We start from the raw sequence: 71,703 nt of genomic DNA, 5'->3' as shown, positions 1-71,703 counted from the left end.
GATAATGCATTTAAGTTTTGCTCAAATATTCCATATTTAGTGCAGCATTATAACTCTTGTCACTTGGTTATTTGGCTTTATCTGTATAGGTTGAAGAGATGGCTAGATTTGCGTTCGAGCCCTTAAGCTGGTCAGTGGTCACTTATTGATGATATTGGTGTCAACTTGGTTGCTTTTGGTGTTAAAAGCAACCAATAGTTACCGTTTGAGCTTAAGCTAGCAGTTCAATTCCGTTCAAAAAAAAAAAAGTTACCAGTTCAAGCAGGTTTAGAATCGGATGCCTCTGTTATTTATTTAATTCTTTAAGTAATCATTTTGGCTATACATATTGGAATACAGTTACAGTATGTACTTGATCACTCCTTTCTTGTAATCAAAGTTACAGTATGTTCTTAGAAAGCTCCTTTCTTGTTATAAATTTTCCGTTAGCCATGTAAATGGTTTTTATAAGCGTTTATGGTTTTATCTATAAGGGGGCAAGTCCTAACAGCCAAACCCGACAAATAGAATCCTACTTTAGTTTCGTTTTAGGTGATGCATTATGATTGCAATTAAACTGATTGGATATTTGTAATGAATAAAGATTTACCTGAAATACGTATAAGTTATAACCTGCTCTCACCATTCATCTTGGAATAAAATGTAGAATGAAGCTTCCAAGTCATAAACTTTAAATAAAGAATGGAAGCTGGTCCATTTCTAGGCTCCTTGACAAAACTGAAACGAGTTCAATCCCCTTTGTTTTAAGAGTGTTGGAAGAAAAAAAATACAAGTGTTTATGGTTTGGTTCATATAATAATGAGATCATAATCGAACCAAATTTGTTACTACAATGGTGCCTTTATGACTACTATGCCATAAAGGCAAGGTTATTATGTTAATAGTTTTTGGAGAAACTGATGCAAGTGTGCATGAGATTATTTTGTGGTGTCAAATGTATCCGCCGCAACGTGTGGGTACCATGCTAGTATATGTTGATAATATATGGTGGTGTTTGTTGTGATGTTGATAATATTGGAACTGGATCGATGAGTTTTGGAAGAACATGATATGATAGGTTCCGTACAATAAAGAGAAAGGTGAGTATGACAACCATACCGGGAGAATATACCAAACTTTCTAGTAAATTCAATGAAATATGATATCATTGTCAAGTGGGGAATTTGTATGGCAACTATCACCCAACCAAAGTGGTTTAATTTGTACGCATGGAAATTGCTTTGCTTTTCAAACCCACCAATATAATGGTGTTCCTTTTTATAAGTGTTCTTCATTAGGTTATAATTGCTTTTTATGTCTCATTATTTTGTATCTAGCATTTTCAACATTGAAAGTTCAAACTAAGTTACTAACTAAAAATTGCTTATTATATAAATAAAAATTGCCTACTATATAAATATAAATTTATGATATAAAACGGTCTTGCTCTAAATCCTCTTATGGAGTCAAGCTGATTCACAAGAAGATTTGAAGATAACAAACAAATTCAGAAATACTTAAGTCTTTAGTTCTGGAACCGAGTCAGCTTGGAGTAATCCAAACCGAGTCAGCCAGAACATCTTCATTGTAAATATAAGAAGATGATATTGTTCAAGCTGCATCAATTAGAAAATTGCACTTGGTCTGAAGTCGAAGATGAAGATCAAGGATAGAAGGTCAAGCTGATAGGTTAAAGTCAACTTGGTTCTTAAAGTCACCTTGGAAGGTACACACACAACTTATAGTATTGCAAGTGCTCTAATGTTGTTACACAATTCCGGATAACTATCACTTCACTAGATAAGCATCAAGAAGGACATTCTTAGTGGCGGTTGGTAATTGTAAACATTCTATGAGTTTTCCATTCTCATGTGGGAACAAAGAGGACAATGTCACTATCATCCAGTACAGATCTTGCATAAGCCATTGGATTAAAATGCGTGGAAGACAATGGTCGGCATCTAAAGCATGGTTGATGCCTATATTAACCAGCCTTAGAGTCTTAAAGGTCTGTGCATTTATTATATATTAACTCTCACAACGATTTGAGCAATCAGCTTAGATCCGTGTTGTGTTCGTATACTCAGCTTAGGCTAGTAAAGTTAATATAGAGAGTTGTAACTTGCTATTCAACAAAGTAGTTAGGTTTCATAGGTATTCCTGTTCCATGACTACTTGTAATTCTTTTTATTCATCAACAAAAGAATTAGTTGAAAATAATTTACACTGTTTTCTTGGACTGCACTTTACTTTATTGTCTTTAATTTTTGTTCTTTATATTTTATTGTCACATATTCATATAACTCTGGATTGATTATATACAAGACTATTAAAAAGACTTAATATTCCGCATTAATGTAAAAAGTCATATTGTTATCTCCTTGGGGACCTATCAATTGGTACTAGAACAGGGGTTTGTAATCGCAACCACTACGACTACCATCACTACTACCACCACGTGTTACCGACAACACCACCGCCGCTACTACAATGCTGTATCGTGCAGGATATTACCAGTATAAAAAGGTTATTATTACAATGTCAAAAAACTTATCAAATAAATAAATAAAAAAAAGAATAATAGCTATAAAAGGTAACTTAAAAGTCTTTAACTAAAGATGCTTATATACAACATTTAAATCACTTTAATTTTTTAATTACTCATGAAAATCAGTATCTGTTACACACCAATAAGGTTTGAACTTGGAATCTCATATATCCAAAGTTCTTTTTTTTTTATTTCTTTTGAAAGGATCCAAAGTTCTTTGATGTAATGTTTTCAAGAGATAAACATGAATCGATCTTATAATATATATATATATATATATATATATATATATATATATTACAATTATTTAGTAATTTAGTATGACAAAAATGGTAAAAAAAATTTTTAAAAAGGCAAATTTGGTTGGTGGTCGAGAATTGGGGGATGAATGATGATAGTGCCATGTATATACCTAACTAGGTCATTTTATATTTTATAAGCACTTTAGATTTCATATGTAATTATGTAATATTGATTGCCATGGGTGAATATGATGACGCTATAAAATGTGTACCTAATTAAGTAGTGACATTATTAGATTGTCTACTTGATTCCACTTTATACCCAATTTTATTCTATTTGCCAATCAAAGTATTATAGTCATATATGTGTGCTAATCAACGTAAAGTATCTTGATTAATGATTACAATAGTCAAAAACATCATTACACATTTAAGCTTTAACGAAATGCATGGGTCCTTTGTAGTTTGTACCTAAAAGTAAAATGTCATAGCCACTGTCATAGTATCATATTAATAATACCCGGATAATACATCTATATGTGGATTAGATAATGATCACGTGTATGCAAATTCATATTTGGGTAAACTCGACCTCACCTATCTAAGATTTGTCTAAAAACACTATCCTTAACCATTCTTTTTTTTTTTTTCTTGTATCAATATTTAGAGTAATGATAAATATGTTTAAAAGTATATGTCTGACAAATATACTTAAAAATATATTTCTAATTCATTCAGTTTTTAACATATGCATTTCACATTTTTTTTCAATAATGTTTATCGTTGATTTGTTATCTGTTACCTTTAAACCTATATTTTGGACACATTAATTATTATTATTTTTTTATTACTATTACATCATCTTACCTAAAAGTAAAATGTCATAACAACTTTTCAAAAAAATAAAATAAAAATGATGCTGTAATAATTTTACATATTGAACTTAAGAGTTGAATTTCTTTTACTTCCATTTTACCAAACTCATTTCATCCACTCGTAATAATACAAATAATAATAAAAATTAGGCAAGTTACTTTTACAATCGATCAAGTATTTAAACACCTATTGACATGTAAAAAAGCTATTCTCCAAGTATACATTGGAGTTACTTTAAGGCTTTTGTAATAGATCATAAGTTTTATGATATAGCACCATGCACGTTTGCAAAAGGGCACGATCCCTTTAACCCCACTATTTGAGCCCGACACTTAACTCGTATCCTCGAACTAGTATCATATATAAGTTAAGTTTCAAAATTAACCGCAATTTACAACATATATGGGTCATAGTAATGTCATACATTTTAACAAAAAATAAGCAATGTAAATTCAATTTTAGTTAGGTGTAATATCAAAGAGAAATGATATCCGTAACATTATATTCCGTATATATTTTTTTTGCAAAGTGAGTTTCAATTCAGACATATTGGAGGCAATTTAACATTATATTTCTGGACCTCCAACCCCCTTTTCATAGAAAATACTTATGAGATAAGAACTCCAAGGCTCAAATCCGAGACCTTGGGTAAAATCACGCCCGAGGCCTACATAGTGGATTTAGAAGATATTTCGTATATAGTATTTATAATAACATTTATATGTTAAAAACTTACAATCTGTCATATATAAGTGATATGTTACTGTAAATTAATTAAAAATTGTGATAAAATTTTCATTTTTCAATATTTAATCGAATAGCTACACAAACTCTATACAAGTACGAGTATAAAGAAAAGAGTATTTGCGTGTCTACTAAAAAAAGAGAAAGTTGTCCACCCAAATGTGAACTTTTTGGGGTGGGCAACTGTGGACCGATCGAAGCTTCTGTTTAACGGGGTGTGTGATGAAATACATCGGTGAATGAGATACAGCTGGAATTTGGGCATGCACATTTTTAGCTCAATTTTCGGTGTCTACCTCTTTTTTTTTTTTTTTTTTTAATTTCTCTTGAAATGTTTCGGCATCTACCTGGCAAGCTATGTGTCCGCGTTACTCCTCCTACCAAGTGTTATTAAATAATAATAATAATCTACCAATATATATATAATAAGGTCATAAATTCATCTTTAAATAAATAGGAACTCTTGGATGACTTTCAACTTTGATTTACAATCATCAAATCAAAATTAATTATTTCAACTTTGTAAAATGACAACATTAATACTTTTAGTTTATATGATTATAAAAAAAAACCCCTTAAAAATCTTTTCATAAACCGTCCATATAGTTTTATTACCGTAAATATAGTTTTATTACCTAAATATATTTATTATTATAAATTATAAATAATAAAAATAAAAAACTATGTAAAGGCGTGTAAATGTTGCTGATGTTAATGACACCAAAGAGTCATGGACTATAAGGGTTAAAGTTGTTTTGCGGTGGAAACAGACATTCAAGAATTATCCTAATGTTGTGTCCAGCCTTGACATGATCCTAATGGATGAGCAGGTATATCTATTTACTTTCTATAACATCAGAAATCCCGTATGTTTTTATTGTTTACATATTATTTATTTTATGATTCATATATATGTTTTATATAATACTAAATTTAGGGTACTAAGATTCAAGCATCCGTCAAGAAAAATCTAATCTCAGACTTTGAAAGTATTCTTGAAGAAGGAACGGTTAGAGTTATAAGTGATTTCGGAATAGCTTCAAACTCAGGAAGTTATATGTTGGTTAATCATCCATACAAGATAAACTTTTGTAAGTCAACAAAGGTAAAAATATCTACAGATTTTGAAAATACCGTGGATCCTTATATCTTTCCAAGCTTCAGTGATATGTTGACAAAAAACTTGGATACTCGTGTTGCTTTCGGTAAGTTGATCATGTTTTAATATTCCACCTATATTTCTAATCAGATACTTTTGTTGCTTTCGATAATTTCACTTCAAATAATTGTTTCTTTTTTTCTTTACAGATGTTGTCGGTTTGGTGGTATCTGTTGATCCTATGATTGTTACCCACGATGCTGGTAGAGATAAACACAAATTAACTCTAGAACTTCAAGATCTAAGGTATTCTTCTTTTATCTTAGTATTGTTTTACTATCGTATCTTATCAACCAATATACTATTACACATATTTATATGAATGGTTATAATCTGAATACGTATAGCGGCAATAAAATTGCATGTGCTTTATGGGACTCATATGATGTTCGGCTAAGCAAGTATATTTCAGAAAATCATTCTGCTGATTTACCAATTGTCATCTTTCTACACATGGCAAAGTTGAAGGAATGGAATAGTATGTGTTATTACGTTGGTCAATTTATTATTCTATGCTATACACATAAATTATTCTATACTTTAGGCCATTCTAGTCAACTTATATTACTCTATGTAGGAATGCCTCAGATAAGTAATTGTTTGTTCGGTTCAAGGCTACATATCAATGATCATATTGGTCCGATTGTAAGCTTCCAAGAAAGGTACTATAATGACATTGACAATATGATTTATAGTTTAAATAATTAGTTAGACTTCAAATATATTGATAAATCAAAATCACTTTCTCTTTTATAACTTTAGTTTGAAGAATTCGGATGTGGGTGTTGAGTCCTCAAAAAAAGCAACAGAAATCATTGCTACCACTGTTATAGGAAAACCAGAGGATTACTACCTTAAATTCCCCGTTGTTACTATTGATGAAATTCAAAAGTACATAAAGCAAAAGAAGGTTAACTCAATACTTATGCCTTTTATTTTTCTTTAACTAATTTTGATTTTGTCATTTAGTTCCTATTAATTTTAAAGGCTTATATTCTTTTAATTTGTTTATATTAGCAAATTGGTTTATCCATTATTGAAACTACTACCAATATTCAAGATGATGTAGGCTGGTATTACTGGTCATGTCGAACATGCCACAAGATTGTTAACCGCGTTGATGATGAAATTGATGTTGATTCTGACGGCCATCCATTTGTTTGTGGAAAATGTGGCTACGTTTCAGAAGTGTATGGAAAGTAAGTTATATGTATACATTGAACGTTATAATCACCACGTTATTTTTCCTATAAACACAAATGTTATCTTTTTTATCTCTTAAACATTTGGTATATTATTTTAGGGTGCGTGTTATCATTCGAGTACAAGATTCAACTGGTTACTCATCATTTGTCTTATTTGAAGATCTCATTGAGAAGCTGATCAACCGCAGTCACACTTGGCTTATGGAAAAGATATCCAAGGTTTACAATTTTTGTTAATTTTTTTTATACATATAAACTATTATTTGTAATATTTAATAAGTACTTATTTTTATAAACTACGATGATTGTACATAACAAAGGTCCATCTAACCCCATGTCTTCCAATAGGATCAAAACCGTCAAATCTTCCCTGAAGAGCTTAATGTCCTACTCGAGAAGAAGTTTGTTATCAAAATTCAAATATCTTGGTTCAATTTGGAAAATGGGTACACTTCCTACACTGTTCATAGATGTACACATGATGAAAGTGTTATTGAAAAAGTCTTTATTGGACCCTCAAGTAATGAGAACAATAAGGTGAAATTTCTACAACAAAAACTCTTTAAATTATTCCAACTCTGTAAGTAGATTATAATCTAATATAGAATTCTATGTTGTTACATCTAAATCAGGTTGATACACTTAGTGATGATGTTGATGCAAATGATGTTGAAGTTGCAACGCCTACTGCAAATGCTCGAAAGCGCCCAATTGATATAGATGAACAATCCACCGTCTTTGATGGCTCCTCTACATCCTATGCCCCAGTGGATAATCTTAAAATACCAAAGACAAAGCATTTGGAGTAGTTAGCTGTAGCCATTGATCATCGTTTAGACAATTTAATAATTATGAGAGTCTTGCTTGTCTCATTCGTTTACACTTTAAGCTGTTGGATTTGTCTTTTTTATTTTTCTTTGATACGTTTTGTCATCAATTTAGGTTATGTTTGATTTTTGAATTCTGAAATCTTCATACTTAAGTTTTGCTATTTAATGTCATAATTGTTTTCGTATCTATAGTTTCTATGTTAATTTTTTACTCTTTATTACCAGTCTCCTGCAAGTTATCCTATATCTATGTTTTTATGAACCCGTCAAGGAGCCAAAAGAAACCAACAGATTGTCAATCCTGCAGGAAACGGCATATCAATTCTTATGTACAATCAACTACAAACTCACTATAATAGAACTCTATATATCTATCATTTATTAAATGGCATAACAGCCACCTGTGTTTGAGGTTGCAATGTATGACCAAATATTTCTTGTGCACCTGTAGCTTGAGCATAGTACGCAAATGCAGTTGAACAAAACAGGATCACACTAGAATCACCAAGAAAAAAATGACCATAACTGAACTTAAGTACCAGATCATGATGAAAAAAAGAATAACTAGAAGATAAATAGATAAGTTAACAAAACTATGCATAATAATGTACGCGATATCAATGATTAATCTACTTCTCCACCTTCATATATCGAGCCAAGTTCTCAAGCAGCCGTGTCTCCCTAATTAGAAAAGTGGCTTACTGTGTTAGAGATACCTCTGTTGACACAACCTACTAAAGCACCACCACCATCAAGACAACCTCCTCCAAAGCTCCAGACTTGATCCGTTACAAAACATGCACAACCCAACCATTTTAACAAATGTAGTTAGATACATTTGACCTATTACGCAACTATTTCGACCCACCCTTTTAACGCATGTAACAACACCAAAAATAAACAGAGCATGCCTTACAACTCCTGAGATTGCAACACCAAAATACATTTTATTTGTTACTTTTAAGTAGAAATCATCATCAACTGTTGATCCAACTCGAATTTCCCTTCCAAGTTTAACCATACAATGACCAACTAAAACAACGCATACAATGAACTTACAATTAAGCACCCACCATGAAAATATACAACGACGACTATAATCGAAATTTGACATCACATGAACCGACAATATTTATTACCTTAAAGTCCTACAAGGCAAGTAATATATAATATTAGAATTAGAATTACCATATTTTATATGATTTTTCTTTGATTTACTTTTACAATAGAATCTTCCCAAATTTCAATTAAAAAAAAAAAAACGTAAACAACCCATGCTCCTATATATATATATACATATTAATAAAAATCAGCCAACTCTTACATTAATTTGTATGCGTACTTGACATAAGCATTCTACAATTATGGATATTCCTGAGAGCTCCTCTGCTATAAAAAAACGAAAAGTCCATCAAACTCTGATAAGTAGTAAAGTTTTATTCATCATCGACTTAATTTATTCATTGTTATTCTACCTTTATATGTTGTAAGATTCTATGGTTTACAAATAATGAATATGTTCGTTAAGTTTTTGGTTTTAATTTTTATGCAGATAACAATTTCATGATACCGTCATTCATTCAACCTAACAATGAAGCTCCTACACAGTCAAACACGCCCAATATCCAACATGCTGCTACTGCTGGTACAATAATTCCGTCATCCACGTCTCTTTCTCATATCGCCATCACAGGTATACAAACTAATTATTACTGAATCAACTTACTACTCAACCAATTTTAACTTCTCTACACCCTTCCAACTAACATCCACAAAATATAATAAACTACTTTATGCAGATAACAGGTTCATAATACCCTCAAACTGTAGAGTAATTAGATCTAACAACCACCATCCTTGCCAGTCAAACATGCCCAACAACCTAGACAATGCTATGTCGGGTAGAATAGCTCAATCGTCAAACAATGTCAGGAACGGAACAACCCAACAAACTGGTAAACAATTCATTAATGTGTTTTTTAAAATTTTTATCACTATATATATATAGTATTAACAAAGTCAACAAGCAATCGTTGTCTATATATATACTTAACCCTGTCTTTCGTAGTTCATTCTCAAATCATGCCTTCAGTTTCCTCGGGTCCTTCAAATCCAATCGCAAAGGAAACAAAATAACGTGGAAGACCATGTAAAAAGATACAATCTACTATCACAAACACTACCACAACTGGATCAACGGAACAAAGAGGTAAACAATTCATTAATATGTTTTCTTAAACTTTTAACACTTTATCTCTAAACTAAAAACAATGTTTCCATGTATAATTAATCCTATCTTTCATAGTTCCTTCACAAATCATGCCATCAATTCCTTCAACTTCTACATACCCGGTCACAAAGGAAACAAAAAAACGTGGAAGACCACGTTCGGATAAAAAAAAATATACACTTCACTATCCCAGACACTTCAACTGGCGATCCCAAAAGATTTAAAGGAATTTCAACGAGTAAACATTTCCTTCACATAATAATCAACGCTTTGTGTTCAATAAAATCAAGAATTCTGTTCATTTGTTTTTATTTTCCCATCTTTTTGTATAGATTATTTAGATGTTGGTGATGCAAACAAGATTTGCTCCCTGTGCAATGCTAAGGTCTGGCTTGGAGAAGCAATGACAAACAATCAAGATTTAAAAAAGACCTACTACTCCATATGTTGTTACAACGGAATGGTTGAATTACCACCTTTACATCACCCACCACAGATGCTCATTGACCTATATGCTGGCCAAACAGAAAAAAGCCGCAAGTTTATAGAAAACATACGCCGATACAATATGATGTTCGCATTTACTTCAATGGGAGGCAAGATCGATCACAAAGTTAATTCCGGAGGTGGTCCGTATGTCTTTAGAATGCATGGACAGAATTATCATCTTGCAGGCACCTTACTTCCCGAGGATGGTGACTTACCAACCTTTGTGCAACTGTACATATTTGATACAGATCATGAAGTCACTCACAGGTTCAATGCACACAAGTATGATCACAGCCTAATCCATATTTGAAATGCTCATATATTAAACCTCTACACAAATGTATAATCAAATTTAATTTTTCAATTGCAGGTCCAAAGAGAAAACATCAACCAACAATAACTCATCATCAGATGATTCAACTCTTGAGTTTTGGACTGTCCACGAGTTAAAGGAATTACTGGATTTTGTCAACCCGTTGGTTAAGCAATTCAGAACAGCACGTGACCGATTCGGCTCTAATCCAAACGAAAAGATTAAGCTTCAATTGAGAGGAACAAGAGAAAAGGATGGTAGGCAGTATAACCTACCAACGTCAAATGAGGTAGTTGCCCTCATCATAGGTGACATTGACGGATCCAGTGAACCAAGAGATATCATTTTGGAGACAAAGAGCCGCCAACTTAAGCGTATTAGTGAGTTACATCCTTAGTATCTTGCCCTTCAGTATCATCTGTTATTTCCTTATGCAGAAGACGGTTACAGAATGGATATTCTACATCGTGGTGTCGAGGCAGAATAAGGCTGAGCATGCGACATTTTGCTGCCTATCATATACAACAAAGAACCAATGAGGTTTCTTTGATATTACGTGCAAGAAAACTGTTCCAACAGTTTCTGGTTGACATTTATACCATGGTCGAAAACGAACGTCTTAATTCTCACTGTTTTAACCAGCATGTCCTACGTGTCGCACCTTTAAGTAACTTGGCTAATGCAACAGAAAAGGGAAACGACGATGCTTCAACCGTGGGAAATCATATTATTTTGCCCTCTTCATTTACAGGTGGAACCAGGTACATGTAGAAGAATTACTTGGATGCAATGACTATTTGCAAGTATTTTGGCTATCCAGATCTTTTTTTAACCTTTGCTTGCAATCCTAAATGGCCCGAGATTCTTCGATTCGTTGAGCAGCAAGATCTAAGGCCCGAGGACAGGCCAGATATTCTAACACGTGTGTTCAAATTAAAACTTGATTTACTAATCAAGACACTAACTGAGGAAAACATCTTGGGTGAAGTAGCATGAGGTATGACAATTAAACTATTTAGTATATGTATTGTCATATATTTACAGATCTTATTCAAAGAGACTGATTTAGTCTTACACATAAACTATTAATTTGCAATAGTTGTATACACAATAGAGTTTCAGAAAAGAGGACTGCCACATTGTCATGTATGTCTGTTTTTGAAAAACGGTTCAAAGCTACCAACTCCAGAAGACATAGACCGTGTAATATGTTCTGAAATACCAGACAAGGAACTCGAACTAGATTTGTATCAAATAGTTTGTGACAACATGCTACATGGACCTTGTGGAATTGACCGTGAATTCATGCCATGTATGACAAAAGGAAAATGTACTAAACGATTTCCAAAAGATTTCAATGAACATACCTATATCGATGAGGACGGTTATGCTGTTTACCGGAGACGCAAGGATGGAAATCATGCACTTAAGAGTGGCATCCCTTTAGACAACAGGTATACAGTATCTTCTACTCTTATTAATACTTTTTAAAGTCCTATATTAGTATATAATCAAAAGATATATTTCTTAAAACAAACCTGATCAAATTGCAGATCCATAGTTCCATACAATAAAGTCCTTATGAGAAAATTCCAAGCCCACATGAATCTGGAGAGGTGCAACCAGCTTGGATCAATAAAGTACCTTTTCAAGTACGTTAACAAAGGACCTGACCGGATAAGGGCTGGCTTTTTTGATCCAGAAAAGAAAAAAGATAAAAACAAACAAGACAGCCACCATGATGAAATAGGTGAATTTTACAACTGTCGATATCTTTTTGCATGTGAGGCTGCCTGGAGACTTTTTGGGTTTGAAATTCATTATAGACATCCATCCGTTGAAGTATTGTCATTTCACCTTGAGAACGAACAGCCGGTTGTATACCAACAAAATCAACAGCTTAAAAAGATTGTAACCAAACCGACCATTGCAAGTTCACAATTTTTGGAATGGATGGAATGTAACAAACATGATAAAGACGCAAAAGAAATGACTTATCCTGAATTCCCCAAAAAATTTACTTGAAATAAGTCTAAGCGGAAATGGACAAAAAGAAATCAGCAGCCGGCCCTTGGTAGACTAATTCATGCATCTCCAAAATCTGGACAACTATATTACCTACGAATTCTACTGAACAAAGTAAAGGGTCCTACAAGTTACGACGATATTAAGAGAGTTAATGGTACCTTACATGAGACTTTCAAAGATGCGTGCTATGCACTTGGACTATTAGACGACGACAGAGAGTACATTGCTTCGATAAAAGAAACTTATGAATGGGCAACTGCATCTTATTGTAGGTCCCTCTTTGTCATGTTAGTGACATCAGATACTTTGTGTAACCCTGATCATGTGTTCAAAGAATCGTATAAATACCTTTCTGATGATGTGGTTCACGTTCGTCAACGAGAAATGGGAGTTACAGGTAAACATAAGTTACCGACTTAAATATCTGATGATATAACCTATCAAGAAAAACCTCATATGAATGCGTCTAACAACACTTTTATATCTTTTAATTATTTTTCCATAAAACTTTATTTGAAACATTTAAGTTATATCTACACATGGCATATAATACTCTCATATTCTCATCTTTCTAAATGATTTTAAATCTTTTCTAACGGACAGGATTGAAGCTTAACCCAAAAGCAATTTTCAATTTGACCTTGTCATACATTGAGACATTGTTATTAAGCTCAGGAATGAGTTTGAAAGATATACCAAACATGCCAATGCCGGATGACAGATACATAGCAGAGTCATGTAATATGTTAATCCAAGACGAGCTCAACTATGATCCACCTGCTATTGAAGTTGAGCATAGAGATTTGTATGCAAATTTAATAGAAGAACAACAAAATGTTTATCACACCATTATGACTTTTGTAAACAACGACAAAGGTGGTGTTTTTTTCCTATATGGTTATGGGGGTACTGGGAAAACCTACGTTTAGAAGACGTTAGCAGCAGCTATTAGATCTAAAGGTGAGATAGTCATCAATGTCGCTTCAAGTGGAATTGCTGCACTGTTACTTTCTGGGGGCAGGACTGCCCATTCAAGATTTGCAATCCCTATTAACTTGAATGAAGATTCTTTTTGTTACATTAAGCCAGATAGCGACCTTTCTGAACTCTTGAATAAGGCAAAACTTATCATCTGGGATAAAGCTCCAATGATGCATCGTCATTGTTTTGAAGCATTTGATAGAACACTAAGAGACATAATCCGTTCACCATACAAATATAGACCATATGGAGGAAAGACAGTTGTATTTGGCGGCGACTTTAGACAAATTCTTCCGGTGATACCAAAAGGTAATCGAACAGATATTGTCAATGCTTCAATGCATTCATCAAGATTGTGGCGAGAATGTACTGTTTTACGCCTGACAGTTAACATGCGATTACAGATTGGTTGTCCATCCGCCGAGATAGCAGAGGCTAAACAATTTGCAGAATGGATTCTTAAGATAGGTGAAGGAAAACTCGGAGGCAACAACGAAGGTGAAGTTATTGTTGAATTCCCAGAAGATGTTATAATTCCATCTACAGGAGATCATATTAAGGCAATTACATCAGCAATTTATCCAGATTTCAAGATCATCTAAATGATCCAAATTATTTTCAAGATAAAGCCATTTTGGTACCCACAAATGAAGAAGTTGATGCAATTAATGATTACATGTTAGGGTTGATGAAAAAAGAAGGGAAAACATACTTGAGTTTGGATTCCTTGTGTGAAACAGAATCAGCAGACGATTTTGAAGAATCACTATACGCTCCAGATGTTCTGAATGGTTTCAAATTTTCAGGAATCCCGAACCATAAACTCACAATTAAAGTAGGTGTTCCGGTCATGTTGTTGCGTAATATTGATCAAACTAAAGGGCTATGCAACGGTACTCGGTTGCAGGTTGTTAGAATCGCGCAACATGTTATTGAAGCGAGAATCATATCCGGAAAATTCTTCAATGAGATAACATATATACCTCGCATGAAGTTGATTCCATCTGACAAACGAATGCCCTTCCGATTCCAAAGAAGACAATTCCCTTTGTCAGTTTGTTTTGCCATGACCATAAACAAAAGTCAAGGACAATCCTTGTCTACTGTTGGATTATACCTTCGTAGGCCCGTCTTTACACATGGACAGCTTTATGTTGCAGTTTCTCGAGTTACAAGTAAAAGAGGCTTGAAGGTTTTAATTTATGATGAGAATGGTCGGTCTACCAACAAAACAAAAAATGTAGTTTACAATGAAGTCCTTCAATGCTTATAGAACTCAAATTATATGATTATTGCACTGATTAATCATTGCTTACATTCACAGTATATATGTTTTAGACAATAAACGTGTATCTTTCTTAAAGAAATAATAGTAATAAAAAATTACCACCATCTTCTTTTCTCGGCTGTATGTATGTAAATAACAACTGAATGATAATTATATACACTGTAATCTATACAATACAAAACTAAAAAATAAAACAACTCAATTTCATCATGTCTTTATGATAACCAAAATCACACATACCACATTGCCTCTGCCTTAGAAAATAAGTTAATCTATTCTTTCATCTTTATAAAAATCACAAAAACTTTATTAATACTAATTAAAAGACAGTTTCACATGATCGTCATTGTCTCTAACCAGACTTTATAATATCATAATCTAAAACATGCTTTAAACCTAATAAACATCAAATACTAATGCATACTCATGCCTTATTGTCTTTGTATGTAGGCGGAACATCAGTTTAACTGTTTTCATTACTTCAACACCACCTTCTATCACCGGAAACATCACAAGCCCATTCTCATTGATAAACTCACACCAATCACCAAAGATACCATAATACTTATTATGGCACATCTTTATCTTCATCTTGTAAGTCCGTCCTTGGTAACGTAATTTAGCAGCTACATGACCTCTAATACCGTGACGCATCATAAACACTTCTGGTATAATCTGTAACGTACAAATAATATAAACTTCTATTTACATATGATAAACATCAAAAAACACATTATTATATTATATGGTGAGAAGGTATATACTTACCAAACACTCCATCATTCCAATATTTGTGATAACAGCATCAAACACATCATGGTCAACCGCTATGGCATCGTACCCATCATTTATATACCCAGCCCATCCATTTGATATACCATATGTGTTGTTCGTACGACTATGGAACATTCTTCCTCCAAACAAAATCATCCTCAATATTCCATATAATCATGACATGACCTTTCTTGAAATCGTAATCGTGGCATAATATTTCCCAAACCTCACCCCACACTGGAAAGCCAACATTAACCTCTAGAGTTTCATCTTTTGAATACGAAATATCTGAAATATAATTCGTTCCACCAACAAGAAAACAAAATTCTTCCAAGGTTTCGTCAATATAACTTCGAAAAAAGTCCATTGACATAGGCTACCAATAAAAAAACGCGTCAGTTTCTTGATGTTAACGATTAAATATATCAAGTAATATAATAACAATTTCTTTTACCTGATAGATATAAGGTGAATCATCACCAATAAAGCAGCTTTTTTCTACTTTTAAGCCGTTACCCATAACAACATTAATCTTTTTCCCCATTATATCATATCCAGTCACATATAAACTTTTATCCGTAGTCCTAATTATATGAACTACCATCATCCTTCTTATTATAAAATTATCTTCAACAAATTTCCTCCAACCGATTCCATACAATCTCCAATTCCCTACACTGTCTTCCTTAGCCTTAACTCTCCACTTCCCTAATAAATTCGACTCAACTTCTAATTCTCCATCAACAGGGTACAACTTACCCTCAAAGACGGAAACAATGGTCTGAATTATTAAAAGTTAAATAAATTCAAAATTAAACCAAATACAAGAATAAGAATAACAAATATCTAACAGTTACGTAAGTCTTACAAAGCATTCTTTAAATTCTATCTCCTACAGCAGACACATATTGCAGACCAATTGCTGGATCATTAATCTCTTAGGAACCAGATAAACAATGCAAACATTAGGCGACAACTAAACGAAACATAAACAAATAATAATATACATTACACGCTCGAAACGTCAAAAAATACACACAAAAAAAATACGTACCATGTGAAAAGGCAGACATTATAAAATCGAATTGTTGAAACCAAAAAGTCGGAGGAAAAAAATTGCAATATCATGTAAGATATTTATCTATATATATATTTACAATAATGTGGGCCGTATATTAATATCAAAATTATATAAAGTCCATCTACTAAGTTTATAAATAGAAAAACGTTTTAAAACCATTAAACATAATTAAAATATTTATCCTAAAATTTTTCTTATAACTCTGAATTTAAATTCTTAAAATTTTATATAATTTAAATTTATAATTTAAATAATTAGAAAGTATGATAACTCGCGTTTAACGCGGGTCAATAATCTAGTTATCAATAAAAGGAAAATGAAAAAAAAAAAAAAATTCAAGATTATAAGTTTATATTATTTTGAGATCTAACCCAATTATGTTTAGTAAATTTTATATGTATGTATGTATGTATTGAATTTAGAAACACGTAACAAATGCCACTGATGCCCTGATTTTGCTTTCTATTCATTTGAAAACACATTCCGTGTAATAAGACTAGACTTGAACCCGCGCGATGCGGAAGAGCATAGGAAAAAAATACTGGTTAAATAGTGGTACCGTGTTATTACATGAATGTATGATTCAACTCAAGTGTTTCTTAGTCTGGCTGAAAGTGCAAATCGCCGTTGTTGTTTTAGAGTGTGCGTTTTTTATGTTGATTGATTATTAAATTCACTAACGCATGTATGCTTTTTTGGTATACTATGTGAGAAACTGCAGGGAAGGGAAGAGACACGCCGCACGCGTAAGGTTTTTTTTTAAGGGTTTTTTTGGAATTTCAGGGATAAAGTGTTTGATGGTAGTATAGATTAAAAGGGTAAATTAGAGATTTTAAAGGTAGAGTGTTAAATTTTAAGGGGGGAGGGAGTTTGTTTATATAGATACAAGATGGGTACCTGCGCAATGCTGCGGCAGTGGCAGCAACGGGTGGTGCTAGTGGCGTTGGTGGTAACGATGTGATTATTAATCTAAAAGTAATTGACGTAAATGGTAGTGTAGTTATTTTATGGTTAAGGGATGTATCTTTTGTAAATAACTTTATTAAGAATATTATAGAGATATTAGGTGGAAATATTTAAATTAATTAATAAAGAAGAGAGATAGTTTGGATAAATATGGGTGTAAAATATTTTAGGGATATATTGGATAGATTTAGTGTGTGTGTTAAAAATGTGTTAAAAGTTAAGGGTATTTTGAGTATTTTGAAGATAAATAGTTAAAAAAAGAGGAGTGTAGTTTGTTTATTAATATAGTATAGAGTATAGAAGTATAGACAGGGGGAATTACATACATCCTCCAAAAAACTTTACTATTTAAATTAACAAATATCCTCATTTTTATCATATAAATTTACATTTTTATCCAATCATATATATTATATTAAAAATATTTAAATTTATGACAATTTTACCCTTTCAACACCAAAAACCATCCATCCAAGATGAGATCCAATTCATAACTACCAACATTCAAATGGATCATCCAATTAAAAAAAGTAAACATCCCAAAAGTAGTTCACCCAATGTCCACGTACATTTTTTTCACAACTTTGTAGTATGAGAAATTGAAAAATCTCCAAGACCACGTCTTAAAATAAAAAAATCGACACCATCACAAGAGTAACAATTACTTATTGGTGAGTCATCATATTTGGGATATAATAATTCGATATAACAAGTACAAGACAATCTGTTAAGAGACAATATCAAACATAAAAGGACGATGACTAAGAAAATAATTAAAAATTGTGAAATCAAAAAGTTATTACTACCACTATAATGACCAATAAAATTAATCAAAATTGTGAAACTACTACCATGTTACAAAATTTAAAAAACATATACAACAACGCACGAAGTGAGTTTACTTAAAAAACACTTACTTGATTAGAAAGCAAGTTCGAATTGTTGAATCCTTTTATTGATCGAAAGTGTAAGGGGCGTATTTAAGAAGACTCAAAAACCTAAATGAAGGGATTATTTTGGAGGGATAATTTGGCGATTAATCTAGAATGAAGGGAAAGGGTAGATTAGTCCTAATAATGAGAAGAGATAAGAATGGGGATAATTGTTAATCTAAATATAACTTAGGTATATATGTAATTAGCAAAGCTTTTTGGGGGATGTAGGTAAAAAACCCAATAAGATATAGGAATCACTTTTACCAAAAAAGTAATCCCTAAGCAAAACCCTTACATAAAAACGAGTGAAAATACTCAAATACTCGCGCGTTGCGGGGTGATAGGTCATAGGAGGTGTGATAAGTCATGGAGTGTGATAGCCAAATTGCCTTGGTCGTACGAGCTCCACCATCGGATTTAAAAATTCGTCAAAAGTATATTGAATGACATCTCTAATGAAAGAGTGATAACACGTATACTCACACGTTCAAGAAGTAAATATTTTAAAACCACATGAATCAAGATCCGATCCTAAATCTCTAAGTCAACATCGCCTCAGTCAGATCTCCTGAGCCCCATTGATTTAGTGTTATCTTTAACTAGTTAACTAGCTAATAAAATGAGAGAAGTCAAGTTAGATTATACGAGTAATTCGTTTAACATAATTTGAGAGTTTTATGATTGGTTTTACGTGTATTCTAGGTATTCTTTTTCTTAGCAATGCACGATTTTTTTTTTCGGATTTTTTTTATAGTTATAGTCTATTGAAGTGTTGACACAAAAGTTTTAATGTAAACAAATATGTATTTATATTAATCTATAATTATTATAGTTTGTTACCGTGGTTGCCCGAAAGATTTAAGTGCCCCAGCCGAACAAGATAAAAATGTCTATAACACTTAGCGAATTCAAACGTATAAACAAAATTTTTTTTAAATAATAACTGATGTTAAAACAAAAAACTATATATTCTTTAAAATCATAATATTAGAAATATATAATATATTAGTAGTTAATTAACTTATAGCTCATGAAGCTTTGGCTGATTAGTTTTTCCTAATTTATATTATATAATATATAATTCTCAAAATTTAATGCCCATACAAGTATATGTTACGGCCGGGAATCAGGATCCCCCCACCCCCCACACACACAAACATAACCAAGATAGTACAAGCATAAATAGGAGAAGGTTTAATACAAAAGTAAAAGTTTGTTATGAAAAACTTTATTAAAATTGGTTCCCATATAGAAATAGTAATGAAGATATTTAAACTTGATGGATCTATAGATAGAGATTTAATATCAAGATAGTGACATGATTAATGGGCTAATTTGTTTAGAAGATATTTATGGCATACCTGTATCAAATATTACAGTTAATACATTTTCGATCTTAAAATATATTAAAACATGGGATATGGCTGGGATTTGGCGTAGGCGTTGAACTAAGCCCCATCCTCACCATCACCAAACGGTGCTGGTTCATGCTCAGGATTCGAGGTATCTTCGTTGATGCTCAACACCGTTACTTTTTTTTTTTTTTAATATTTATTTCTATGTTATATGTATATGTGTGTGTATATTTGGAAGTAAATTTCTGAAGTCATAATAAAAGAAGAGAAAAGAAGCTCAGATCTATTTTTAACAGGAGCATGTTGAGGACGAAAAAGATGATCCTACTTATTTTTGTTCTATACATTAACTTCAAGTACGAGTATCAGTTTAACCTCTTTAATTTTTTGAAACGAGCATGGTACCCGCACAATGCTGCGGCGGTGGTGGGGAAGACGGTATAGTGGTGTTGGTGATGCTGATGGTACTATCAATGGTGGTGGTGGCGGTCTCAAGTGGTGTAGATTGATATGATTGTGATAGTGAAAATTTTTAAAAGATAAAAGTTTAAATTATTAATTATTAAAATAAAGGTTTAGAGTGTAAATTAATTCATTTGAATTAAGGGTAAAATATAAAAAGTCAAGGACAATTGTGGTAATTCAAAGGTAAAATTATCTAAAATAAAAATAGCCCTTTTATTTTATAAGGGAATAGAGTTGTGTGGATTACTCGCAACGGAATATCTGACATACGTTGTTTTAAGCCCAAAATTTCAAAAGACCCGTCACTTTATTTTACGAAGTATTATACTAGTAAAGAGATTGGAGGTGAGGGGTTCTTTAACGTTATGTTGTTTGGAAGAGTTGTTGAATTATAGTGTAATCACACAGTATAAACTTATAAACGTTTCTCGTTCAAGTTGGCTCAAACCCACAATTGGTTAAAAACCGAACCGAAATAGACTCAAACCAAAAAAACTGAAACCCAAAAAACCAAAACCCAATGGTTTTAGTTGTCAAAACCGACCCAGTACGCACCCCTGATTTTGGCATAGGTGGCAGGTTATCTTAACATAGTAAATTAGAAATATATGTTGTTCTTGTTCATTTAATTATGAAAAATAATTAATTTTTTTAAACATTAATTTAAAAAACCTATTAAAATCATATGAATGTAATAAGTAGATTTCATTTAATTTTTTTTTAATCTTAACCTAAATTTATACATGTTATCATCCTATTAATTAGGAGGCTTTTCAGAAATTATTAATCAATCTCCTTTAATTATTATTTCAAAGTAGTATCTTCAAGCTTTAATTAAAAGAATAGTGTGCAGTTTATAAAATAACTAGATTAGCGTACGGTTAAAAAATTTAGTGATGATAATTATTAGCTAAAATATAAATATAATAATTGAGGATATACTTTGATATGGAGATAATAACTCATGAAAAGATGACAAAAGTTTTAATCTCATAACTTCAATATTACATAAACAAAATTAACTCAAAAAATATGGTAAAATAAGCTTTTCAAAACTTTATTCGATAAAAAGAAAATCTTACAAGAGGTGACGGCCTTTTACCGATTTTTTTTTTTTTTTATCATATTTAGTTTAAGATTAAAATAATTTGGTATGTAATTATTACCCAATATAATAATTTAAATAAGTAAGTTTAAAATCTGAAAGTTGTTATTCATTATTAAATCCTTAAATAATAAATTAAATTAAGTATTTCCCTTAGATTATATCAATAGAGTAAGAAGAAAAGAAAAAAAAAAAAAACCCTTAAATGGCTTTATGATTAGGTTTTTAAAATAAAATTTTAAACCTCTTCATACCTTACATGAAATTTATTGATTACACTTTGGAGATCTATGAGAATAAATCTATCTGTTTTGCAATGAGATATACCGGTCAATGGTCATTTGTTATTATTTTAATAGGATAATTCTAGAATTGTTAGTATAGTTATCGATATCTATATACTAATTTAATGATGTAGAATTATATCGAGATTGTTGATATACAATTAATTTAATGTTAAAATATTAAAGAATTGAGATGTTAGTCGTAATATTATTATTATTATTAATATATTATCACATATATTACCAACTTAGAATTAATTAAATGTGATATATTTATCACAAATAAACAAAAATTCTACTTATAAGTTCAATGATAATGCCACATAAGCTATTTTATATCATCTCTTATTTTATATATTTAGTAGAGAGATTATAAGATTTCTAAAAGTAAAAAAAAAAAAAAAAATGTAAAAAGTGGTGTTTAATATTCATCCATAAAAAACAACTTAAAACCCATAAAAAAAACCAAGTTGTACTGAATAGCACTCAAGTAATAATATCAACATTCCCTTGTCAGTTGTCTAAACTGTCACGTAACACGGATGCTTTCATTAAACAAAAATAGAATTCGAAACAAAAGTCTTCATTATGAACAAGTACATAGTTGGTATGACCTGTATCTTTAAAATCAATTAACTAAAAATTTTACCTTAATTCTACAATATAATTGTAGTCAACCTTTTGACGTTTGATAATCAAACAAATATATCTTATAAAATTTTATTAAATTTTCGGAACAAATCATATTAACGTTGTTTCACCTCTATGAATTTTTTTTCAGCATTAATTTTTTCCAATTGCAAAAATATTAGATGAATTTTAACTAACACATAAAAAAGAATCTTCAAACGAAAGTGAATTTTGAAACTATGAAATACTACTTGACTGACAACTATGGGATGAACATTTTCGCCTAACGCATTAGAATGTTGATGACTTGAAACTTGAAAGTCGAAACCAGATTGAAGTCCACTAGTATATATTGAAGTTACGTTTCTCCTCTATATATATGGCCTAGTGATTTATACACGGAACTAAGTTATTGCTCTACGGAAGTTAAAAGTAAATAAACTTGTTTGTACAGCCAATCTGGTTGCCTAGAAAGGAGGAATGGAGAGTTTTTGGTTGTATGTTGACGATTCCCTTTTGTTAAGGTGTGAGAACCTTTTGTACGCCAACTATGTGTAGTATGTGTATTGTGAGTGTAGAGAGAATGATCTCTATTGTATATCGCATCCCTATTTATAGGGTGGATGTATCTTGTCCTCCAAGTAGGGTTTCCATGGGCCGTGTATATCTCTTCCGGGAATAGGGGATTCGTTCTGATCTTCTTTCCTAATATATAGGATTCTTGATAGATACAAATCCTTCCCTTGTTTACCGAAAGTAGAACGTACCCTTTTAAACGTACCCTATTGGAATAGATTTGTTTCCCTCTTTTGAGGAGATTTGTAGTTATCCGTGTAACTAACTATACCGGAGATAAATGCAGATCTTCATATTGAGAGAATGTATATCATTTCCATAATTATCGGATTAAGGAAGTCTGCATGTAGGCTCCGTAGTGAGGCTGGGTGGGTAACACCAACAAGCCCCCCAGTTTAATATAAGGATCCGCGAAGATCATTGAATTAAACTCGAAGAACCTCTATAGCTCTTGCTCGCCAGAGTATCACCTTGTCTTGATAATTCCTAACCCTGCTCTCCTACACCTCAACAACTTCGTATATTAAGCCTGTCACGAAGGTTGATCAAGTCTTGTCATTTAAGCCATTACAAGGTTTGATCAGCTGTCGAAATGCAAGGGAACAAAGGTTTCAGAAGTTATATTATAGGTATTTGAAATACTGAGAGAAGCTCGAGGGCTATCTTTGTAAGTGTATCAATAGGTTGTAGTGAAATAGTCGTTTTCCTGAAGTGGAGGGGTGAAGTTTGTAAATGTTTGGTAGGTTTGTAATTAGTGGGTGCATGTCTCGAGAGTTCAAGATTTAAGCCACCGATCATGATTACTTCCTCACACTTCTTTGTTGTTTCCAGAGATATCTTTTTTCTCATCTTTCTTTGATTGTAACGACGGTGCCGCAAAGTTCGAGAAGATCTTGCTTCTACATGTCTTCTTTGAGGTAATAATCTTTTTTCTTCCATATTTTGATTTTTCTTCAAGAATGCCAAAGAGAGGTATACGCAATACTCATTCCTTAGTAGATGATGATGTGTTGAATGAGTTTGTTGCTAAGTATTTTCCCGGCCGTCGTCAGTCATTTCGATTGCCTAATCGGAATCAGACAATGATGGATCCTCCTGCCGGTTATGTGGGTGTGTATGTTAAAATGTTCACTCATGGGAGTGTTAGATACCCTTTTTCGAAATTTTTCCTTGACATTTTGAAATACTATGGTTGTCATATATCCATGATGCATCCACTTGGGTGTGCCCGTATTATGGGTTTTGAAATTGTATGTCGAGCCCATGGTTGTAATCCCACAGTGTCCCTGTTTCGAAAGATATATAATGTGTGCGCTGCTGGCGACTGGATAACGATAGCAAATAGGCCAAAAGTGGATTTTATTGTAAAGGGTGGGGTTGATATCCGTGATTGGAAGGATGAGTTTTTATATATGCAAAATAGTTTGATTCCTGATGACTACCATGCATTGGTTGAGAGGGAAAACCTTGTGGTTCGTAAGAAAGGATGGTTCACTGATAGTATTCCCCGTAAGGATGTTGGAGAAATATTCAATATATTGCTTAAGGAGGGGATGACTGTATATTTGTATCCTGAAGGAATTTTATTAAGGGCTGGGGTTGTAAACAATATTGCTGAAGATGAGGAAAAGTTTGATGGTAGGTGTTTATTTATATTGTTGCTTTTTGTTTTCTAGCGAGACTAAAAATATATTGATATGCAGATATGTCTTACTTGCAATTTGTAAAGAAAGGTGCCAAGGAGGTATCTGGAGCTCCTCGTGTTGAACCCTCTGTTGCTGCGGGTAAGAATGATACTATTGCTGATAGCGGGGAAGTTGCATGTCGACTTCCTACCCCGGTGAATACTGTTGACATCAAGGCTGTGTCTGGGAACGTTTCTAAAAGGAAAGATGATGTCCCGTCTGATACGACAATTGCTGGTCGTCTAAAGAGGGCAAAAATTGCTGTTGTTACTGCTGGAAAGCTAGGTAACAGTCCGTCTGGGGGTGACGTGTATGCTGCTTCACGAGGGGGAAGAATTGTTGGCAAGCCAATTTCCAAGAACCTGCGTACCACTACTGATGGCTCCTCAGATGGTAGATACTTTCTTGAGTGCCATCTTCTTCTGTTTCCCTCTTTCTTCTTCTTCTTCTTCTTATTATTATTATTTTTTTTTAATGATGTTTTCCATTGTTTTTATTTGTAGCTCATGAATACTATGAATCAGAGTGGGTTTTTCATTCTTCACTTCCCAAAAAATCAGTTGAGGATGCTTGTGCTCAAAATCCGCTGGAATTCTTGAAATCTATGAGTGAAGATAGTGATGCTCATAATCTGATGGTGCAGCAACTGATGTTAAGGTATGGGGATTCTCTAAAAGATCTTGCTTTTGAGAAAGAGAAGAGTGAAGGTCTTCAAAAAATGGCTCAGATGTTGGAGGCCAAACTGAATTCTTCTGATCAGAAGGTTGTAGCTGATTTAAAGCGAAAATTGAGCGAAGCTGAGAATGCATTGGTATTGCAGGGTAGTAACTTGTCTTCCAAAGTTGAGGAGAATGCCAAATTGAAGGCTGAGTTGCAAGCCAAAGTTGCCGAATATGTTGAGCAGTTGTCTTCTTTGACCACCCAGGTAGAGTCATTGAGGCTGGATCGTAAGAGATTGATCACCGAATTTGTTCCATATGCTTGTAAAACACAGTTGGGTAGTTGTGAAGTGTGCCAGTCCATTGGTGGTGGTATCTCAACCATTCGTGAAGAGGAGGGGGCTAGAGTTCTGGAAGAGTTTGCTGTGGAAGGTCATGTTGATTTAAGCAAGCGTGCAGATTATAAGCCTGGTGCATCTGAGGAAGTGGCTGCAGCTGCTATGGAGTGGGAGCGGGCTGCATTTCCTTTTATTGATGTGTTAAGTTCCAAGCCTGACGCTTCCACTGATGAGCTTTTACAACTTCGTCCTTAGGTATACTTGCTTTGTGCTTTGTTTGGACGTGTGTAGGTGTATGTATGTTTTAAACAATGTTATGTATGTGGATGAAACTCCTAACCCTTTCTACCCCCACCAACAACTTCGTATGTTAAGCCTATCACGAAGTTTGTCCAAACCTTGTAGTTAAGCCATTACAAGATCTGGGCAACTGCTGGGTGTAGGTAAGTCGGGGTTTCAGAATCCTTTTGTGTCACCATGTTTGTTCATTGGTGATGTTTATAACCCTTATGTAACTGCAGTTTGTATGCATGTTTGTTGGGCGTCTCATAATGTAATTGCTTTGTGTGAGGTTGCGATCCTTCTTCACTTAGCAAATGGTGCTCGAGGGCGACCTTTTTTATATATGTGTGAGGTTATGATCCTCTTCACTTAGCAAATGGTGCTCGAGGGCGACCTTTTTTATATATGTGTGAGGTTATGATCCTCTTCACTTAGCAAATGGTGCTCGAGGGCGACCTTTTTTTTATATATGTGTGAGGTTATTATCCTCTTCACTTAGCAAATGGTGCTCGAGGGCGACCTTTTTTATATATGTGTGAGGTTATTATCCTCTTCACTTTAGAAAAAACTATGTAAGCAAAATGAAATTATAAATAAAGCTGGAGAGAGTTACATGGATCAATATTGTGAGTGATAGGTTGTCTTCCCTCAACTTATTTTGTAAAAGGATGCTTCCCTAGGTAGCTTTAAATGCTTTGTCCTTGCTGGGTGCAGGATCCTTTTTGTTTGACGAATTCCTCTGATTAGATGTGCTAGCTTTCCAATCTTTATTGTTTCATCTATTCTTCAGTTGGTAACATGAATTTGTATCATGTCCTATATCTTGTGGAATTCATAGTACTTGGTTTTATTTCTACGCCCTGTGTCAGGTGGTGCTGGAAATGTCTTTCCTATTGCTCTGTTAGCAGTATCTTTCGTGATGTTTTGGCAGTGTCGCTGGATTATATTCTTTCTATTGGAGAGTATAATGGGCTTGGTTGTCTTTCCCTTTACTCCATTTGCTTCTTTCGTTTCTTGATGTGCCTGTTGTTTGCTGTGTTCAAACGTTCGACAAGTTCCATGTATTAAACCAGAGATTCTTTGGGATTCTGGCATCCCTGGAATTCCCTGGGTTTTACTCGTGTATCGCTAGATGAAGTCTCTTGTTGTTTCATGTGTTGGCTAAAGCGAGATTGAAATTTCTGATTTAAGATCATCAAAACTGTTTATAGATCCTTCCTGGAGGTTTGATAGCCATTCTCTTGCATCGCTCATGAGTCCCATTCTGAATTCCTTACATGCCACTGGTTCAATCCAATTTTGCATTTCTGCTGCCCCTTCAAAAGCTTGAAAAAAAATCGTCGGGATCGTTCTTTCCCGGTATATGTCCCTAGGTGGGAGGGGTATTTCGTGTTTGCTGTTAATGGGGAGCTTTTTATCCATTATGTAAATGTGGATTTTCGCAAAGTTTTGCTCAAGGTGAATGGTCTTGGCGTGATAAATTGTTCTGGGTACAAATTGTGACTCCAGGGGTATGCTGTGTGAATATTGGGTTGTTGTATAGACCCATATTGATAACCTGGGTGATATGGAAACCTAGGTATTTGATTGGCCTTGGTTGTGCGCTTCTTCTTGATTTAATCTGACACCCTGGGGGTTGTGGTACATCCTGGGTTTTGTGTGCCCAGGATATTGGTTTGAGATCCTGGGGTATCTGCTTCCAGGTATTGTGTTGGGATCCTGGAGTTTCCGCTTCCAGGTATTGGTTTAAGATCCTGGGGTTTCTTCCTCCAGGTATTGGTTTTAGATCCTGGGGTTTCTGCTTCCAGGTATTGCGTTGAGATCATGGGGTTTCTGCCTTCACGTATTGCTTTGAGAACCTGGGGTTTCTGCCTCCAGGTATTGGGTTAAGGTCCTGGGGTTTCTGCCTCCAGGTATTGCTTTGAGATCCTGGGGTTTCTGCCTCCAGGTATTGGGTTGAGATCCTGGGGTTTCTGCTTCCAGGTATTGCGTTGAGATCCTGGGGTTTCTGCCTCCAGGTATTGCTTTGAGAACCTGGGATTTTTGCCTCCAAGTATTGGGTTAAGATCCTGGGGTTTCTGCCTCCAGGTATTGCTTTTAGATCCTGGGGTTTCTGCCTCCAGGTATTGGGTTGAGATCCTGGGGTTTCTGCCTCCAGGTATTGCTTTGAGAACCTGGGTTTCTACCTCCAAGTATTGGGTTAAGATCCTGGGGTTTCTGCCTCCAGGTATTGCTTTGAGAACCTGGGGTTTCTGCCTCCAGGTATTGGTTTGACATGGCTATTGAAAGCTGTATTGGAATTTATCATTCTTCCGGTTATCACCCCGATCGTGCGAAGGTGATATAAGGTATTGATGATGTTGTCATGATTTTGAAGTATATATCCCTCATCAGACAATGATGTTAAAGTGGAGGTAATGATATTTGTTCCTGATGGAGATTTTATGGCCACCTTGATTGTTTGAGCCTAGGTTGGTTTGTCCCTGGGTGTTGGACCCGGGGTTGCTTTGTTCCTGGGTGTTTGACCCAGGGTTCACTTGTCCCTAGGTGTTTAACCCCAGGTTATTTGGGTGTTGAGTATTATCTTGTGATCCCGCTGCATTGTTTGGCTGATTATTGGGCCTTTGCACTCTTGATCGAGGATCATGTGATTGCCTACGCCTTCCGCTTGGCGGTGTATCACCATCATACTCATCGTATTCTTTATCGAAGTTGATTGCCTTTCCTGATAATTCTCCTGCGTCTTGGAGACGCCTTAGAGTGCTTAGTATGCTGGCATAGTTTTGTCGTATATATGCATCGTTGATCTGGGGTTGAGCCGATGTAGAGGCGTGTGTCACCCCTACTAATGAAGGTGTAATTGGTGTGCCGCCTTGATTTCGGTTTAGATCTATGCTTTCTCCCCCGAAACCAGGTGGCGGCCTATCTTCCTCGCTCATTCTTTTAGGTTTTAGGGTTTGGGAAAACAAAAATTTTGCAAGTTTGCTGTTCGGAGAATGTCTCGCAGATGGCGCCAATTGTTTGTACAGCCAATCCGGTTGCCTAGAAAGGAGGAATGGGAGGGTTTTTGGTTGTATGTTGGCGATTCCCTTTTGGTAAGGTGTGAGAACCTTTTGTACGCCAACTATGTGTAGTATGTGTATTGTGAGTGTAGAGAGAATGATCTCTATTGTATATCGCATCCCTATTTATAGGGTGGATGTATCTTGTCCTCCAAGTAGGGTTTCCATGGGCCGTGTATATCTGTTCCAGGAATAGGGGATTTGTTCTGATCTTCTTTCCTAATATATAGGATTCTTGATAGATACAAATCCTTCCCTTGTTTACCGAAAGTAGAACGTACCCTATTGGAATAGATTTGTTTCCTTCTTTTGAGGAGATGTGTAGTTATCCGTGTAACTAACTATACCGGAGATAAATGCAGATCTTCATATTAAGAGAATGTATATCCTTTCCATAATTATCGGATTAAGATAGTCTGCGTGTAAGCTCCGTAGTGAGGCTGAATGGGTAACACCAACAAGACTAAAATGGCCTCATCTAATTTTCTTTGATATTTGACATTTTGCTTTTTCACCGACAAAATCCAAAACCCCAAAAACATTATAGCCTAGATAACAATGGCATAATGCCCATTATCGAAGGTCTCCGGCGTCGTATTCGGACAACTATACCTACACCGGTGTCTATTAAACAAATTCGGTTAAATCTATCCAACGCACAAAAGTGAAAAAAAATAAAAAAGTAAATGAAGGGAACTTTAGCCCGGATACCACAATTGAATACCCATTGACTCACCTCGTATGATACAAAAATATATTAATTAACAAAAACTAAATCGTGTCCTAGAAATCATAAGTTAGACTAGTTTATGATTCTTCTGTGACGATAGTTGGCTAGCATTGTCTGATGATCGACTATTTGACCCCATTTTTGTGTGGTGGTCGGTATTAATGATTTTAAAAAGCAGTTAGAATCAATGAATATTTTATTAAATAATATTTTTTGAAAGATTTGGATTTATAACAATCCACTCTTCCCCATAATAAACCTGTATCAAAATCGATCAGAGATTGCACAGTCCACAAGTCTCCCGAACATAAGATGAATAGCAATATTTTACATAACCATATTATCTTTTTTGAAAGACATGTTATATTTCAACATATTAAAAGTTTGATTTGAAACCGAGTTTTTTTATTCAGCGGATCACAATAATTTAAATTTGTTAAGCTAATGCATTTAGCATTTTGATCTTAAAACTACATGTCACATAATCACTTTAATTGTCTTCATTTATTGTACTTTGTATAAATCTTTATCGTTATACAACACATGTCGATCATGATTATTGTTAGATGTTCAACTATTATGATTTTAATATTTAATTTTTTGATGTGACATGACATTTCTTATTTAATTTCTAGAGAATGTGTCCTGTTGAACAATTGGCATATTCTCATCCTCTAGTGTACCCTGTTTGCATTGAATTTTTAGTAGAAAAATTAAGTACACGCTGCCTAGCTAACTGGTATTCATGTGTTCAGTTTTATGGACTATTCCTTAACTATTATTTTCAAAGTATTTACCCAAAATATATTTCAAATTTAAGTCTCGATCTAGAGCTTCTTCTAAACTTGAATGTTATCAGGGGCAAGGCTATAAGCGGTTGTTTTCATCGACACTTTTCATCGGTTCAATTTGGCACATTGGTTTGCTTACACCCTTTCTTTCGGCACTTTATGACAAGGATTCAATCGCAGCGGAGTTGCTTGAGGCTCACATCGGTTTCTTTTTCACCATAGCATTGTTAGCTTTTATTTTTTAAAAAGTTTTTTTTTTGGATACGTTTTGGCCTTTTAGCACATCGGTTCCCTCACTTCCTCACAATTTGACATCTTTTGATAAGTTTTGGTAATTTTTTTGAAAATCACACAACATATTTCTATTGATCCAAAACTTGTCAATTTGCTAAAAGTTGGTACTATACCCTTACTCCTAATTATGTATCACGAAATCTTTTCCAAATCTGATATAGCAAAGAAAGTTAATTATGGTGAAAGTCAAACCCAATTTGTTGAGCTAACAAGATAAGCATGAATTACAATAGTTGTTTTCACTAATCTCATTTTAAGTATATGACTAATCTTTCCCAACATGTTTTCACTAATTAGCTGACGATCATATATAGTAAAAGTTCTAATGCTTTCCATTCGGTTGTTTCTATTTCGTTTCTATGGATATCCGATAGAAATAGGAAGCTACATATACTTTCGCAAAGTTGGCTTTGTAGACACTTAAACCAAATAAGTAGTATCAAGTGAGATTCCTCTCCAAAGTAAACATTGTTGACAACAAAATGCAAGTAAATGTAAATCTATGTGGAAAACGTACATTCTTCACTCAAACGAATATTATGTTTTTTTCTTTCAAAATAATAAAATAAAATTAGTTTACCAGCCAGATAATGTGTGGAGAACACACAATCTACCAATAAATTAAAACAGAATTGAGATATTTTTAAAACGACACGTGGTATAATTCTAAATCGATACGTGTCTTTTTAATTTATTTATTTTATTAAATTATTTTTTTTAGTTCTATATAGATTCAAATTTTTTATTAGACTTAGAATTAAACTCTAACTATTGGCTTATAGATACAAAACCTATTATAACTTTATTTGATCGATCATTTCTCATTAATATTTCTTTTTATTTTTCAAATTTTCAATTCTTATTGCTTATATTACTTATAATAATACGGTAAATTCAAAACTCTAACTAAACATATATTATGTTTATCATTACCGTTTATTATAATTTACTTTCAATGATCGGTTTACTTTAATCATAATTTATTTCATACACACGAATCATGTATGTGACATATTCGAATTTATTTATGATACAATCTATATAGCTACCGTACATCGTACGGGTATTAAAACTAGTATTTTATATTAAGATATTTTAACTTTTACGTATACGAGAATTAAAATCAAACGTCAATGTCTATTTAACAAGTTGATATCTAATGCGAGTCGTTTTCACATAAAGCAGCTGTACTCTTCTTGTGTTTAAGGGTCCTAATGCATCACGCATACTATTTTGACTTTCACACTATGTGTTTTGGAAATATAGCTTCTTTTCTTCTTAATACGAGCATGGTACCTGCGCAATGCGGCGGTGACGGTGTAGAAGACGGTCTAGTGGTGGCGGTGTCAGGTGGTGTAGGTTGATGTAATTGTGATAGTGAAAAGTTTTAGAAGATAAGGGTTTAAAGTGTTAAGTATTAATATAAGGGTTTATGGTGTAAATTAATTAATTAAGAGCAAAGTTGGTAATTTATAAAACACTTTCCATAGTGGGTTTTTATTAAGGGGCAATTTTGTAAATTCCCCTGTGATATTTGAGTAACTATTTCTAAAAATGGAAGGGGTGATAATTTTTATATAGGAGTATAGATAATTTGCACAAACTTGTATATTTATATGCACTTAATTATATTATGTATAATTGTATATGTATATATGTTTACATCGAGACTTACTCCTTGAATCTAGCTTTATATTTACATTTACATTAAATTAAAAAAGGGATTAGGCCATTAAAAGATTGAAAATAAAATAAAAACTTCGTACATCCCGAACATAAATCATAGATGGTGTCAGGTAATAAAGAACACGGTTTGTGGTAAGCTCATAATCCACAAGACCACAAGTTAAAAGCTTTTTAACAACATTTAATTTATTTGAATTTCATCTACTCTAAAATCAATATATATACTAATTTTTGTTCTTCCTAATCCACAGAAATACAACATAATTAATGCAAAATCTAGTTAACCGAAAGTTGGATTACTGATGCGTTATCGACTCATCCCATCATTATTATTTTCGGAGCGCAAAATCTGAATACCAATCAATCATCATTAGATGGATTGATATATGGTGGAACCTAAAACTGAAAGGTCTTGGATTCAGATCTTGATGTGAGCAAAATACTCCTAGAAACGGAGACAATGGTTTTTCACATAATGAGTTTCCTCTTTAATTGGGGTTGGGTATACGAGAAGGCATGTCACTGAGTTTAATTTACCGTTATTAAAACAGTAAGAATCCTAGCTGTTTAAATCATCTTCCCTAATTTAAAGTTATCCTTAAACATTGCCACATAGGATCATCCTATATTTATTTGACAATATATATACCCAAACATATTACAATAATGAAATCATCAAATCTTAAACATATTTTGAAATTTTAGTAAATATTTTATTATGTACGTGACATTAAATTTTTAAAATTAATAACATTGGTTTTTTCCTAAAAAAAGACATTAATTTTGATATAATATATTGTTTAGTTTTATATATTCACCTCATTCCAAATCAAAGTTGATGATCGACACTATCCTTATATGTAAATTGATAAATAAAAAGTTCTTAAATGGTTTCCCATTACTTTTATTAATCTTCCTACTCTTCATCACTATGCAAGTTATGTGATTTAATTTGTTAGTTTTTAAATGTTTTTAAATTGTTATGGATTAGACTGACTCTAAGGTTCCAATGTCACAAAAGATTTAAATTATAACCAATGTTTTTAAACCGGCCGGTTGGACCGGATTTTTCAAGACTTCCGGTCGAACCGACCCCGGTTTAATGGTGGAAATTGAACTGGACTGAACCGGTAAGAACCAGACTGAACCGTGCGAACCGGACCGTTATCGAACCGCTATGAACCGAGTCAAACAAAGTCAACGTCTTTTTTATGTTGTTTTTCTTCTATTTTTTGGGGGAAAAAGATCCAAATCTTACGTTTATAATGAATTCATCCTATTTAGAGTAGATCGCAACATCCACTGCAAGATCAACCTTCGTCACTTATTATTATTATTATTATTATTAGATTGAAGAAGATGAAACTGAATTTTTTTAGATTTATGAAATGGGGGAAGATTTTGGTTAGAGATTTGAAAAAATGGATTGAATGAAATAGGAGAACTAAATCGATGATGATCCATGTTTGAAAAATGAATTGAAGAAATAACGTGAGGGATAAAAAAAAGAGGAACTTATATTGTTGATTTTGAGTGGGGTAACAAGAAGCCATTACTACTGATGCAGGAATGAGAATGCTGAATAATGAGCTTATTTGTGGATTTTCTTATAGAAAATTAACTTGTATTTTCCAAAGTGGTCTTATGTGAGAATTAGTCAAATTTTATATATATACTCGTATCTTAATTTGAATATGGCCAAGACTAAATAGAAAATAGAGAAAATGATTATTGATGTTGGATGACATTTGAATGTGTTTAAACTCATAATAGAACTTGTTAATCATGTGTTTTGTGTTAGACTTTGGTTTATTATTCATTAATACTTGAACTTTAATATTATTAAACTTATGTTATATTTTAACTAGAAATCTTATGGTATTACATGGAAAGATGTATGTTTCGTCAAAACCCGGTCCAACTACGGTCCGACCGATCCGACCGGTTTGACCAGTGAATTTTTGTGAGTCCGGTTCAACGTCTGGTCCGGTTTTCAAAACATTGATCATAACAAATGGTGTTTTTATGATTTGAGATACTATGACAGAATAAAAGGTTCGTTGATCATCCTTTTCTCTAATAAAATTATTTCTACACGGCCAACAAGTTTTATTGATATTGAATTTAGAAAAATGTTATTAAAACTTTTTTACCATCCATATCAAAAACTCATCCCTTAAACTTATTTTTTATGATAACTATATAGCTATTTTATTCACCTTTAACGACTATATTTATCAAAATCCCTGAATTATTAAATACCTCACCTCAATGATATGTAGCAAGAGTCATTGGAAAACTTGTTTAAGTATGAGTAATTTGTTCAACACTCAAGCCATCATGTTAATGACCATTTAACTGTTGTGGGAGATAGCTGTATCTTGGAATGTACTCACTTGTTTTACATTTTATGATTATGATAGATAGTTTATGTATAATGGATCCAAAACTTTGTATAAAATAATAAACATAAATAATATTTGATATATGTTAGGAAGTAAACTAGAAAGAAGTATTGGTGTATGAAGGCACTATAAATACAACATAACACATGACTCCAAAGAGGTGCATACTTCTGTTTTTCTCATTTTCTTGACTTTTTTGTCTCCTTTCATTTACAACTCAAAAACCAAATTGATTTTGAAATCTTTCTCCCTATCTATACAAGTGTTCTTGGTGAATATATGCTAAAGGTACAAATCTTGTAAGCATATTTTGTATCACCAATGTACAACTTTAAGTTTCATATTTTTAGCTCCATAGATTACATATCACATGGGTTTTGGACATAGTCATGTGGGTTGTTGTTATTATGTTGTCAAAAGTAAATCATGTTTATTATTCACAAAGATACAAGAACTTGACAGAGATTCATCCCATTATAAAGTCATAAAACTTGAAATTTAATATATTTTTTTTTAATCTAAGATGGTTGTGTTTTTATAGATCATGATGACAAATGTTGTTTTATTTTGTAACAGGATTATTTTGTAAGTATATATTTTGTGTCATGGAAGTCCTCCATCGTGCTGGAACAAAGAAAGAAGTAGTCCCATCACTAATTAGATCCATTGATGCTAATGAAATTGAGGGATTTGATGATAATTTAATGAAGCAAAATGTGATAGATATTGGATTTATGGTAAGTTTTATATTTTTAATAATTTAAGGTTATGATTTCTTTTATATAAGTTTATATTTTTGTTCATGAAGCTTTTACTGATTTTTTTGTTTTAATTTTACTAGGATACCGGAGGGATTAAAATCGAATCTGAATCCGAAAACTTGGATATTGTTCATTTGCACCACCATAGAACGCCTTCAATTTCTATAAGCATGCCACCTTCTCCTATTGAAGCTCACTTGCAAAATACTAAAAAAGTTGCATTTAGAGATGATGTTGAACTCGTGGCCAAAAATAAACCGGCCACGAGTTCAGCTACTAAATTTTATTCCCAACCCATGCCCATGCCGGTCGGGCTGGAGGCCACTGGGAAATCCCCAAACCGGCCTCCAAGAAATCCCAAAATCGATAAACTAAAAGACGAAAGATACAACTCGTTCAAAACGTGGTCCGGTAAACTCGAGAGACAAATCTCGACTTTACGTGGAAAACCAACAGGTGAGTCACAAGTGAACACTCCACGCAGCGTGACGGCAGATCGATATTTCGATGCACTACAAGGACCAGAGCTTGATACTCTCAGGGTAAGCTATTTACAGTGTTCTGCTTATTCGGTTTTATGAAAAAAAAAAAAAAGGTTTGAGTATAACACTTGGGTAAAAATGCTTATTTTGTGTATAAAAAGGCAATAACCAGATAAGCACCGACTCAAAGGTTTTAACATTTTTGCTGTCTTTTTTAACAGCCATCAGAGGAAATAATACTCCCAGAAGACAAAAAATGGCCGTTTCTACTCCGGTATCCGATCTCGTCGTTCGGTATATGTCTCGGAATAAGCAGCCAGGCAATGATGTGGAAGAATTTAGCTTCAACAGCTTCAACACATTTCCTTCATATAAGCCTAAAAGTGAACCTAGTGCTATGGTTCATTTCCGTGGCTCTTTTTGTTGCTGTGGCCACTGCATATATTTTTAAAATCATTTTCTATTTCGAAGCTGTTCGTCGAGAATATTACCATCCGATTCGAGTTAACTTCTTTTTCGCCCCATGGATCGCGTTACTCTTTTTAGCCATTGGTGTGCCATCTAGTGTGATAATAAATTTGCCACATTTTCTTTGGTATATTCTTATGACACCTTTTTTTATCCTGGAACTCAAGATTTATGGACAATGGATGTCTGGGGGGCAGAGGAGATTGTCAAAAGTCGCGAATCCGTCTAACCATTTATCCGTTGTTGGGAATTTCGTTGGCGCATTGTTGGGTGCGTCTATGGGGTTAAAAGAAGGCCCGATTTTCTTCTTTGCAGTTGGAATGGCTCATTACACGGTTTTGTTTGTGACTTTGTATCAAAGACTTCCGACTAATGAAACTCTGCCTAAAGAGCTTCATCCGGTTTTCTTTCTGTTTGTTGCTGCTCCAAGTGTTGCTTCAATGGCTTGGGCCAAGATTAATGGTTCGTTCGATTATGGGTCAAGAATCGCTTACTTCATTGCCATGTTTCTCTATTTTTCACTGGTTAGTTTGTTTTACATATGTTGGAATACTGCTTGCTCAATAATAAAAAACTCTGTAATTTAGGAGTAGGAGTATGATAGGATGCCGTAAAAAGAAACAGCTGTATTTGAATTTAAATAATGTAGTTTTTTGTTGTTATGTAGGCTGTTCGAGTCAATTTCTTTAGGGGATTCAAGTTCTCGTTAGCGTGGTGGGCGTATACTTTTCCAATGACCGGAGCTGCAATCGCAACAATAAGATACTCGAGTGAAGTACCTAACATTGTGACGAAATTTTTAGCAGTTACTCTCTCAACAATTGCAACCTTAACGGTTTTTGGCCTATTGGTAACCACCATTGTGCACGCGTTTGTACTGCGAGATCTTCTCCCAAATGACATTGCCATTGCTATCAGTGACCGAAAACCCAAACCTCACCATAAATGGTTCCATCGGAGGACTGGAAGCTCCGAGAAAGACATTGAAAATTACCTTAAATTTGTGACTTCTGATGAGAAAGATGTTGAGGTTTCTGTCGTCCCAAAAGATGTTGAAAGCCAGGCTCCATTGCCTTAAATGGATTAAGAATTTACTCGTAGTAATCAAGGTACATGAAGAGACACTGTCGCATAGCCTAAATATGCCGTTAAAATTAAAAAAGTTTTTAGTAATCATACAATGGAGGAAATTTGGGTTCCAATTTCCTATGATGTTGAATGTGCATAGAGGATTATAGTTTAATGTTGTTGAGTTGTAATTTTGTGATAATAATGTTTATGATATTTAAAGTTGCATGTTTTTTTGATTCTGTACAATGATTAATCAAGCATCTTAACATGTTTGTTCATCGTACCTAAGTGGTTTGTTGAGTTATTCTTTGGTATTTTTTGAATAAAAATTGTTGTTCAATTATATGTTTTATTTCACAACGCGCAGACATTAATCGGGAATTTGATATGTTGTTAGCATATGTGCTGTCTTAAAGATTTATAAATGAATAAAATTGATTCTGAGAATCGATTAATGGAACGGAACGAAGGTGGGCAAAAGATCAGTTCGGCACATGACATAAGATTTCACTTCAGAACATAATGAGGAAAATATCTAAGATTCCTTTTGGAGTCATGCCGAACCACTGTGGGTTTGATATTTTGTATAAGCCTACGAACTAACGGGCCAAATGTTCTACTATAACCGTCGTTGCTGATGCTCGTATAACGGGCTAGGCTCGTTTCATCTTTTACAGCAAAAAAAAAGATTTACATTTAACAATGAAACTCACTCAGGTCCGATAAGCCAATTTTGGTAATATGGGTTGAGAATTTGAGATTGCAGATTGTACGCAAAAGTGCAAGACCATATCAACCATGGGAAAATCATTATCAGATTTATATTGGATCATTTTTATTTTATTGAAAAGATTGGGCCTGTTTTGTATGATAAGCCCAAGGTATGTTGAGGAGACAATGACAAGCCCATGCCTTTCCATCCAAAACTTTAAAGAAGCAAAAAGAAAACCTATTTCACGTTAGGAACATTTTTGAACAAAGTATCTTAATGACACCAAATCCACCATTAAATGATTTAGATGCGAAATAATTATTTTATTTGTAATGAACTAATAATGATTAATATCATTGGTACCTATTCTTTTTTGAATATCTTTCTATTTATACTAGTTATCTTGAAATTTAGGGTATCTTCTAAATCTACTATGTGGATCCTGGCCCGGAGATAAGTTTTTCCTCAAGGTCTCAGGTTCGAGTATTGGGTTTCTCATCTCAAGGTATTTTCCATGAGTAGGGGTTGGAGGTCCAGCAAATCGCTGATTAAATTTGCCTCCAACACGTCTGAATCGAAACTAACTTTACAAAAAAAAGTTACCTTGAAATCACTTTCCTACACCACGCCACCATCGCTGTCACCACCATACCGTCATCGCCGCCACAACCGTTGCATTGTGCGAGTGTCATTCTAGTACACGCTTATATTTATAACCTTTAAAAGTATGCACAATGCTACTTGAAAAATATAATGACTTGATTATTAATTTGTTGTGAAAATTTAGACGGCTATGAAGGGCAAGAATTATTACAAAATCTTGAATGAACTCAAACAAAGAGCTTTGGAGCTACTGCTACTGCTATTCTGACTACCATGGATGGCTATGGTGGTTCTCCAGCGGCTGCTCTACACCATGATAAGGGTGTTGGCATTGACAAGTGTTCTCGGTAGTGAGTCATCTGACCACCCATTTAAACACTGCCGTCAACGCGACACGACCCACTCATGGAAGGTTTTGGGTGGTGGGAACACCCATTTTGAAAACGCGTGGAACGAATTTTGAGGCATATAACGTCTCTTTGAGAAGCAACTGAAATTTTTTTTTCTTCTACCCAACGGCTATATTTTCAAATACATATGTATCTTCTTCCACTCAACAGCCATATACATACACATATACATTTACATATAGAAATAACATTGTAGTGAATGATGGGTGAGTAGTGGCAATGCCATCAAAAATTGAGTGAGTGGTAAGTGAGTGATGGATTTGAGGTGGCACAACGTGATTGGTTGAAAGTGAGTGGTGAGTGAGTGATGAGTGGTTGGCAGTAGCGGAGCCACCTTGGCAATAGAGAGGGCCAAGGCCCACCCTCACAAACGAACTATACTTATGATTCATGGGTAAAAGATTTATCAAATATTGATTCTCTATATAGTTGGCCCACTCCATCAAAATAGAAAAGAAAAATACCATGACTGAATTGGCCCATAAAAAAAAAATATCTGTCGTTTTTGATAGACTTTTCAATTTTCATAGCCATTTTTACTTATTTCAATGATTTAATCTAACTCAGCCCCTTAAGTAGTTAGGTATATTAACTTGTACATTGTATTAAGTTTCTTTATCTTTTTTATTTTAGTCTAACAAATGTATACTAATATATTGATATATATGTTGTGATTTTGAAATTTTTTGTTTTATGTTTAATATTTGGGTTTAGTATTTATGAAAGTAACTAACTATGGACGGATGTCTATAGTGTGAAAAAATTAGAGTTGTATTTATTGTATGTAATTAACTTTAAAATTTTGTGCATTGTGTGTATCCCACCAATAAAAAAGTTACAAGTAGCAGCTTATATGGTTGTCACATATACCCGAATACATACAATGCATAAGATTCAAAAATTAATTACATACGATGAACATAACTTTAATTTTTTCACACTATAAACATTCTTTAATAATTACGGGGTGTTTGTTATTGAGATTGCAAAACAGATTTTGCGTTTTCAAAATAGATTATGCGTTTTCAAAACTGCGTTTTGAAAAAGCAGGTATGTACATGCTTCTTTAAAACTGCGTTTTCATAGCAGATAATCACTTTTTTACACAAACACTTTTTCAGATTATATGCGTTTTACGAACGTAATAATCAGATAATCAATTCAAAACGTATTCCCAAACACCCTCTTAGTTATATTTGTAGATACTAAACCCTTAATTGTTTTTATTTATTTTGTCTTAGCTTTTTTTGGTTTTTTTGATCATTTTAATTTGATAATTTTTAGCTTTTATTACTTGTTGTTTAGTTTTGGCCCATTCAAATTATAATTTCTGGCTTCGCCACTTGTGGTTGGGTTGCCACACCCTAATAATAATATGATGTTGCATCTAAACTAGTATGTAAAATTTATACAAGTAACATTTGTTTGTAGCTAGAGTTAAAAGAGGGTCTAGACCCCATAAGATTATTTAAGCGTCCAGATCAAGGACGGATCCAACTCTTTACAAGGATAGAGGATGGAGCACCCTAAAAACTGGTTCATTACTATTTAAAATAGGAAAAATGCTAAATAAAACCCTTAGTGTTTCACTGAAGGTACATAAAAAGGTTGTATGTTTGTATATCAAAAGCTCACTCCTAATTTTTATGGTAAATGTACAACTATTTAATACATCTTAACGAAAATCTTTAGGGTTTCGTTTAGCAAAACTCTTTAAAATAATATATCTTTTGACATGCCTTTTATACAATTACAAAAACTCAATGTCCACCTCATTTCTTAAAACAAATTGCTTTCTTTCCATAATATATATTGTTTTACTAGAGCTACATTTTTGTCTATTTTTTAAAAAAAGTTTTATTGTTGGTTTAGCTCTTTCCACAACCATGAGGCCTTCCCTTGTTAGAGTTATAAAAAAAAATGTTCATTTCGTGTTACACGACGACCTGAAATAGAACCAAGATAAATTATGATCGATTCCTCTCTAGCTTTTAGTGTTGGACGTTAAGAGAGAAAAACATTCTCACGTGTCTCGTGACCCACAAATCAATATCAACGACATGCATTCTTGGGACCTATCCTTGAGCCCAATCTTATGACTCGTGGTTGACGTTTATAGACAAAAATTCGAAATTTCAAAAAGTTAAACCTTATAATTAATGTGTTTGAAATAAAAGACAAATCGATAATCGAACATGCCAACTGAGTTTACATTGTCAACTTATCTTTTTGGCATTTTTTCCTATCAAACTTTGTCTTTGTCGACTCAAATTATATATAACCACATTAAACTCACATGCATGATGCATTAACACACCCTTCTATATAGCTAGTACTTGAAAGGAAAGATTTATGAGAGTCGTTGACAATAATACAGTCTAATTATCTATAGGATTATCCGAATAAAATTACAATATTTTTGCTTTAACCCTCTTTATATATAACCAATATAATGTACCTTTTTGTTTATCATGAAAACAACAACCCGATTCAATTTATCACGATCCTTTTAGTTTTAAGCAAAATTTACCTTGCCATCTCGTTCCGTGATTCTCTACTAAAAAAAAAGCTATTTGCAATGATAAAACTCATCGTTATAGTACCACTTCTCGTTGCAACTTGCAAGAGAGACTCTATGATGACAAGCCGTGCCCACCAAGTTCTCACCAAAAACTAGTCTATCATTTTAAACATGAGTAAACGACATAAATCGTCCCTGTGGTTTACTCAAATAGTCACGTTTCATCCCTATACTTCAGAAACGCATGGATCGTCCTTTATAAGAAGAAAAGCTTCACAGTTCGTCCTTTGACTTGTTGACCGTCAAGCCAACTCCGTTAAGCCCCTCATGTGCCTCTCACGTGAGGGGTATTCTTGTCTTTTTCATTCTCTTTTTTCTCTACACTTTTTTTCTTCTTTTTCTTTTGAGAAAATAACATGAGTACCTAATTTTTAGAAAAAATATACCAATTTAACCAACTTTTTTTTAATTTTCACAAAATACCCAACAAAATCGCAATAAAAAGTAAAAATCGCAACAAGATTTTGAAAATCGCAATGAGATTTTGCAAAATCGCATAGAGATTTTGTAAAATCGCATAGAGATTTTAAAATCTCATAGAGATCTTGAAAATCGCATAGAGATTTAATCTCTATGAGATTTTGACTTGTTTCTGATTTTGACTTTTTTTTTAATTTTGACTTTTTTTTAAGATTTTGAATAGTGTATTTTCAATCTAAAAAAAGTCAAAATCTTAAAAAAAAAAAGTCACAAAACGTAACGCGGAAGTCAAAATTTCAAAAAAAGTCAAAATAAAAAAAAATCAAAATCTCAATGCGATTTTGAAAATCTCTATGCGATTTTCAAAATCTTTATGCGATTTTATAAAATCTTTATGAGATTTTGCCAAATCTCATAAGGATTTTTTAAATCTCATAGCAATTTTCAAAATCTCATTGCGATTTTCACTTGTTATTGCGATTTTGTTAGGTATTTTGTGAAAATCTAAAAAAAGTTGGTTTATAAAAATTTGGGTACTCATGTTATTTATTTATTTTTTTTTCTATCACCTGCAAATCTACATCTATATCTATATATCTATACATAATTACCATCATCAAATCAGTCTATCTATATTTCCAATTTCTCTATTATACCATATGCTGTATATATATGTTAATTAATATCAGATTATCAGATCACCCATTGTTCATATATATCCATGTATATGTTTTCCATTAAGAAAAACCCATAATAATTAAATGCCATCTAAACCCATTTTTGACTGGCAGCCAGCCAGCCATCGCAACACATTTACCACTTTTATCGACAACCTTTTTTATTTCCTTTTTCTTTTGCATATAGATATACATCACTTTTTCTAAATTCTTTACTAGTATTTGGGTGGCCGGATCTTGGTGTTTCTAAGGGTGTGTGGCCGGATCTGGAAGGTGGTGGTGGTCATTGCTGGATTCGTTTTTCCGGCGACACCGACATTACCATGGAATATTAGATGGTCACATCCGCCGCCTCCTCAGTCCTCACCATCTCGCTCTATTTTTCTCTCTCTATCTTTCTCTTCATCTGCGTATATATATCTATTGAAGCAACGAATCCAGATTTTCATATCTATTTCCCATTTGATTTTTCAAATCTAGAAATATAAAGGGAAAAAAGAAAAAAAAAATTCAATTCATCAGGCGGAGCTCCGGCACACGTGGCAATAGCAGTTCAAGGACTATGTAGGCGATCAGCGTTTGTTTGTGGGGAAGCTAGGTGACGATGAGTTTGGTCATATGTTGGCCGGTATATTGGAAAAAAATATTACACGTGGCTGCTCATACGGGCGGCCACGTATACACATTGCATGATATAAACTTTTTTATTAAGTATATGCATATAATAAAAAAAAATGTTAGTTCGTGCACACTATAACCTTTTGGGCATAGTTAGTTGCATTCCAGCACACTAAACTCAATTTTTAATTTATTCACGCTAACTAAAAATGTGGACAAATGCAAAGTTATTTGTAGTGGTGTAATTTTAGAGTGGGAATAGAAGTAAATTAGAATGTAGTTAAAAAAAAATCAAATTGTATTTCTATTGATTTTTGTTGTATAGGCTTGATAACCAAACAAAGTTTAGTTGAAGATATTTGGTACTTCTAATCAAGATATTAATGCTGGCATTTTCTAAGCGGCCAGTAGATAATGTCGGTTGCATTCGTTAAACCACCAACATTTGATGTAGTTAGATCTTTGCTTGTTAGGCCTATCCTTATACTATTTACTTGATCAGATTTCTTTTTCAAAAAACTCTCCAAAAATACCCCCTTCTTATAGACTTATACTACCTACTTCCTTTTCATTTTTTCTATTATTCATCTATTATTTTATTATTTTATTTTTCTACATTAAATAATTGTTAATGTAAAAATCTATATATAAATTTATTAATTTAAACTTTTATTAATAATAAATATAAATATTATACTATTTTAATAAAAATCTATGTATAAATTTTGGGTTAAAACTAAAGTTTTAAAAACTAAAATAACTAACTTGTAAATACAATAAAGTCCAAGGGTTAAAATGAAACTTAATATTAAATTATATAGATATGCATCTTCTTCCTGATACTAAACACACAATACACACACCTGCACATCACGATTCACACACACTTGCACATCATGATTCTCTCTCTCTCTCACACACACACCATATGAGAGTTAATTTCTTTTTTTTTTAATTTATGTAATGGTCAAACGAAAATTGGGCCCCACAAGTTAATTGCCGAACATCTACAAATGGGAGAAACACCTTGGACGCAACCCAAGATGCGATGGTGCTAATAGCTTCCAGCCTTGAACATGCATCGGACGCCCCAAAACGCGAGTATAAGGACCGGCCTCATTAAGTTGCAAAATGTACATGAAATACATACTCCTTCTATAAAACTAACCTAATTATCTTTTTAAAAATATGATCATAAATCAATGAATAAAAGAGAATAAATAGATTCCACATATCATGTTTTAAGGTTATTAAAAAGATTATAATGTTATTTATCAAGAAAATTTATCATTTTCCAATAAAATCATGTGTAATTCGTTGTATTGCTTACCTTTTTTGTTTATATTATTATTATAATTATTATAGGTCTTGAAAATACATCTTTGTAAGGTAGGATATTTTTACGAATTGGTTGCTACTTGAGATGATAGTACGTTAGAGACAATAACAGAATTATAAAATGTCGGGTATTCCTTATTATCTTATCCTTTTATTTATGTTATTATTATCCGACTGTAATTTTAGTAATTACTTAAGGCCATCGAAACCGGCCAACATTTGTAAACTTAGTATTTTTTCCATAACCAGAGCAATTAATGCTTCAAGTACTAAGGGAGTAGGTTGTTATGGTACGACCACAAGTTAATTTTATCATGTTTTGATTGTGATGACGTTTAAGTAGGAAAGATATATGATCATGATGTTTGTGATTGTATGTAAAGGCGGCTTTGGGGAGGGGCAAACCTGACTCCCTTCTCGGACCACTTTTAATTTTTAGGGGTGAAAAAAAAAAAAAATTCTTATCCTAAGCACTTGAATCCGCATATGTTATGCTACACATACATATTGGTACGCTAGCTAGCTAGCTAGAATGAGCCTTTTATTAACAAGTAATAATAGGTAAAAAAAATAAATAATAATACGAGTAATAAAAACTCTCATGTACGTGATTTAAGTAGACAAATTAAGTAAAACAATGGATCATCCTCCTAGCTCGAACTTCTTTGGTGACCAAAGAAACGGCTAATACTAGTAGAGTAGTAGTAGTCCCAACAAAAATTGATTTATGGTCATCCAAATGGTAGCATAGTTTGGACTACAAGTAATTACATCACGTGTAAGGACTAATAATGGTTCTTCTCTTCCATCCATGGAATTAATCATATTATCCAAATAAGCAAATATCGGCTTACATTATCTACAAGTTGTACTATCTTGGCATCTTCTATGTGTCTTCATGTCACACCTTTATTTGCAGCCTGAAATTGACCAATTTTTGAATGATGTAAGTATATATTTCATTTCTGATTTTTGCCAATACTATGATTGTAAAAGGGTTAATTAATTGCATCTAAAGGTAACCAAGTTTCATTCGAAATAAAAGCTTAAGCTCTTGAACCATACAAGACTTAAAAGTTTGAAGGTTTTCATGGGTAAATATATATGTTAAGTAGATATTGGTTAACTTTGTATAGAACTAATTAACCCATTAGAAAACATATAAGAATATTATGATCAAATTCATACCAATGGTTTTCTTGCAGTGAAGAACTGCTTCATAGATTGAGCACTCGGAATCGCAAGATCTTCTACAATTATCCACGCCATATGCATCAGTTATCCTAGGAGACGAAGCGCAACTCTTGGGGCTCTCAAGTACCCAAGATCTAGACCAATTATCAGAACCACACGCTTCGATTGTGCCTGAAAATTCCCAAGTGTTGGTTCTTTGTACTCTTTGTAGTGCATTAGCATCACATCTTCCTCTTCTCATTCTAAGCCAAATCAACCTAACCAAATTCAGATACTTTTGCACAACTCTTTTTGGTAATCTTTTATACCTTCTAAAAGATAAAGAACGGCTTCTTTCAAGAGAGCGTGACTTCTCTAGAGTGTTTGGCGACATGGGTGAAATGGGAGTGGAATTGGAACTAGAATTATAGATTCCAACATCCAATGGCTTCAAAAAGAGAGGAACTAGAATCCCGTTGGAAATCAATTCATCGGCATGAACACAAGGTTGGAATGTTGGCTGATCAAAGTTAAAATCTTGATGAAAAACAAGAAATCTTTGAGAAGCAGAGAGTTTTGGGTCCATTTCAATGAAATTGGATTCATCAAAAGAGTCTCTAAATGAACCTTTTGGGCTTTCAAAAGATGGTTTTAGGTTCACTAACCAACTATATGAGAAGCTCTCAATAGAGAGTGATTCTGAAGTTTCCATGGAAGAAAATTAATAATTATTAAGGTATGAATTGAAGGATTTGAGGGCTTCTTATGGATATGTTTATCAAATTTCTTGTGGTATGTGTATACATTTATGCATATATATATATAGACATCAAAACATATATGTGCATGTAAAGACATATCATTATTGTGGTCCTTCACACTATAGATAACATTAATTTATCAGTAAAATAAGGGAAAGGAAGGAATAGAAGAGACAGAAATATGAACCCTACATGATGTATTGTTGCATGTTATGTTTAATATTCAAAAGTGCATCGATCATATTATATTGTAACGTTAGATTCACCAAATTTTTAAAAACTGCGTACGCAGACTTCCCTCTATGATCGTTTTGAAACTAAGACGCCTTGATACGTCATCATTTGATATTATACTTGTACTATAGTAGATTAGTAGTGTTTAAGCCTAATTTGAATAGAGAAAGTATCTTTTTGTATGTATAATGAAGATACCTAAGCTTCAAAAAGCACAAAAATAACTGTCAGTAATGGTAAAATCACAATTGAAAGGAATTGAATACTTGTACTAGCTATTTAATATAAAATACATCAAAAAAAGTTGTTATGAAACATATATCAAACATTTAGATTGATGTCATATTCAGATTCACAATTAACATCATTGTATGAATGATAATACTAGGAAAACAAAAGAGACTCTGGGCCCAAGGGATAGTTGCCCCTTTAGAAATTGAATTGAGACTACAAAATACTTAAAACAAGTAATAAAACTTAAGAGTATAGAGGGGACAACTCAACATTCATTGCATGAAACAATCAAACTTGTCACATGAAGTTGTATAATATAAATGAAACATGCATGCTTCTATTAAAATAACAAAGTTTGCAATAGATTCCACATACTTATGTAATCAAATTCATTATTATATATCCCAACTTGTGTATCTAACTTAATTATTGATTCTAGAAAAGACTAACACCAAAATTACTTCAGCAGTGTGAAGTTAGTCTTTGCAAACAGTCTTCTTTTAGCACTTCTGCATAATTCTTAGTCCTGTTTCACACTCATAGTTTTATTTGTAATTCAATCGAAAAATTGTTATTTTTAGTGTTGTTTCTTGGTTCCATGACTTTCGGGCCTAGCATAAAAAGTGTTCAGATTATGATATACTTGGGTTAATGTCTAATATAATAGGTCATGTTGGTTTCTTGTGAAGAGAAAATAAAAATGTCCGCGAGAATTCATCTTTTTCCTCCTCACGACACACTCAAAATGACGAATTATGCTAAAAAATAATATGGAAGGACTTTATCCAAGTTGTTTCTAAGGTCAAGCTCAAACATTTGACTAGTAACAATATAGATATTTCACAAGTCATGTTATTAGATTTGCTTACCTGTTGCAGGGTACTTGGATAATTGGTTTTCTACAGTCTACACCACAAGATGAGCAGACAGTATAGTTTTGTGCAGAATCTATATCTATAATATCCTTAATTTTATTGGACTGCAAATATCAGACATTTACATCCACCAACAATCTGAGTGGTGGGTAATTCAACCTTACAAGGCATTCTGTGCCAAAAAAGATAGTAATGTTGTTCAAGATTACAAAGAATTATTCTAAAATCAAAGAGTAAGAACAAAAATAGGAGACACTGGTCCCCGATCAATGTCGGGGAAACTAATGGACATGAAGAAATGTAACAGGGTAGAAACCATATCTAGAAAAAGACTACTTTGAAAACCGACGAAATGGTCCCTTATTGATCTCCTTCTTTGACGACAACAAAAGGCACTTGTAACGTTATGTAGACATCTGATCAGAAGTTTATTTCTTCTTTGAAATGGGGTTTTGTAATTCTATAGAGAATATCAATTTGTGATAATTAGATTATCAAAATTGACAGACTGATTAAGATGTAATGATCATTGATCATTCTGTTTATGGGTCTAGTTAAAGAAGATGATGCATATGGGGCTATAGTGTAAAGGCAGATCACTTTCACAACCAAAAGAAGAAAAGCTTACAAGTGACATATGCATATTATGCTTAAAAGTGGTGTAATCTTTCTTGGATTCTTATCTACTTAATGACCATAACAAAGAGGGCTAGAACAACTTATCTATAAATTGCATTTTCAAAAGAACCTCCCGTAGTTATATTACTGTAATGAGGCCGGGTGTTCAATATCTGCATTTTGGAGAAACGAAATTTCTGTAAGATGATAAATCCCCTTGGGGTTTTACTTCTCATTGATATCAATTTATAGAATTACAAATTACACTTGACTATCTTGAATTATTACATTCAACTACCTCTAAATCTAAACTAATACATGATGCAAGATTGTAACCCTGTTTCTACTCCTGTTGACACTGCGGGCAAACTTGGTGCTCAAACCGGTGTTCCCTTTGATGATCCTACATTGTATCGTAGTTTGGTTGGTGCTCTTTAATATCTTACCTTTACTCGCCCAGATATCTCGTATGCCGTTCAGCAGGTGTGCATGCACATGCATGCTCCTCATACTGATCACTTTCTTGCATTAAAACGCATTTTGCGTTATATTAAAGGGACTATTGATATGGGTATATGGATGCGACCATTTTCTTTATCTACATTTGTTGCTTACACTAATGCTGACTGGGCTGGTTGCCTTGATACTCGGCGTTCTACATCCGGGTATTGTGTTTTTCTGGGGGACAATCTAGTTTCTTGGTCCTCTAAACGCCAGTCAGTTGTTTCTCGATCTAGTGCTGAGGCGGAATATCGGGGCATTGCAAATGTTGTTTCCGAGTTATGTTGGATTCGCAATTTATTGCTCGAGCTTGGCTGTCCTCTTCGTCGCGCCTCCTTAGTGTATACCGATAATGTTAGTGCCATTTATCTTTCTGAGAATCCGGTCCAGCATCAACGCACTAAGTCGAGATTGATATTCATTTCGTTCGAGAGAAAGTTCAACGCGGTCAAGTTCGTGTTCTCCATGTTCCATCCCGGCATAACTTCTCTGACATCTTTACCAAAGGGCTACCGCGTGTTTATTTCATTGATTTTCGGTCCAGTCTTAGTCTCCGGAATCCTCCGCCTTAGACTGCGGGGGTATATTAGACCGTATTATGTATTAGTTTAGATTTAGAGGTAGTCGAATGTAATAATTCAAGATAATCAAGTGTAATTTGTAATTCTATAAATTGAGATCAATGAGAAGGGAAAACCCCAAGGGGATTTATCATCTTACAATTTCGAATACTGAGATTTTGATATCCGAATTTGAGTGCTTGTGGAAGGAACAAGAGCATCCACAACATAAAGATGAGAATGTACAAGTGTGGAAGATATGAGAGATGGGGCATTCAAAATTGCCAGTAACTCATTAAATTAATGGAAACCAAAATTAATAAAATAAAATGCATATTCTTTGGATTTTCAGGGCATCCAAGATTCCTGAACGTCATATGTTTGGCAAAAAAGCTCCAAGATGAAGCTTTGCTAAGGGTTTGAGCTTTTTTTTTTTTCCCAGGACTGAGACTTTTTTTTTATTATTATTATTAATATCCGATCCAAACAGAGCTATATTTTTTGGAGTTTAATTTTAAAAGCTTGGATTTTTAAACTTCTAAAAGTCCTAAAACTTCTTGCCAAAAAACCCCTTAACCTGCTTGGGATATCCTATTTTTGAATATCCAAAAAATCCACATTTTGATATAATATCGGATCAAATTTCGGATTACGTATTTGGACAATTTTGAACACAACATAAAAAGGAAATTACATACTGAGATATTGTGTACTAAAGCTTTTAGTTCACAAAAAGTATTTTAATTTTGCCAGGGCATTGACTTGAAAAATTTATCATAATAAATAACATAGACATAGTAATACTCACGTAATCTCCACCCTGATTTTTCTTCTCCTCCCATCTCCTAATGCTAGGAGCACCTCGTCACCCCTCCCCACCCTTTTCTATTTAATTTCATTTATATTTATTTTTAAAACTAAAACATTTTATACCGTTCCATCTTGTCGGATAAACACGAGTCCGATGGCATATTTGGGGGTGGTGGGCCGTGTTCCAAAAATATAAGATTGTTGAAGAAATGGTTCATGATTGTTGTTTGATAAATTATATGTGATATATGATATAAGCCAAAGTACTTTTTTCATCCCTGTGGTTTTTCGAATAAGCACTTTACACCCTCGCCGTTAATTTTTGGCTAAAATCGTCCCTGTGGTTTGCATTTCGTCCTTGGGTCCGTTAACCCCCTCACGTGCCTTGCACGTGAGGGGCATATCTGTCTTTTTACCCATTTGTTCCTATGGTTAAGTACAAAATTCGTCCTTATGGTTCGTCATTTTTGCATTTTTCATCCTTGAATTTAACAAACTTTCAAACAAAAATTTAATCAAAAATCAAAACAAACTCAAATCAAAAACCTATATATACACCTACATATGAGGATCTAATTTAATACCGGTCGGTACAACTAATTTAATTTATTTTATTTTTTTAAAAAATGTTATAAAAGTTACTACAATATAACGAAAATAGTCAAAATATAATTAGAATTCACTAAAAAAAAAAAACAAATAAGTACTTTATAACAAATTATAAAAAATAACATTAAAGTATTGTAAAAATAATTTTTAAAAAATTCAAAAAATAAAAAATGTGAATACCGGAACGGTAATACCGAAAATATCAGAAATAGTTGTAGCGGGGTATCTTCCGATACGGGTATTACGGCGGTATTTAAAATATTGTATGTACGTGGTTGCATTTGAAAGTGATTGAACATATCCTCAAATATAGATATATAGGTTTTTGTTTTGTTTGGATTAAATTGGTACGGTAATTTTTGTTTTTTTTTTTTTTTGAAATTTTTTCCTGGAATTGTTAACGGCGAGGACGAAAAATGCAAAAACGATAAACCACAGGGACGTTTTTTGCACTTAACTCTATGAAAAGACAAAAATGCCCCTCACGTGACTTGCATGTGAGGGGTTTAACGGCAAAGTTATAACGGCAGGGACGAAATGCAAACCACAGGGACGATTTTAGTCAAAAATTAACGGCGAGGATGAAAAATGTTTATTCAAAAAACCACAGGGACGAAAAAAGTACTTTGGCCTATGATATATGTATGTGTGTGTTTTGTATTGTTTAAAAGGAAAAAAAAAAAATGGAGGTTCTGAGAAAGTGAAAGAGAAAAGAAGAAGAAAAGGAAGAGACGTTAGATGTGAGGGCCACGTTTTTTTTTTTTTTTTTTTTTTTTATTAATCCCAACGGTCGAATAAGAGGAATGGCTACCGGCACCACTGTACCCCACCGGTACCGGAGGGTCGGCGCGGTGTGCCAACCGGTACCGGTCCCCTCCCCTACCCACTCCGTCCACCCTAATTCAAAATTTTGATGCAACATACCATCACTAATAAGGTACCACACAAGTACAGAGTGATATTTATTTGTGTGGAAAATATCAACCGAAAAAGGCCAAGTTGTCAAAAATGACAGATCGCCTGCGACCATAGTAATCAAGTTGTTTGATGTATACTTACTGGAAGGAACCCTCCAAGATTTTCATACACCACAAAAATAAAGATGCAATGCTAATATTTTTATATCACAGAATAAAGATATATTAAATATTGAACAGCAATGTGTTCATTATCAGCTTTCTTTTAACATTGATTTACACAGCTCAATATCCAAGCATCAAATATTGTGTGACAATGATCCTATACTACGTCTATAATGAACAACTAACCGAATCAATAATTATAAAGAAAAAGTATGCTTACACAAATGGTGAAAAGATGTGACCATTGGGTCACAAATAATATCACCTCATAAGATCTACAAATACAAAGGCATTCCAAAGACTGTGTAACAGCATTGACGGAAATAAGTTTTTTGACCGTGCAAAAACTGTACCCATAATGAACCCAAGAAACACGAGTGGCAGTAATCTCTGCATGTTAAAATGTGCCAATGCAAAAGCTAATGAGCTCACCAAAATCGCAGACGGAACAGGCATGTACCTTGTTAATGAAGGAAGAAGAAACCCTCGAAAGACAATTTCCTCCCAAATAGGGGCACAAACGGAAACGACAATAGCATAAAGCACCATGGCTATGGGATCTCTCGCCACAATTGACTGCTCAACAGTTGACATTGTGACAGGCGCCGGGGGCGGCATGGGAAGTAAATTTAGGTTGACTTGTGAGAGTCGGTTGACTAAAGGGAACATGAAGCATCCTAAACCGACATCAAAAAGCCAATTTCCTTTAAAGGTGAATTTGAACCAATCGGATGAAAGGGGGCAGAATCTAGAAAGGCAGAGTTTAAGGATTAAAATTCCGGCTGTACCCTCCACCACGTCTGTTAAAAGGCTGTATAATGCCTGTCCTCTATATGATAGGGATTCCTTTCTGAAACCTGCTGTGTGAGCTACAAATGGTATTATCCATGATCCCACCAACCAAAACGAGGAAATCCAGAGGAGCATTACCTGTAATGTCAAACTTAGTATTTTGTTGGCACTTATAACAAATTACATATTACTGAGTTTCCAATGTTAATGGAGGTGGACATTTCAAATCTATAGATGATTCAATAAGATAAAAATCAAGGTTTAAGTATCAATAATCAATATAACAAGATGCTTTTCACCATGTCCCCTTTTACCAGTATTGTTGTTTATTTTACGTCTCAATAAACAATCAAATGTTATCCCTGTTTAACCATTGTATCCGATACTCATAAAGGTAGTAAAATCTCGTTGACCTAGATATGGTGTGACACAATTTAACTTGTAAACACATGACAGTGATATGTGGGTTTTTTAAGGATTAAAAGCACATAGTTAATTTTATGCAATTAACAAAAAAAAAATATACAAATATATACTCTACTAGAAACAACTTGATGGTTAAAGCAGATCAAAAGTTAACCAATGAGTATTTCAATGCATAAGTGCATAACACCTCCTATATTTAAAATGCAGAAAACAGAAAGTGCTTTGAGTCGACCCATACAAAAAAGTTACTTATTTTCTCATTATTTTGATATCTTCATTTGCTGATAGAAAGATGATAGCTTTACTTATGAACTTAGAACAGTGCAGATAAATTGATCCATACTCGCATTACCCAAGTGGTAAGAATGAAATTCAGATTTATGCTTCCCACATCACATAGACAATTTTAATTCAAAGGGATAACGAAATGTAATGATGGCTTACTTTTACAAGTTTTCACTGTTATGCAATGTCCTTTTAATTTGTACATATGAGTCATTGTAGTCATGAATATGTCCCACCCTTAAAAACAATCAATGACTTAGAGCCTACAAGAAAATGAACTTATATTTCAAGTCAAGTTACCAGGGTGGAGCACTTCTACAAATGAATGTAATAAAGTGAAGCACTTATGAGTTGTGACAGTTTAATCACTTGGGGTGTCCCAAAAAAAAAAAAAGACAGGTTGCATAAAAACAAAACAAAACAAAAATTGAAATTACTTTTGTATACAATTATCCGTAACTGAAATCCACATAGAAATATTACTAATATATATGAATCGACCTGTGTAAATGTCTTCCTATACATAAGCGGAAATTTGGTGATAGTATATATGGTGCTATTATATATTTATAGGCCATTATCCCCGACTGAAGTTTCACATGAAAATAATACTAATATATAACCAATCAACCTGTCCAGATGTCTTACTATATGCAATTCACACATTCCAAGTTGGTTTTTCTACCTGGTATAGCATAAACTCATAAAGCATCTACATATACAAACAAATACAGTATAGACGAATTTCATGTTTTAACCAAAATCAAAGACTTAAGATTCAAAAATTCAATTATTATCCAAGTTTATTTCTAAGGAACACGGCTATAAGATTCATAAACTGTAAGTAACCATGATCATTACTCTTACAGATTACCAGTGGCAGTGAATGAAAGGAACGTATCTTCTTAGAGAACTAAACTTAGCATATCTTCTTAGAGTAAATATGGTATAGTTTGAAACAAATAATACTCACATATTATAGTTATACCTTTAGACAGTATATGATAAAGGTGACTACTGAGTAAGTGATGGATTGTCACGACTTTGGCGTAATGTGTAATCAACTAACTTAAATCTTAGGAAAACTAAAAGGAACAATTGTGAACTAAAGGAATTACATAACTTTCTCTCATTATAGGCAAAACTACAAATCTTAAGAACTCAAATTGATTTTGTGATTTATTTATAACAACAACAGCAATAGTAATAACGATATTTATACACAATTACGTAAGTCAAATTGATTAGCCGCCAGCCTCTCTTTTGTCTTTCATACTATCCGCCAGCCTCCCTTTTGTCTTTCATACTATCATAATATATAACTGACTTATACAAGCTATGCTAAGTGAATCATCGTACTAGGGCACTACAAAAGAAAAACCGGCAGAAAACCTATAGTGAGAAAATGCAAAGATGTGTACCAGCAAAATGGTATTGGCTCTCCACGGCACTGTCCACGGTTCTGCACTAAATACAGCATCCGCAGCCTGTAAAAAAGATTAAGCAAATCAGCAATGCAAAGAACATTATTGACCACTTTAATTACCATGTGGTCTATTCAAATTACTAATTCAGCAATCTGTCTTTTCTCCTATAAGTTTGGCATGGTAAAGTGCAAACGTTGAAGGAACTACCTTTTTGGCATTTGAAACCCAACTATGCTTCACATTTGGTTGATTTGTTTCCGGTTCAACGACCTCTCCTGTCAATATATCTTCTGAGATATCGGAAACGGTATACTCCAATGAAGACTCGTCATGCTTAAAGCATGAAAATCTCCAATTCTACAGGTTAACATTAAATCATAAACAAGTTAGATAAACATCAAACCAAGAAAAAAAAATGTACTCGTGTGTTTCAAGAATACAGAAACCCAGTATTGTACAGAAAATGTATTCATTTCAATGTTGTGTCGTCTATTCAAATAATACAAGCAATAAAAACTCAAGAAATGGTGTTAAAATCATATGAATAGATTCCTGATTCATTAACAATAATCATCAAAAAACTTTCGATAAAAATGTGCTGAAGCATTTTAGTGATTCATAAAGTCAAACAACTACATTTGTATTGTTGTGTATGTCATTAGTTAAACCGGATTTTGATCATGTTTAGTGTTGAATATATATAACTACAGAATAAGTAGTGTGACTTGATAAATGATTTGCCTAAAATTATTTACGAAAACACAATACAATAGATGACCACTATCATACAACGAGGTATGCGGGGGCTGAGATGTACACAGTCTTACCCCTACCCAAAAGCAGAGAGACGGCTTCCAAAGGCCAATTTGCCAGGACTAAGGATTGAACCCAGATTTTTTTTTTTTTAGCTGCCAATTAAACTACGAACTACGATTCAGCTAAAAGTGGTCGACAAATAAACTATCTTTGAACCGCTCCTATAGAATCTTCAATCTTATATCTATTGAAACATAATTATAGTAGTAAAGTAGGTTTCTATTCTAAGGAAATTAACAAATTAAATTGAAAAATTAACAAAAAAGAGATAAAGAAAGCAAAAAGCTTACAAATTTGGGAGGTGGGGTGTTTAAAGAAGAAAACTTTAAGAAGCGAGAATTGGGAGAGAATGAAATAATAAAGGGTTTAGAGAGTTTATGATGAAAATGATTATTATTTTTATTATGATTGTTGCGATGAAGAAGAATTGGGGAAACAGAAAGCGCGTGGCAAGAGGGTGACGTGGCAAGATTCATGGTGAGGTAAGATGATGAGGTGATAGACCCGCCGGAATAATTGAAATCTTCCGGATGAGAATATGTGGTGGTGGTTGTTGGCTCATCACAAGAGAATGATAAAGATGATTAATTTGGCATATTTGAGATAGATAAATGATGGATAGGATATTTGGATGTACAAGAGATGAAAGAAGGAGGGTGGGTGGGTGGGTGGGTGGAGGAAAAGGGCGGGCGGCGATGGCGGAATAAGGGACGGTGAAGCTTCTTGGAAAGAGCAGCCCCCTGTTAAAAAAATAAAGAAGGTAAGTTCAATTGGTGTTTCTATGTGTAGACCAGATTAATTACTAATTAGAGCCGCCGTGTGAAGACAGATAAGAATTTCTATGTATTTATGGGAAATGATAATTGTAGCACAGGACTATGTACATTATTATTTTTTTTTTTTAATTGTAATTTTCAAGTTAGCGTGTTGTGTAGATGTTATTTTAACTTCTAAGGTTTTTTATTTTTCCCTTTAATTAGAGGGTAATAATTTAGTCTTTCACACTTTAACTACTAAATCCTTTTAAGGCTTTTTATGTTTACCATTAAAGTTTTATGTTTAACGATTCATGTGATACAACTTTAGTCTATTTTAATTTTCACAATCAAAGTTTTTAGCTTCTTATATTTATCTTCCAAAAACATCGAAAGTTTATATTTCGTCATAAAAGTTTCATGCTTTAAGATTAACGGTGTATTGTTTAACGATGTGTTTTTTTGTCTAATGGTAACGTTCGACATGTTAGAAATATTTACCCACTTTTAAGTCTATGTTCTGTTGTTATCCCCTGCCGACGACTAGAAAACTTTTCACCCACCTTCCACATTATACGGGAAAACAAAATCTCTCCAAATCTGTATCATATATTTCATCTTAATTCCATAAATCTTATAAAAATGGCTATAGTAACCTAAATAATAGACCGACGTTAATTCCATAACACTCTTGAAGCAGAGGTAAATATTCTTCTCACTATCAATTTAATTTCACAATGTCCATTTAGTTTTTGTTATTAATAGGTCCACTACTACGTACCCATGCAATTTTTTACAGATCATCGTATCGTTATTGACCTTATTATATAATTTGTATGTGGACCACTATATATCAGATTCATTTGTTCATGATTTTTACTAGATATCTTGTAGAATCAACAATCCCCAAGAAGATGACAATGATGTTGGAATAAACATGATTTAAATTAAGGGAAAATATTCATCAGATGATCTTATGGAACCTGTAAGGGCATTAAACATAGTTGTCATTGATTTCGGGTTCCAAAAAAAAGGTGATTGATTAATAATGGGATGATTGAATTCGGCTGGAAGTGATGCACGAATTAGAGAGAGGAGAGGCACAAGAATTTAGGGTTTTGTGTGTGATTAGATTAACCTTAACGTAGGGTTAATGACTCTCTATTTATAAGGAGAGTATTTACACTTTCCACCCCCTTGGTGTTTAATGTGCGCACCATTAGTCCTCTTAGTTACAGTCACCTAATGGGAAACCCTAAACTACGTCTCTAATATGCCCACTAGACATAGGGATTTCAGTTATCGTCAATTATCATATCAGGAATGACAAACGATTAGTGACGGTCACACTAACGTGGTTCCAACATTCTCCCACTTGACCGAGCGATCATTTATCTATGAGTATTCAAATAAGTTCCGGAATAATACTCATTTTGTTTTAAACCGAAATCATAGCCAATAAGTACAGTCGTAGAGAAGAACATCAACTCAGGACCCCAGTAGTCAAACTATGACTCAAATTTAAAACTAATAAGCAATGATTAATTGACTAAGACAAATTTTGTTACAATAATGTCAACACACCAATACGAGTACTCAAAGTGTAATTAATAGACAAACAAAATCTGAATAAGGAGGAAATTTTATAACAATAAAACTAATGACCAAATAAGTACAATATGCTATTAAATTAAATTAAGTCTTTAGTAAGCCACATCTTCAACACGTGCCCTACGAAGACATTAGGAGGAAGACCTTTGGTCATCGGATCCGCTAACATATCATTTGTACTTATGTACTCAATACAAAGAACATTTTCCTCAACCCGTTCGCGTACAAACAGATACTTTGTATCGAGATACAACCCAACGCCAGTTGAACTGTTACTGTTCGAGAAAGTTATGGTAGCTGGGTTATCACAGTAAAGCTTCAATGGTCTAGAAATGGTGGTGACAACTTTGAGTCCACTGACCAGATTCCTAATCAACATCCCATGGCAAGTAGCATTATAAACGGCAATGTATTCAGCCATCATAGTGGACTTTGCAGTCAGTTTCCGCTTATGACTCCGCCAAAAGATAGGTCTGCCAGCTAACATAAATATATACCCAGAAGTAGATTTCTTATCTTTCTTGCTTCTGGCAAAATCGAAATCGGAAGAACCTACTACTTCTAGATTGTCACTTCTCCTATACGTTAGTTTGTAGTCTTTGGTCCCTTGCAAATATCGTAAAACTTTCTTAGCCGCTTTCCAGTGTGCTAATCCAGGATTAGATCAGTAACGCCTAAGCATACCGGCAATGTAAGTGATATTCGGACGAGTACAGACCTGAGCGTACATAATGCTTCCAATTATTTATGAGTAAGGTATCATCCTCATTTGCTCCTTTTCAATCTCAGTACTCGGACTTTATAAAGTACCGAATATGTCTTCTTTAACTGCTGGAGCTACAGTGGGTGTGCAATGTTGCATGCTATAACGTTCTAAAATCCGCTCAATATAGGCCCTTTAAGAAAGACCTAAAATACCATTATGCCTATCCCGATGTATTTCGATACCTATGACATTAGAGGCATCACTGAGATCTTTCATGTCAAATTTATGGGAGAGCATCTATTTCGACTCATGCAACGTATCCAAGTTATTACTTGCTAGTAGAATATCATCTACATACAAAACAAGGATTATAAAGTTACTCCCACTGATCTTGAGATAGGTTCATTGATCCACTTGATTCTTTATGAAGTCTTGTTCTTTTATGACTTCATCAAACTTAAGGTACCACTGTTGTGATGCTTGCTTCAACCCGTATATGGATTTCTTTAACTTGCAGACCATGTGCTCTTTACCTTTTGGAATGAATCCTTCAGGTTGCAGCATGTATACGTCTTCTTGCAAGTCTCCATTTAAGAAAGCTGTTTTGAGATCCATCTGATGTAACTCAAGATCAAAGTGAGCTACTAGTGCCATAACGATCCTGAAAGAGTCTTTATGAGACACAGGAGAAAAAGTTTCTTGATAATCAATTCCAGCCTTCTAAGTATAGCCTTTTGCAACCAATCTGGCCTTATAGCATTCGACGTTTCCTTTTGGGTCTAATTTGGTTTTGAAGACCCATTTACAACCGACAGTCTTGGATCCTTCAGGAAGTTCAACCAATTGCCAAACGTCATTATGCTTCATGGAATTAAGCTCGTCAATCATGGCTTCATTCCATTGAGTGGATTGGTCACTATTAATGGATTCTTGATAGGAAGTAGGATCAATAAGCTTTCCAACATCCTCAACTTCAGCAAGATAAGTTATGAAGTCATCAAGATTAGTGGCCCCACGTGACCTCGATGATCTCCTGAGTTGATTTTTGGGATTTTTGGAAGATCCTTTAGCATTAGCGGTCTCATTATTAGCATTAGGAGGAGTTGGATCACTGACATTTAGAGCAGCGTTCTGTACAAGAGGAATTATCGGAGGAGTAATAGTAACGAAGAGTCGTGTCCCCCCGCTTCTTGTACATCTTGCAAATCAAAGTTATGATTTGTCGTGCTCCCACTGATCTTTGAGTTCTCTAGGAACGTGGCATGCTGCGTATCAGTGATGCGAGTTGTGTGGGAAGGACAGTAAAACTGATAACCTTTTGAGTTATCTGGATAACCGATAAAGAAACATGTAATAGTCTTAGGACCAAGTTTCTTTAAGTTAGGGTTATAGACTTTTGCTTTGGTTGGACAACCCCATACTTTCATATATTTAAGACTCGGTTTCTTTCCTGTCCAGATCTCTTGAGGAGTTTTAGGGACAAATTTTGAAGGAACTCTATTGAGTATATGAACGGCTGTTTTTAACGCCTCCGTCCAAAGGAAAGTAGGTAAGTTAGTGTTGGCAAGCATACTTCTCACCATGTCCATTAGGGTTTTATTTCTCCTTTCAGCAACACTATTTTGCTGAGGAGAACCAGGCATGGTGTGTTGGTTAATTATGCCATGATCCTTACAAAAGTCATGGAAAGGACCAGCAGCTTGACCAACATCCATATGTCTACCATAATACTCACCTTCCTTTATCTGATCTCACAACTTTTATTTTACGTTCAAGTTGGTTTTCAACCAAAGTAATAAAATTAATAAAAGTTTGTTAGGATTCAGACTTTTCCTTAATCAAATAAAGGTGCATATAACGTAAATAATCATCAATAAATGTAATAAATGATGTATGTCCTGTAATGGAAGCGGGATAGGGGCCACTAATATCAGTGTGAATTATTTCCAACAAGTTGGAACTTCTAGTGGCTCTTTTCTTATTCCCTTTAGCCATTTTGCCTTTGAGGCACTAAATACATGTTCCAAAATCACTAAAGTCAAGAGAAGGTAAGATTCCATCCTTTACGAGTCGTGTCATGCGATCTCGTGAGATGTAGCCAAGACGTTTATGCCACAACATGGAGGAATTCACTTATTGCATAGTTTATTTTGTCTTTGTTTTTGTTATATCATCAACATTAAAAGACAACAAAGATTGTGAGAAATTATGATCTAGTTCTAACTTATAAAGTAATCCATCCAAGAAACCACGACCAAGCAATTTATTATTAAGAGTAATATTAATCTTGCCGAAACCATGAATTATTACAAAACCTTCAATGTCTAGTCTAGAAATAGATACGAGGTTCTGAGTAATCCTTGGTACATATAAGGTATCTACTAGTTTAATACATTTTCCAGTGCTCATATGTAAAACATAAGTTCCCATGGCTTTGACATCTAAAAGATTACCGCTTCCAACTATAAATTTTCTTTGGCAATTTGGTAGCTTCTAGATTGTATGGAATCCCTGCATTGAGTTAGTCACATGAACCATAGAACCAGATTCACCCCACCATGTATTGACAGGAACATCAATCGTAAAAGAATCAAATATTACATAAAATACGTTACCTTTCTTAGCTAGCCATTCCTTGAACTTAGGGCAATCTTTCTGAATGTGCCCTTGAGTACGACAGAACTTACATCTGAAGTTCAAGACATTAGACCTTTATTTCCAGTCTTGTTACTGTTGTTACCCTTCCTCTTCTTGGAATTAGCAGTGGTAGTAAGGTGAACAACTTCAGGTTGCGCGAGCTTAAGGCAATCCTCTTCTTGTTGACACACTGCAATCAGTTCACTCATCTTCCATTTATCCTTCTGAGCATTATAGTTAATCTTGAAGGCATCAAATTGAGCAGGCAATGATGTCATTATGAAATGCACAAGAAAGTTATCATAGACTTCCATTTCAAGAGTCTTAAGCTTGTTCGCCATATCACTCATTTTCATTATGTGTTCACGGACACCGCTACTTCCATCATATTTCAGAGTAAGTATCTTTAGCATTAAGCTGCTTGCATGCGCTTTAGACGATCCCTTGAAGTAATCCTCAACAAATTTGAGGTAAGTTTTGACTTTGTCAGACTCAAGGATAGCTCCTCGAAGACCAAGGGGAATGGAGTTCTTGAACATCATAAGTGACAAGCGATTCGCCTTGTCCCACTTCTCAAATACTGCTTTCTATTCTGCAGTAGAGGTCGCAGTAATAGCATCAGGTTCATCATGACGAATGGCGTAGTCAAGGTCTAGGTACCACAGAGTAAAATCTAATTGATCTTTCCAAGCAGTATAGTTTGCATCGGTAAGTGGTTGAATGCCAAGGGTAGGTACTACAGTAGAAATAAGGATGATATTAATTTAGGATACAAGCAAAGTGATGCCTAAAACTAAAGGCAATAAGATTATAGTGACATAATTAGCTATCTAAGGCAGACTAAGCAATATCTATAAATGTAAGGAAACTAAAGTAATGCCTAAAACTAAGGGCTAATAGTAATGTTCCTTATAATAACATAATTAGATATCTAAGGCTTTTTAAGTAATGTCTCTAAAAGTAATGAAACTAACATAATGCCTAAAAATAAATAAGAGGCTAAAGTAATGTTCCCAAAAAAATAATGAGACTAGACCATTATACTAATGAAGCTAGTGATAAGTAAACCTATTGTAAACACCAAAAACAATAAGTTAGCGTAAAGCTCTACTTAGATGTTACATCACCTTTGGGTAGAAATAACTAATATCTAAGTAACAATGAGCATTAGGTCATGCAACACAATGCTTATCTTTCGACCTTTGGGCACAAAATTAAGAACCGTGTATATTTTGCATGAAAAGATGTTCCTTTCAGCACACAAATTATATTGAATCACCTTTGGGCATAATCAATATAGTTAGTGTTCATTATGCTAAAGGAGAAGAACACAACATGAGATTACATTTGACCTTTAGGCACAAATGATAAAATCATGTACATTAGTGCGAATCCCCCATACACTACGGGGTCCGGGGGCAGCGCCCCTGGGAGCGGGATCGAGCTGCCAGGTCAGCCCGCCCAAAATTTTTTACCCTTAAAGTGCTATGGTAAAAATGTCTTAGAAAAAATAATTTTGAAAAGTAAGAGACAAATTTAGCCACAAAATTATAAGGTAAAACAGTAAGCACGAGTTCATTCATCAGCTAAAAAACATCTTTTGTATAACACGTAATAACATAAGCACGAAGGTATCATAAGTCGTGATGACATCAGCACGAAGACAACTTAAGTTCGTGTGATGAAGTCAGCGCGAAGATATCGTAAGCTCGTGATGACATAAGCACGAGTTCGCGTACGAAGAAAGTTGAAGTTCGTGATGACGTAAACGCGAAGATGGGCAAAAACATGATAGGACGTTCGTAATGTGGCTCTGATACCACATGTTGGAATAAACATGGTTTGATTCAAGGGAAAATACTCATCAGATGATCCTGTCGAACTTGTAAGGACATTAAACATAGTTTCCATTGATTTCGGGTTCCCAAAACAAGGTGATTGATTAATAATGGGATGGTTGAATTCGGCTGGAAGTGATGCACAAATTAGAGAGAGGAGAGGCACACGAATTTACGGTTTTGTGTGTGATTAGATTAACTTTAACTTAGGGTTAATGACTCTCTATTTATAAGTAGAGTATTTACACTTTCCACCCTTTTGGTGTTTAATGTGTGCACCATTAGTCCTGGTAGTTACAATCACCTAATGAGAAACCCTATACTACGTCTCTAAAAGTATATACGTCCATCATATATTTACTAGACATAGGGATTTCAGTTATCGTCAGTTATCATATCAGGATTGACAAACGATCAGTAACGGTCACACTAACGTGGTTCCAACAAATGAACCTTTCGTTGGCCTAAGTATTTTGTACTTTCCAGGAGGCATTCATTTTCTATGAAAATTATGCTAAGGAACATGGTTTTGTAGTTTGTAAAGATCGATCTGCAACAAAAAATAATGTGACCATAAGACGTTATAAATATTGTCATCGTACTAGAAAGACGCCATTAAAAAACAGAAACTATTAAGCAGCTGTGAAATATTTCCAAAAGAATGGTATGTTACAACATTTGTTAAAAGTCACAATCACGAATTACTATCATGCAAGGCAATGCGATTCCTTCCTGTTAATCGCAACATCACACTAGAAGACAAGCAACAAATTTTATTATACAAGGAAGCGGACTTAGTGTGCGACAAACTGTTCAAGTCATGGAGCTTCAAAAACAAGTGAAACATGGAGAGCTTCCATTTATGGACAGGGATATTCATAATTTATTTGCAAAAATGAAAACGATGGTTGGAGCTAATGATGCAATGAAACTCATGGAGTATATGGAAACAATAAAAGAACAAAATAGTAGATTTCAATGTGCGTACAATAAAGATAAAAAAAGACGATTGGAAAACTTGTTTTGGTGTCATTCCCATAGCCTTGAGTGGTTTGAAAAATATGGTGATGTAGTGGTATTTGATACCACCTATAAGGTGAATGCATATGACATGCCTTGTGGAATCTTTGTTGGTGTCAATAATCATGGTAAAACAGTGCTATTTGGAAATGCACTTCTTCGTAAGGAGACTATAGATACCTTTCGGTGGTTGATGAAGGTACTCAGTTTAAATATATATTTTATATATACACACTTCGTACATTATGTTATGATTACTAACTTCATGTGTATATTGCTTTGTAGACTTCTGTAACAATAATGGAAAAAATGCCAAAAACAATCATAACAGATCAAGATCTATGGATGTCTGAAGCGATTGCCGATGAAATGCCAACCACAAAGCATAGCTATTGCATATGGCACATCACGTCAAGGTTTAGTTGTTGGTTTTCAGCTCTTCTTCGTACAAAATATCAACGTTGGTGCGGTGATTTTTATAAGCTTTATAAGATGACTTCTATTGAAGAGTTTGAAGATAATTGGTCATTAGTACTTTCAAATTATAATTTGCAAACAAATAAACATGTACATGGTCTGTACAAAATCCGAAAGTCTTCGGGACCAGCTTATCTACAAAGCTTTTTCTTTGGAGGAATGATGTGTACTAGCCGAACGAAAAGTATAAATGCATTTATCAAAAAGTTTGTATCCTCCCATACAAGTTTGAGTGACTTTGTTAAAGAGTTTTCACTTGAATATTCTTACTAATTAACTTCCTAATATATGTTTTTTTAATCATTAATACTTTATCTAATAATCTAATGATTTTTCATTTGTTTTGTCTTCTTCCACTATTATAGATTGATATTGCTGTTCAAGAAATTATAAATGTTGAAGAGCGTAATAACATGTCATCTATAGTTAGACCTACCTCTTCAAACATAAAGTCACCTTTGGAAGAACAAGCTTATGGAATTCTCACACCATTTGCTTTTAAAAAATTTCAAGAACTTCAAGGATCTAATCAATATTTGGTCGTTCATGTTGAAGGTAATGATTTTGTTATTATTTTGAAGAAGGGAATCACAAATCTCACATGGTGTTTTGTGATGGAGATGTGTGCCATGTGTGATTGCAAGAATTTTGAGTTTTGTGGAATACTTTGCCGTCATATTTTTAGGGCATTTCATCACAAGGATTGTTTTAAGATCCCACTTGTGTACTTGCCTTCATGTTGGTGTTTTGATTCATTATGAAGTAGTAGATCACAAGATGTGTCAACGAATGAGTGTTCAATGGATCTCGGACCTATTATTAACGATAATGCACTCGAAAATGTGGCCGACATTTTATGCCCCCCAAAGTCAACAACTAAAAGTCGTCCAAGGAAAAAACGTGTTAAAGGTGGAAAAGAGTTGGCGAACAAGAAACGTAAAACATGCTGTATATGCAAACAAATTGGGCATACAAAGCCGACGTGTGGTAACCAAGAAAGTAACTTTGATAAAGAAAATGTTTCTTCCAACATGTCAAAAAAGAAAGATTTGCTACACAATTTAGGAGTAAATCCTATTTACTTTGAAGTTTTAGGTTGTCACATTTATCTCCTCATTTTCTTTTGGATTTGTGAACGTTTTGTTATTTATTTCCATTTGATGAATTCTACGTGTTTAAGTTTTTATGTATGTTTGTCAACTAAATTCTACATGTTCAAGTTTTATGAATGTTTGTCTCTTTGCTAACAGAATAAGCTTAGCATAAAGATTTTTGTGTTGGAATTTTTGTTATTTATTAGGCATTGTTATATTTACTAGAATATTATCTTATATACTTTAGGTGTATATTATGTTATCATTTTATTTATTACACAAGTGTTTGATTTGAAATTAACATTGTCCTGACGTTTCGCATGTTGTCTATTATCGCCCCTATGTTGCGCTGGTATCCATTTGATGTATGTATATATACGAGTATATATAAAGAGATTACCTTAGATTCCCTGTATTTATATATACGAGTATCCACTTAATTACCTTTAATTAAGTGGTATTTTTTAAAACTGATACTTGGATTCGAATAACCCGAAGAGAATGTAACCGAAACTATAATATTTGTGTTGTTACTTTCACGGTTGACATCGAAGGATTCATAACACACATTTAATAAGTTTTAAATAACAAATAGAGTTTATCTTTTTGGTTTTCCAAATTAAACACTACATTTTTCTAACCATACATCGTAGTGTCATAGACAATGCATATATGCCTATACATAGTGTCAATGTAGTGTTTAGATAGCCGAGAATGTATAATTGTCTGACTATACTTGGTGCGTGTAAAAAAGTTGTAATATGGTTTTTTTATAACATATTCGTAATAACATATTTGATTTATTGATTTGCTTAATCAGTTTGCACCCCAATCAAAATAAAAAAAATATACAAATTTCAATGTCTAACAAAGTGGACCAAACACTAGATGACGAAACAATGTACACATGTTGACAAAATGGAACCACATCCATGTTGATAGTGTTTGAATTCACTTTTGCTATACAAAATGGTTGATAATCTCAACAAGGTTAATTTTTGATTGAGTTAATTTCAAAAATCGTCCTTGTGGTTTTACCAAAAAATCATATTTCATCCTTTAAACTTCAAAATGACACTGGTAGTCCTTTATACGCGGATAATGGTCATGTTTCGTCCTTTAGTCGACAGTATAAAGGACGAAACGTGACCATCATCCGATAGATTAAAGGACGAAACTTGACCATCATACATTAGATTAAAGGACGAAACGTGACCATTATCCGCGTATAAAGGACTACTAGTGTCATTTTGAAGTTTAAAGGATGAAACGTGATTTTTTGGTAAAACCACAAGGACGATTTGTGAAATTAACTCTTTATGGTTTAACATTGAGAAACAAGTTTGAATAGTTTTTTTTTAGACATGGCATCATTAGAAAGATGTAAAGAATCGTTTAAATATGGTAGCATCACCTTCAAACCGTAGCAAAAAACAACCCATTGGAAATCAAGAACTTGAGAGGAATGAAATAGTCAGAAACATGTCTAATTTGCTAAGTTTTCATGATGTGGAAAAAGCCACCCTCGATAAGTTTCAGAGTTATGGATTGAGAAAGATTAGAAAAATGGCAGTATCAACATCATAAGTCTTCACCATCTAGCAACAATTCTTCCCCATTTTCTCAATATGTGTACATTGTGGTCCCATTTTCTATACAACCTAAGTGTCGATACTTCATATATGTCATATAATTTGTTAGTGTTGATGCATAAATAGTACAATCCTATGTATTTTATAATGATGATTGTTTAAATGTATATTTAATTATGGAAAATGATAAATAGACCTAAAGTTGTGCCTAAAAAACAACCTAAAACTTTAAAACCTATGCGTATTCCACTTAGTCTCTTTCCTAATCTTATCAATTGAATCTTCCAAGTGTCACCACCTAAAACTTTAGCACCTATGCATATTTCAACTTGATGTTGTTTGGAAATATAACTTGAATCTTTGAATTCTTGGTGGGTGCATAAGCTTGGTTTTAACTTTGAATTTCTTGGATTCTTTTCAAATGTGGAAGCTTGATTATCTTTGAATTCTTTTAGCATTGCGGAAGCTTGATTTGACTTTGAAACTTCATCCTTGGTCTAACTTGTCTTTGAATCATTTGATCAATAAATTCTTGCTTCCTCTCAAACAAACAACTATCTCGGAGCAACTTATCGAATAAACGAATAATCTTCAATTTCTTACTCCCCGTCAAACAAACAATCATTTTAGAATATTTTTATCAACTACGCAATTGATGAGTTCACTCTTACTCCTCCTCAAATGAACAATCACTTCAATCTTAGATCAATTGTTAAATATCATCTAGACATAGAACAAACTTAACTATCCAACTTAATTTTCTTCTTTAAGTGTCAACAAAAGGACCAACTCCATCTAATCTCAAACTTTTCTTATCATCAAACAATGGTCATTTTTCCAACAGATCTTTCCATTATTGACCATGTACTTTCCAAAACTAAAATTATCTTGAATATTCTTGATCTCGACACAATCTTTCAGCTTATCAAGATAATTATTCACTCCCTTTACTTAAACTAATGAGCTTTCGAACAACCAAATAAAACGATTATCGTTAATTAATCAAATTCTACCTAGAACCTTGAATTCTATCTATCAATCATTTACTCATTTCTAGCTCTTATGATGAATATGTGAAACGTGTTTCATACAATAATGATTGATAGCATAAACTGTAGATGAAAACAAACAACATGTAAGCAAATCAACCCAACCCAACCCAATTCCCAATGAACCTATTGGTGAACTAAATTTGAGGTTGCGTTGTTGGAAAACAATTTGAATAAGGTGTTTGTGTGAAGAGAAATGAAAACCGGATAAAAATGATCCGTTGACACAACAAAAAAATCGAAAGGATTAATGGCGTGACCTAAAATTACGGTTACTAACTTTAGGACTTCTCATTATCATCGAGAAATGTACAAAGCTTATCTCTAAATGGTTCGGTCTACGGCTTTACAACCGATAGATTGCTTTAAAGAATGTAATACATGATTAGTGTCACAAAGGTGTTAGATAACCATGTCTTACTTTCCTCAAAGACTTTTGGGGAAAAAATCCGAGGTCACATAGACTTCTCGTTTACTCAACAATTTCATAAAATGAAAATATGAGACCTACGTTTAACGTTGGAAATAATGTTAGCATTTGTAGGATTTTCATTCGATCATCATGGAATATCAAATATATGATATCACTACGAATGTTCCGGCAATATCACAAAGATATGCAATGTCACAAAGACATATAATGACTTTATGTGTCCTAGTCAAATGAAAGATATTTCAAGTACGCTCTAGACTCAATAAGTGATCAAATGAAGTTGGGGACGAGAGCAGAGTGTCTCCCTTTTTCAATATCAACATCTTCCAAATGAAGAGTCAATAGAAATGTGAAAATCTCCGTGAGAATAAAACAAGTATTTGTTAAGAAACACTTGAGTGGTTAGGAAAAGATGTGCATTGCTTCACTGGATCCATGAAATCTTACTCAATATCGAGAAATCAACAAATGAAATCCAACAAAAACGTGTTAGACCCGACTTTTTTTTTTTTGAGAATTTTGGGGAGGGCTTTCATTTCTTTTAGCCCTTTTTCACATAATCATTTCACCGTAACCTCTCAATTTTCAACTACTCCCTCATGTCCTATTTGCACAAACATCATCACACTCATATACCTCTCACTTTTCGACTACTCCCTCATGTCCTATTAGCAAAGATGAGGTATTACTTATGAATTAAAACTAACAAAGAGCTAATAACAAACAAAGTACAATGTGATACAATGCCAACAATTAAGATACACTAAGCCTATTACACCATTTATCCCATTCACACCTCACCCTGTTTGCTCTATTCGGGATCGAAAAGTACGTCAACTAACGATTTTTTTCAAAAATAACTTTAGAGAACAAAAATCTTATTGTGAATCACCTTGTTTGCTTATTTTTGAACTATTTACTTGATCATCCTTGTAATACTTACATAAAGAAGCTCAACCCCAAAATATTAGATTGTTTTATGATGACATTAAGCCCCTTTGATAAATGTTCACGTGTTAAAGAACTTATATTTTATTGGTATTTTAGGTTTTTTATAAAGAAATATTTGAATATATGTTATGAGACAAATGACCTAGCTAATAGTTAATTGACTAATCATAGTGACCTAATAGCTATTGACCAATTATAATTTTTAATTTTTTCAAACTTAATTAAATAAACACATGTCTAAATTAATTAACATTTTCTTGTTTTCCATTATCAATTTAAAATAGTTAATACTTTATAACATAATGTTTATTAAATAATCAAATATACCTAAAAACTAAAGTCATTACAATGTTTAGATTAATAGGAATTAATATTTATATCAATATTTAGTTTTGTATATTTTTATTGGAAAACTTAACTACAAAGGCAGTACACAAAGGCGGTCGATGTCTTGCATCTCATCCTAATACTATGTGAGAAACTTAAAAAAAAAAAAAAACAAAGTAAATAAAAGTGATAAAAAGAGAAAATCTTTTTGGATTTTTTCCAAAAATAAGAAAACGAAAATCTTTTTGGATTTTTATAAAAATGAAGAAATTACAAAAACGGTATTAGAACGGGTTATACACAAATGTGTGCATAAGCCACTTTTCATCAAATCACTTGGAAATAAACTTTGGAACACATTTGAGAATAAGCTCAACGGTTTTTGGCTTGTTGAATGACCAAATATAAGTCTCATCGATTTGATGAATCGACGTTGCATTCCACTGTGAACTAAAACCAGGTGTTTTAGTTGAAAAGATTTTTCGTGGAAGCAACGGAGAAAATGTAGAAACAATTTCTGATAGGCTTTTGTTGTCCGTTGCAATACAATTCAAAGGGCTGATTATGAAGAAGAAAAGGCATCTTCAAGGTCGTGATAACGTCAACACGAGGTTGCTGGTTCGTGTAAAGGAGTTCAAGGCCTACGAACGAGATAGAAGCCCAGCCCATGTAGCAGCCTATATATACTAGAATTAGGTTATAGTTGTTGGTTAACGATCTTAGTTGCAACAGATTTCGTTCATAGCGCACGAGGTAGAGATCTATACCTCGTGCCGGTCAGATGTATACTGATTTGGTGTAATATCCATATGATTAATGATATTCACGAGTTTTACATCTGTTCTTATCTCTTT

The 71,703-nt window shown here is 33.6% G+C and overlaps 9 protein-coding genes across 10 annotated transcripts in view; 5 read left to right on the top strand and 4 right to left on the bottom strand.

Annotated features, from left to right (window-relative positions):
- The window catches only part of LOC122587960, an 8,138-nt gene extending 576 nt beyond the window's left edge, over positions 1–7,562 (top strand). Inside the window, exons 2-12 of the mRNA XM_043760112.1 lie at positions 90–130; positions 5,081–5,219; positions 5,327–5,594; positions 5,698–5,794; positions 5,896–6,026; positions 6,126–6,210; positions 6,311–6,458; positions 6,566–6,747; positions 6,852–6,972; positions 7,102–7,290; positions 7,386–7,562. Coding sequence (XP_043616047.1) covers positions 90–130; positions 5,081–5,219; positions 5,327–5,594; positions 5,698–5,794; positions 5,896–6,026; positions 6,126–6,210; positions 6,311–6,458; positions 6,566–6,747; positions 6,852–6,972; positions 7,102–7,290; positions 7,386–7,562 — 1,578 coding nt within the window. The remainder of the gene's footprint in view (positions 1–89; positions 131–5,080; positions 5,220–5,326; positions 5,595–5,697; positions 5,795–5,895; positions 6,027–6,125; positions 6,211–6,310; positions 6,459–6,565; positions 6,748–6,851; positions 6,973–7,101; positions 7,291–7,385) is intronic.
- Positions 7,563–11,215: 3,653 nt separating this feature from the next.
- On the top strand, positions 11,216–14,226 carry LOC122587953. The gene is made up of 6 exons (XM_043760105.1): positions 11,216–11,366; positions 11,715–12,069; positions 12,169–12,526; positions 12,647–13,040; positions 13,247–13,479; positions 13,573–14,226. The coding sequence occupies exons 1-6, from the start codon at positions 11,216–11,218 to the stop codon at positions 14,224–14,226; spliced, it is 2,145 nt and encodes a 714-aa protein (XP_043616040.1).
- Positions 14,227–14,300: 74 nt separating this feature from the next.
- LOC122587943 (ATP-dependent DNA helicase PIF1-like) lies at positions 14,301–14,897 on the top strand. The gene has a single exon (XM_043760097.1). The coding sequence runs from the start codon at positions 14,301–14,303 to the stop codon at positions 14,895–14,897; it is 597 nt and encodes a 198-aa protein (XP_043616032.1).
- A 300-nt stretch (positions 14,898–15,197) lies between these two features.
- Positions 15,198–16,168, bottom strand: LOC122585816. Its single transcript, XM_043757939.1, has 2 exons — positions 15,681–16,168; positions 15,198–15,587 (listed from the first exon to the last, which is right to left on the bottom strand). Exons 1-2 carry the CDS (start codon positions 15,840–15,842, stop codon positions 15,309–15,311), a joined length of 441 nt encoding a protein of 146 aa, XP_043613874.1. The 5' UTR covers positions 15,843–16,168; the 3' UTR covers positions 15,198–15,308.
- Positions 16,169–35,206: 19,038 nt separating this feature from the next.
- Positions 35,207–38,036, top strand: LOC122609758 (S-type anion channel SLAH2-like). 2 transcript variants are annotated; one of them, XM_043782710.1, is made up of 5 exons: positions 35,207–35,303; positions 35,592–35,752; positions 35,857–36,318; positions 36,480–37,250; positions 37,394–38,036. In XM_043782710.1, exons 2-5 carry the CDS (start codon positions 35,621–35,623, stop codon positions 37,802–37,804), a joined length of 1,776 nt encoding a protein of 591 aa, XP_043638645.1. In that variant the 5' UTR covers positions 35,207–35,303; positions 35,592–35,620; the 3' UTR covers positions 37,805–38,036. The 2 variants fall into 2 exon arrangements, with proteins under 2 accessions (XP_043638645.1, XP_043638638.1); XM_043782703.1 differs by lacking the exon at positions 35,207–35,303 and having other exon boundaries at positions 35,524–35,752.
- Positions 38,037–45,743: 7,707 nt separating this feature from the next.
- Positions 45,744–47,127, bottom strand: LOC122603704 (probable membrane-associated kinase regulator 6). Its single transcript, XM_043776482.1, has 2 exons — positions 46,345–47,127; positions 45,744–46,076 (listed from the first exon to the last, which is right to left on the bottom strand). The coding sequence occupies exons 1-2, from the start codon at positions 47,039–47,041 to the stop codon at positions 46,066–46,068; spliced, it is 708 nt and encodes a 235-aa protein (XP_043632417.1). The 5' UTR covers positions 47,042–47,127; the 3' UTR covers positions 45,744–46,065.
- A 5,660-nt stretch (positions 47,128–52,787) lies between these two features.
- On the bottom strand, positions 52,788–57,016 carry LOC122585458. The gene is made up of 4 exons (XM_043757587.1): positions 56,650–57,016; positions 55,751–55,900; positions 55,538–55,603; positions 52,788–53,543 (listed from the first exon to the last, which is right to left on the bottom strand). The coding sequence occupies exons 1-4, from the start codon at positions 56,833–56,835 to the stop codon at positions 52,875–52,877; spliced, it is 1,071 nt and encodes a 356-aa protein (XP_043613522.1). The 5' UTR covers positions 56,836–57,016; the 3' UTR covers positions 52,788–52,874.
- Positions 57,017–62,127: 5,111 nt separating this feature from the next.
- On the bottom strand, positions 62,128–62,607 carry LOC122587935. The gene has a single exon (XM_043760090.1). It carries the CDS (start codon positions 62,605–62,607, stop codon positions 62,128–62,130), a length of 480 nt encoding a protein of 159 aa, XP_043616025.1.
- Positions 62,608–64,726: 2,119 nt separating this feature from the next.
- Positions 64,727–66,658, top strand: LOC122587927 (protein FAR1-RELATED SEQUENCE 11-like). Its single transcript, XM_043760083.1, has 4 exons — positions 64,727–65,125; positions 65,212–65,457; positions 65,769–65,958; positions 66,654–66,658. The coding sequence occupies exons 1-4, from the start codon at positions 64,727–64,729 to the stop codon at positions 66,656–66,658; spliced, it is 840 nt and encodes a 279-aa protein (XP_043616018.1).
- The last annotated feature ends 5,045 nt before the right edge of the window (positions 66,659–71,703 follow it).

The sequence above is a fragment of the Erigeron canadensis genome, chromosome 1, assembly GCF_010389155.1.
Source record: "Erigeron canadensis isolate Cc75 chromosome 1, C_canadensis_v1, whole genome shotgun sequence".
NCBI lineage: Eukaryota > Viridiplantae > Streptophyta > Magnoliopsida > Asterales > Asteraceae > Erigeron > Erigeron canadensis.
Note: the sequence above shows the minus strand (reverse complement) of the source record. Positions and strands in the feature narration are given on the sequence as shown.

Coding starts and splice junctions, on each gene's coding strand:
- LOC122587953 (XM_043760105.1), top strand. CDS start 11,216: ATGGTCGAAAACGAACGTCTTAATTCTCACTGTTTTAACCAGCATGTC. Junction 11,367..11,714: donor TTTGCCCTCTTCATTTACAG/GTGGAACCAGGT, acceptor AATTTGCAATAG/TTGTATACACAATAGAGTTT. Junction 13,041..13,246: donor ACGAGAAATGGGAGTTACAG/GTAAACATAAGT, acceptor TCTAACGGACAG/GATTGAAGCTTAACCCAAAA.
- LOC122587943 (XM_043760097.1), top strand. CDS start 14,301: ATGTTAGGGTTGATGAAAAAAGAAGGGAAAACATACTTGAGTTTGGAT.
- LOC122585816 (XM_043757939.1), bottom strand. CDS start 15,842: ATGATTTTGTTTGGAGGAAGAATGTTCCATAGTCGTACGAACAACACA. Junction 15,588..15,680: donor TTGGAATGATGGAGTGTTTG/GTAAGTATATAC, acceptor TGTACGTTACAG/ATTATACCAGAAGTGTTTAT.
- LOC122609758 (XM_043782703.1), top strand. CDS start 35,570: ATGTTGTTTTATTTTGTAACAGGATTATTTTGTAAGTATATATTTTGT. Junction 35,753..35,856: donor TGATAGATATTGGATTTATG/GTAAGTTTTATA, acceptor TAATTTTACTAG/GATACCGGAGGGATTAAAAT. Junction 36,319..36,479: donor CAGAGCTTGATACTCTCAGG/GTAAGCTATTTA, acceptor CTTTTTTAACAG/CCATCAGAGGAAATAATACT.
- LOC122603704 (XM_043776482.1), bottom strand. CDS start 47,041: ATGGAAACTTCAGAATCACTCTCTATTGAGAGCTTCTCATATAGTTGG.
- LOC122585458 (XM_043757587.1), bottom strand. CDS start 56,835: ATGAATCTTGCCACGTCACCCTCTTGCCACGCGCTTTCTGTTTCCCCA. Junction 55,901..56,649: donor ACACCCCACCTCCCAAATTT/GTAAGCTTTTTG, acceptor GTTAACCTGTAG/AATTGGAGATTTTCATGCTT. Junction 55,604..55,750: donor GGGTTTCAAATGCCAAAAAG/GTAGTTCCTTCA, acceptor TCTTTTTTACAG/GCTGCGGATGCTGTATTTAG.
- LOC122587935 (XM_043760090.1), bottom strand. CDS start 62,607: ATGTTCAAGAACTCCATTCCCCTTGGTCTTCGAGGAGCTATCCTTGAG.
- LOC122587927 (XM_043760083.1), top strand. CDS start 64,727: ATGGAGCTTCAAAAACAAGTGAAACATGGAGAGCTTCCATTTATGGAC. Junction 65,126..65,211: donor CCTTTCGGTGGTTGATGAAG/GTACTCAGTTTA, acceptor ATTGCTTTGTAG/ACTTCTGTAACAATAATGGA. Junction 65,458..65,768: donor TTGAAGATAATTGGTCATTA/GTACTTTCAAAT, acceptor CCACTATTATAG/ATTGATATTGCTGTTCAAGA.